Below are 71,643 nucleotides of genomic sequence, written 5' to 3' on the forward strand. Positions count from 1 at the left end.
CAAAATCCAAAACTAATATTTAGCAAACCAAATCCAACAGAATATTAAAAGGACATGTCATAATCAGGTTATATTCACTCCAGCAATGCATTTTAATACTAGAAAACCCATAGGCTGAAGTAAATGAAATTAGGTTTGGTCAAAAATAAATGAAAGAAAAAAATACTATCATCTCAATAGAGGTAGAAAAAGCATTTGGTAAAATTTAGTAGGAGAAGAAATAAGAGATTAAAAGCATAAGGTTTGGAACGGAAGAAATGAAGCATAATTATTTGCCAATAATATGATCTTCTACTTAGAATACTGAGAAAAATCAATTGAAAAATTAACAGAAATTACAGGAGAGGTTTACAAGGTGACTTATACGATCAATACATGAAAGCCAATCACATTTCTATATACCAGTAATAAGCAGAAAATTTAATAATAAAAACTATATACCACACCAAAAAATTATAAGATATCTAGTGAAAATCTATAAAAGTTTTTGAAAACCTATATGGGGATACTTATAAAACTTTAAAAAATAAGTTTAAAAAACGAATAAATAATAGCCCATGTTTACAGATAAGAAAACTTTTTTTTTTAAGATTTTGTTTATTTATTCATGAGAGACACAGACAGAGAGAGGCAGAAACACAGGCAGAGGGAGAAACAGGCTCCATGCAGGGAGCCCGACATGGGACTCGATCCCGGGTCTCCAGGATCACGCCCTGGACTGAAGGCAGGCGCTAAACCTCTGAGCCACCCAGGGATCCCCCCAATTTCCTTCTACCCAGAAGCAAAGACCAGAAGAAAAAAACCAATGAGTGTCCAGAGGGGCATGCTGAGGAAAAGAAGAGCTCCCCGAGGGCTGGGCTCCTGGAATCTCTGTCACATGCCCAGGAGACGGGAACAAATGGGTGTCGGAACCGGGCTGAGGCTTGCAGCTGAGGAAGGAGAGCACAAAAAAAGAAAACCACACACACAAAAAACACACACACACACAAACACACACACACACACACACACACAAAATAAAAAATGAAAAATAAAAATAAAAAAAAGGAAGGAGAGCACAGAACCCCCCAGGAAGCCTGGGGCCCCAGGCGAGCTTCCAGACCCCTCCACCCCCGAACCGCCCCTCTGGAGCTGCAGTAGCCACACGGGCAGCTCCACTGCATGGTCTCCAACAGCTTCTGCAGCCTGGTCGGCGTCCTTCAGCTGGCAGTGCTTCAGGTACAGGTGCTGCGGTGTCCCCGAGACCTCCTCCAGCAGAGTCTCCAAGGGCCCAGGGACCATGTACGACAGGTTGTCACCACTCAGATCCAGCTTCTTCAGGGAGGCGGTGTGAAAAGTTCTGAGACAAGTAGGTGATGCCCACGTACAGGAGCGGATCTCCAGGGAGTGCAGTGGCTCCTGCAGGTGACTGAGGAGAAAGGGTGCGGCTCTGTCAGGGGAGGGCCGGGCCGGCAAACACCTGCCTGTCCCTGTCGGGGCCAGTCCTGCGGCAAGCACCTCACCTGGGCTGCCATTTACCAATAGATTTAGGAGTATGTCCTTTGGTGTACCAAGGATTGGCCCAGTCTCAACAGACCTACCTCCTAGGTTCTCTTCCAACACCCCCGACACAGTTTCTCTGGTGAAATGGAGACCACATTAGTACCTGGTAGGACTGCAGACAGGAGCTGTTTGGAAAGAGATTATATGACCATAAAGAATCCATAGCATAAACTTGTTTTTTATACAGGTTTGGGTTTGGGGGAGCTTAGCTTGGCTGGGGTGTGCAGAAGGCCTCCACCCAGAAATTTCTGGGAGGCAGCACAGAGCAGATGTTTCCCTCCCATAATCATCCTGGGAGCCGTGCACACTCCTCTCCAGGGCAGCACAAATACCAGGACTGATCTGTGTTGTCTCTAGTTCTTTCCTCAGGGCCCAGCACAATGCCAGGCACTCAGCAGAGCCCAAAAGTATTGTTGAGGAAATCGCTGCATGCATCTTTCCCCATTAAATTTCTCTTCCTAAGGAGATCCCAGCCACTGGCTACAGGGGAAGCCCAAGTTCCCAGACTGCCTGCGATGCCATGAGCAAGTAAGGAGAGCCACCACTTCCTGTCTTACCCTCTGCCCTGACTTGACTTGAGGGGGCATCCTGGGTACTTTTTAGAGGACCCTGCCCACCCCTTCACCTGAGCACTTGATGCAGGTTGCCTGACAGGTAGGAGTAAGAGTAGAGCTTCTGAAGGTGACCCAGCTTGCTGAGCTATGACAGGAAGTACCTGGAGGGCTGCTCAGGCTCAGAGGAGAAGGCCCAGTGGTAGCAGGCCAGCTTGAGGCCTTGCTGGTTGCAGATCCTGCCCAGCTGGGTGGCAAACAGGCTCTGCTCAGACAGTGCCCAGAACCAGTCAAACACCTCCAGCTCCTGAATGAAATCTAGGTTCAGGATTTTCAGGATCCCTATAAGGCTATTAAAAGGCATTTCTTTAATATGCAACTTTCTACTGCAGAGAGGCAGGGACCCACAGCTCCCTTCCACTTTATTCAGGAGGCCAGAGAGGAATGTATCTAACTTGAGGGGCCTTCATAGGAAAAGATCCATGTGTAATTCCACTAGTTCTTGCAGACTCTGCTGGCTTGGGCTTGGCCCTGGCCGGGGGCATCACTGTGAATGGTAACCAAAAAGGGAACCTGGCCAGGGCCTCAGAGGCGCCTTTACCTTGGACCTGTTCGGAGTCCAAGGTCAAATCCAGCACCCTCAGTTCTGACCTCCTGTGGAGATGAGAGCGGTGTGAGGAGATGCTGACATCTGGGGAGCCCATCAGGGCCCAGGGTAAGCAGAGCAGCAGCAGCAGCAGCAGCAGCAGCAGCAGCCCTGGGCCACTGTGGAGTCTAAGTCCCCAGTCTCAGCATCAGCCCTTCCTAGGTGCCCCCCTAGTCCTCTCCTCTCTAATGGGTTTTTCCCTTCCTACTTTCCAGTCCCTATTCCTCACACAACCTCTACCACAATCCCTAGAAGGTAAAAAGCACACCCCTTAATGCTCTTCAGCTACACCATCAACCACTTCACGCAGAGATCCTCACTCACAGCCCTAGCAGATTCCAGTACTCCCTCCCTTCCTTCCCAGCTCTACCTCCAACTCAGAGCTCTTTCAGCACCCATACTTCAGTCCAGCAACCCCCTTACCTGGGACAAGTCCTCTGGGCAGGGCAGGCAAGCGCAGCTTGCAGGCTGTCTTGGTTGGGCCACTGTACAATCAGGGAGCCCAGGTGGAGAAAGGGGAAGGACCAGACCTGCACCAGTGCCTTCAGAGCCGCCACCTTTTGGCAAAAGCAGCCATGAGCAGTGGTGGGAAGTACTTGACTGTGAACTCTTCCAAGGCAGGTATGGGTGAAGCCTCATTGCTCAGGAGGCTGTGGGCTGCAAGTTCCAGGATCTTGGGTGGTGCAGGATTGCTCATCTCCATGGACCTGGTGAAGAGTCAGGAGACTTGTTGCCTCAGCATCCCCCCAAGTCAGCACGGAGGCTCCAAGTCCTTCATGTCCATCGCAGGACAGATGTTAGCCAAGGAACTGGAGGCCTCGCTCCACCCTCCATTCATGACTCCACATCCAGAGTTTGGGTCTTGCAAACCTGACTCTGTGACTGTCTCCCCCAACCCCCCACCCCAGGCACTGGTGGCACAGGGCCCAGAACTATCTCAGGGCCTTTACATTTACTCTTCTCTCTGCCTGGAAGATTTCTCCTAGAAATCCACTTGGCTGGCTCCCTCACTTTATTCTCTTTCAGTCTCTGCTTATATTTCCCCTTGTTTGAGAAGTCTTCCCTGAACACTGAACACTCACATAGGATAACACTCCCGTCCCTTAATGATGACTCTATCCTACTCTGCTTCATAGCTCTTGTACTACCACTTCTACCCTACCACCCACTCGTTCAAACACACACACACACACACACACACACACACACACACACGTATCATTGCTTGTTGTCTATCTCTGTTAAACTGTAAGCTCCATGAAATAAAAGAGGTGTCTGCTCTTATCATTGCTGTAGTCTGAGGGACCAACATATAATAGGCAACTGAGGCATATTTTAAGTGCATTACAAGAGCAAGTCTGCACATTGTAAGCTCACCACAATCCCACTGATTGAGCTTAGGGTGACGGAGGATGGAGGTTTTCTTTCTTTCTTTATTTATTTATTTATTTTTTATTGGTGTTCAATTTACTAACATACAGAATAACCCCCAGTGCCCGTCACCCATTCACTCCCACCCCCCGCCCACCTCCCCTTCCAACACCCCTAGTTCGTTTCCCAGAGTTAGCAGTCTTTACGTTCTGTCTCCCTATCTGATATTTCCCACACATTTCTTCCCCCTTCCCTTATATTCCTTTTCACTATTATTTATATTCCCCAAATGAATGAGAACATATAATGTTTGTCCTTCTCCGACTGGCTTACTTCACTCAGCATAATACCCTCCAGTTCCATCCACGTTGAAGCAAATGGTGGGTATTTGTCATTTCTAATAGCTGAGTAATATTCCATTGTATACATAAACCACATCTTCTTTATCCATTCATCTTTCGTTGGACACCGAGGCTCCTTCCACAGTTTGGCTATCGTGGCCATTGCTGCTATAAACATCGGGGTGCAGGTGTCCCGGCGTTTCACTGCATCTGTATCTTTGGGGTAAATCCCCAGCAGTGCAATTGCTGGGTCGTAGGGCAGGTCTATTTTTAGCTCTTTGAGGAACCTCCACACAGTTTTCCAGAGTGGCTGCACCAGTTCACATTCCCACCAACAGTGTATGAGGGTTCCCTTTTCTCCACATCCTCTCCAACATTTGTTGTTTCCTGCCTTGTTAATTTTCCCCATTCTCACTGGTGTGAGGTGGTATCTCATTGTGGTTTTGATTTGTATTTCCCTGATGGCAAGTGATGCAGAGCATTTTCTCATGTGCATGTTGGCCATGTCTATGTCTTCCTCTGTGAGATTTCTGTTCATGTCTTTTGCCCATTTCATGATTGGATTGTTTGTTTCTTTGGTGTTGAGTTTAATAAGTTCTTTATAGATCTTGGAAACTAGCCCTTTATCTGATATGTCATTTGCAAATATCTTCTCCCATTCTGTAGGTTGTCTTTGAGTTTTGTTGACTGTATCCTTTGCTGTGCAAAAGCTTCTGATCTTGATGAAGTCCCAATAGTTCATTTTTGCTTTTGTTTCTTTTGCCTTCGTGGATGTATCTTGCAAGAAGTTACTATGGCCGAGTTCAAAAAGGGTGTTGCCTGTGTTCTTCTCTAGGATTTTGATGGAATCATGTCTCACATTTAGATCTCTCATCCATTTTGAGTTTATCTTTGTGTATGGTGAAAGAGAGTGGTCTAGTTTCATTCTTCTGCATGTGGATGTCCAATTTTCCCAGCACCATTTATTGAAGAGACTGTCTTTCTTCCAGTGGATAGTCTTTCCTCCTTTATCGAATATTAGTTGCCCATAAAGTTCAGGGTCCACTTCTGGATTCTCTATTCTGTTCCACTGATCTATGTGTCTGTTTTTGTGCCAGTACCACACTGTCTTGATGACCACAGCTTTGTAGTACAACCTGAAATCTGGCATTGTGATGCCCCCAGATATGGTTTTCTTTTTTAAAATTCCCCTGGCTATTCGGGGTCTTTTCTGATTCCACACAAATCTTAAAATAATTTGTTCTAACTCTCTGAAGAAAGTCCATGGTATTTTGATAGGGATTGCATTAAACGTGTATATTGCCCTGGGTAACATTGACATTTTCACAATATTAATTCTGCCAATCCATGAGCATGGAATATTTTTCCATCTCTTTGTGTCTTCCTCAATTTCTTTCAGAAGTGTTCTATAGTTTTGAGGGTATAGATCCTTTACATCTTTGGTTAGGTTTATTCCTAGGTATCTTATGCTTTTGGGTGCAATTGTAAATGGGATTGACTCCTTAATTTCTCTTTCTTCAGTCTCATTGTTAGTGTCTAGAAATACCACTGATTTCTGGGCATTGATTGTGTATCCTGCCACGCTACCGAATTGCTGTATGAGTTCTAGCAATCTTGGGGTGGAGACTTTTGGGTTTTCTATGTAGAGTATCATGTCATCGGCGAAGAGGGAGAGTTTGACTTCTTCTTTGCCAATTTGAATGCCTTTAATGTCTTTTTGTTGTCTGATTGCTGAGGCTAGGACTTCCAGTACTATGTTGAACAGCAGTGGTGAGAGTGGACATCCCTGTCTTGTTCCTGATCTTAGGGGAAAGGCTCCCAGTGTTTCCCCATTGAGAATGATATTTGCGGTGGGCTTTTCATAGATGGCTTTTAAGATGTCGAGGAATGTTCCCTCTATCCCTACACTCTGAAGAGTTTTGATCAGGAATGGATGCTGTATTTTGTCAAATGCTTTCTCTGCATCCAATGAGAGGATCATATGGTTCTTGGTTTTTCTCTTGCTGATATGATGAATCACATTGATTGTTTTACGGGTGTTGAACCAGCCTTGTGTCCCAGGGATAAATCCTACTTGGTCATGGTGAATAATTTTTTTAATGTACTGTTGGATCCTATTGGCCAGTATCTTGTTGAGAATTTTTGCATCCATGTTCATCAGGGATATTGGTCTGTAATTCTCCTTTTTGGTGGGGTCTTTGTCTGGTTTTGGAATTAAGGTGATGCTGGCTTCATAGAACGAATTTGGAAGTACTCCATCTCTTTCTATCTTTCCAAACAGCTTTAGGAGAATAGGTATGGTTTCTTCTTTAAACGTTTGATAAAATTCCCCTGGGAAGCCATCTGGCCCTGGACTCTTGTGTCTTGGGAGGTTTTTGATGACTGCTTCAATTTCCTCCCTGGTTATTGGCCTGTTCAGGTTTTCTATTTCTTCCTGTTCCAGTTTTGGTAGTTTGTGGCTTTCCAGGAATGCGTCCATTTCTTCTAGATTGCCTAATTTATTGGCGTATAGCTGTTCATAATATGTTTTTAAAATCGTTTGTATTTCCTTGGTGTTGGTAGCGATCTCTCCTTTCTCATTCATGATTTTATTAATTTGAGTCTTCTCTCTCTTCTTTTTAATAAGGCTGGCTAATGGTTTATCTATCTTATTAATTCTTTCAAAGAACCAACTCCTGGTTTTGTTGATCTGTTCCACAGTTCTTCTGGTCTCGATTTCGTTGAGTTCTGCTCGAATCTTTATTAACTCCCTTCTTCTCTTGGGTGTAGGATCTATTTGCTGTTTTTCTCTAGCTCCTTTATGTGTAAGGTTAGCTTTTGTATTTGAGTTCTTTCCAGTTTTTGAATGGATGCTTGTATTGCGATGTATTTCCCCCTTAGGACTGCTTTTGCTGCATCCCAAAGATTTTGAACGGTTGTATCTTCATTCTCATTAGTTTCCATGAATCTTTTTAATTCTTCCTTAATTTCCTGGTTGACCCTTTTATCTTTTAGCAGGATGGTCCTTAACCGGAGGTTTTCTTTCTTCACTCATGAAGCATCAGGTTAATTTCAGGTCACTTATATTCTTTCCACGGCCTAAACCCTCCTTTCTTCCTAGGCTTCCTAGGCTTTCTTCCTACACTTCCTAGGGAAGTGTAGCCCCATCCCATTACCCTCCAAGGCCACCCAGGCTACAGAGCAGATCTTTGTGCTGTGACAGGATTTTCTAGACCTGTGCTGTCTGATGTGAAAGCCATGAGACACATGTGACAACAGACCACTTGAAATGTGGCTCATGGGACTAACTCAATTTTTAGTTTTATTTAATTTCAATTAATTTCAATTAATAGCTACATGTAGCTACATGCTACATTTTTGGACAGTACAAAACTAGAATCTATAGAAGTCAGAGACAGGAAACATTCATTCGTAATCTCACCAAGCTATGAAATCCACTCCTATGATGCTATTATGGCGTTGGCAAGAAAACTGAGAAATATAATATGTCCCTTTTTAAGGAACAGTGAATATTGGCAATTATTGGCCAATCTCACTTTTTTATAAAGATATTTATTTATTCATTCATTCATTCATTCATTCATTCATTCATGAGAGACAGAGAGACAGAGAGAGAGAGAGAGAGGCGCAGAAGTAGGCTCCATGCCAGGAGCCCGATACGGGACTCAATCCCAGGACTCCAGGATCACGCCCTGGGCCAAAGGCAGTTGCCAAACCGCTGAGCCACCCAGGGATCCCCTCACTTTTGAAGCTGGATGTAAAAGTCCTAAACAATGAAACACTGACAAATCGTTCTCTTAAAAAGATGATCATGTATGATTGATATCAGGAATGCAAGAAGGGTTAATGTCATTAATTATTTAACTGTGTCAATGGCGACAGGAAAATCAAGTAAGGGATAGGAAGAAAATTCCTGAACCTGATATTTAGTAGTGGTGTTCTATATACACTGCCTTTAAAGTCAAATAAGAGCCACCATTCACATCCTGCACACCTGATGCACCCTGCACGTCCAATTCAGGGAGTGTCACTGATCCAGGGCCCACCCTGTTGCCCACAAGAATCCCTGGCAGCCTGGAGCAAGGGCCACACCTCACATGTGTTGCTCTGCACCAAGGACTGCGTGCAACAGACTAGCTCCTGGGAGACACTTTGGTTTGAGGACTTGCCAAGGACTTTGCTGAACCTGCTTGAGAGTGCCTGGTGGATCTGGCACACTTCCACCTCACCTTGCCTCCCTAATTGCCTCATCGCCTATGTCCATCTGTAGCTCTCCAAGCCTTCCTTGGCTCCTTCCTCATTTTCCTTCATAGACAACTCCCCTAGTAAAATCCTTGCACATTTTCCTATCTTAGCATCTGGTTCCTGTGGGGCCTGGACTAACTCAGATGTCATATCGCCGCTTCTATTCAACACTGTACTGGACATCCTGTCACACTTTTACAAGGAAAAAGGTTGTATGAGAACAGGAAAAGAAGAAACAAAAGTGCTAATAAATGTAGATCATATGACTCTTTACACAGGAAATCCAAGACAATCCTAGACAAACCTACAGAATAATAGAGTTCAGCCAGGTTGTGTCACATAAGATTGACATATAGACATCAGTGGTGCTAGTATGTATCAGTAACAACCATTTGAAAAATGTAATCGTCATGATTATAAGGTCCCAATCACAAGTGTACTAGATGGTCCTTAATAAAAGCAACAACAACAACAACAACAACAACAACAACAAAATAAATAAATAAATAAAAGCAACAAATGTTTCTCAAGATGTCTTTAAAAGATTTCAAAGTTTTGGACCAGAGTATACATAACGTGACAATCACTTAAATTGACTTTTAACTTTCTTATAAGTTTTAGATAATAACAACCATAACACACAGATTGTTAAGACAGCAAAAGGACACTGCTGGGGGGCTGCATGGTGGTGCAGTCAGTTGAGCGTCCAACTCTTGGTTTCTCCCAGGGGTTGTGGGATTGAGCCCTGCAGAGGGCTCCAGGCTCTGCGCTCTGCATATAGTTTGCTTGAGACCCTCTTTCCCTCTTCTTCTGCCCCTCCCCACCACCCTCTTGGGCTCTCATAAATAAATAAATAAATAAATAAATAAATAAATAAATAAATAAATAAATAAAGTAATTAAAAAAGTACACTGTTGGGAGAAATAAAATTTTTTTTTGGGGGGGAAGAAATAATTAAATAAAATCTCCTGTCAGGGGATTCCTGGGTGGCTCAGCGGTTTAGCACCTGCCTTTGGCCCAGGGCGGGATCCTGGAGTCCCGGGATCGAGTCCCACGTCAGGCTCCCAGCATGGAGCCTGCTTCTCCCTCCTCCTGTGTCTCTGCCTCTCTCTCTCTCTCTGTCTATCATAAATAAATAACTCTTTAAAAAAAAATCTCCTGTCAACCCAGTACAACCCCTTCACAAAATGTAGACAAGAATGAAAGTTTTGTTATTAAGCATTAAACCAGACCATGATGCATATCACAGGCATTCAGCTAAAGAAATTGGAATGATAAAGAAATCTCACCCTTTTAGATAGCTAGGCAGAAACAATCCATTACATACATACAACTGTCTTAGTCCAAAGGAAAAATTAAAACTTGGAGCCAAGTGCTTGGACAAAACTTCCACAGAGTTAGGGAGACAGAACCCCACACTCCTCTGTGTTCACCTTTCACAGAGGTGGCTCCAGAAAGACACACCTAGAATGCAAAACTGGCAAAAGGCTTGTTCAGCTTTTTAAAAGATTACATATGTGTGAAAAGAACAAAGAAGATTAGGATCACAAATTTTCAAAAGGAAATGCTGGAAAGAAAAGCAGGGGAAGAAAGTGTTCTTTCCCTTTTGGCACGAGGGACACATCAAAGTTCTTGAGACTAAAGCAAAGTTATTTGTTTTGTATATTTTGTAATTGGAGTTCAATTTGCCAACATATAGTATAACATCCAGTGCTCATCCCGTCAAGCGCCCCCCTCTGTGCCCATCACCCAGTCCCCCCGTCCCCCCACCCCTTCCACTACCCCTTGTTTGTTTCCCAGAGTTAGGTGTCTCTCATGTGCTGTCACCCTCTATGATATTTCCCACTCATTTTCTCTCCTTTCCCCTATAATCCCTTTCACTATTTTTTATATTTCCTGAATGAATGAAACCATATAACGTTTGTCCTTCTCCAAATGACTTACTTCACTCAGTGTAATACCCTCCAGTTCTATTCATGTTGAAGCAAATGGTGAGTATTCATTGTTTCTAATGGCTGAGTAATATTCCATTGTATACATAGACCACGTCTTCTTTATCCATTCGTCTGTCGATGGACACCGAGGCTCCTGCCACAGTTTGGCTATTGTGGACATTGCTGTAAAGTAAAGTTTTTAGTTAGAGGCAAATTCATAGTCAGATTCTTCAATTACTAAAGAACACCGAACATATAAACTGTACAATTCATTTAATAAGAATAAAATCAACCACAAAGGCAGCAGAAGAAAGGGCATAATTACGAGCACTTGAAGATAAAATAATTAGCAGAAAAACAGCATTAGGAGAAAAATAGGCAGACTGTAAAGAAGAGAAAAAGAACTAATCAGAATTAGAAATGGCAAAGTGACTATACCTATGGACACGGATCATATCATGAGAACCAAGAGAAACAAAGACAGAACGAGCAGCACTATCAGTATTTTGTTGATGTTTGAATTAGGACAAGCATACACACTATCAACATTGGGAAAGCTGTGGCCAATGCAATATGACATGTAATGCTGGTGCTTTCAATAGCAATTAAAAGAAAAAGAGATAGAAAAAAACCCATGTATTTCAGTGGAAAACTATGCATCCTTTATAATGTATACCCTTTTAGATTATCAGATTCTAGATTATCAGCTCAGATTCCTGTTCATTATCTTTGTGCGATTTTGTAACTCCTTGTATGTTGTAGGTAACTGATAGATATATAATTCTATCTAGCCTGGTAGTGACTTTCCGCTAATTTCCACCTGTGGAAAAGCAGTTTTATCTTTATTCATAATTCATCTCACCATCCCTTTATGTCATATAACTGCACTGTTTGGATTCTTCTTTTGAATTGGCTAGAACATCTGCCTCACATATTCACTTTATAACTCTATATGAGAGTCATGATTCTACCTTTTTTACCAATAGAAAGCTAAAAGAAAAAAATTTTTTAAAGGCTAATATAATAAGAATATTTTTATTGATGTGACTGGATGGGAATGTTGAGTATATCCAGCAAGAACTGAATAGTAAATGTACAATGGCAAAGTAACTTAGACACATGAAAGAAACCACACCCTAACCAGGCTATCACTAGGGATGACATTAATAATAAATATGTGAAATAAAATTAAGAATAGCAAATTATTGATGTAATGGAATAAAATTAACAAAACTAAAGACTTGTCAATGGGCAGAAAGCAAATATTGAAAAGATATAAATTCTTAACTTATTGTTATAATCAGAATATTTTTGGTAATCTGTCTAAATAATTATAACTTTAATCTAGAAGAAACAACAAAACAAGAGAATGCTAAAAGATACTAACTTTACCAGATATTTGCATAAAGTAATATTGACCCAAGAACAAAAACCAACTGATGAACATAAATAAAGGAAGCTCTCCCAAGAGCTCACTGTATTATTGAAGGATCTAGTCTTCAGGGGATCCCTGCATGGCTCAGGGGTTTGGCGCCTACCTTCAGCCCAGGGCGCCATCCTGGAGTCCCAGGATCGGGTCCCGCATCGGGCTCCCTGCATAGAGCATGCTTCTCCCTCTGCCTGTGTCTCTGCCTCTCTCTCTATCATGAATAAATAAATAAAATCTTAAAAAAAAGAAGGATCTAGTCTTCAGTATCCAGATTGTTGACTACAGATAGCTAAGACAAAAAGACGAGCTTCTTTGGAGAAGATTCCAGTGAAAGGTGGCTCAGCAAAGTGAGGGAAACTGCCTGTCACAGTTAAGGTTTAGGCAGCAGGAGAATCTGGCAGCTAACTCTTCGTCCTCCAACCTCCACTCTCAGAGCTTTCCCACAAATCCAGCAGCAACAAACCCTCCACAATGCTTCCCTGTCTCAGGGGCACCTGGGTGGCTCAGGGGTTGAGCGCCTGCCTTGGGCCCAGGGCATGATCCCGGATTCCCCGGATCGAGTCCCACGTCGGGCTCCCTGCATGGAGCCTGCTTCTCCCTCTGCCTGTGTCTCTGCCTCTCTCTCTCCCCCCCCCACCCCGTCTCTCTCATGAATAAATAAAATCTTTAAAATAAAATGCTCCTCTCTTCACAAACATCGGATAGCTTTGAGAGAGATGAATTTGTAAGATGCGGGCAGCCCCGGTGGCGCAGCGGTTTGGCGCCGCCTGCAGCCTGGGGTGTGATCCTGGAAGCCCGGGATCGAGTCCCGCGTCGGGCACCCTGCATGGAGCCTGCTTCTCCCTCTCCCTCTGCCTGTGTCTCTGCCTCTCTCTCTGTGTCTATGAATAAATAAATAAAATCTTTAAAAAAAAAAAAAGAATTTGTAAGATGCATCACATAGGAAAGAAAAAAATCCACTACCAATAAAACACCCAGTGAGGGTAAGGCCCATACTGATTACTGAGATGCCAATCCCTGATGTATCCATGATGCACAATGAATAGGACTTTTTGGTAGGTGGACGTATAGCGTGAAAAAATAATTTTCTAGAGGGACACCTGGGTGGCTCAGCCGTTGAGTGCCTGCCTTCGGCCCAGGGCGTGATCCTGGAATCCTTGGTTCGAGTCCCACATTGGGCTCCCGGCATGGAGCCTGCTTCTCCCTCTCCCTCTGCCTGTGTCTCTGCCTCTCTCTCTGTGTGTCTCTCATGAATAAATAAATAAAGTCTTTAAAAAATAATAAATAAAGTATGTTAATTTCATTCATAAAAAAGTCTTTAAACACAGGCTAAACAACATTGGTTGGGGCTTAAGAATGCATTTATTTCAGGAATAGTTTCTGCTTGGGCATAACTGATAACATTCAAAAGGCAGAAAGTGATTTTTCCGTACAAATTATTATAACTCTAAAGTACCAAAGGGCATTCTGGAGATACTAAGACATTTGGGGATAAAAAACATATGTAGTTTCCATAGCTTGGCTTTATTCCTGAAAGACTCCCTCATCCTTTTGACAACAGAAATATCCCCCGCTCGCTAAGGCCAGTTGTATATCAAATACTCCCATATACAAAGACTGGCCCCATCCCCATCCACCAATTTTCCAGTGATAAGAGAAGCTACAGGAGACAGCAGGAAGCAGACCAATAGGGAGATCTCTCAGGAACTCCAATTTGCTTCGCTGGAATTTTCTTAACCGTCCAAATACGTCTTTTGCCAAAGAGCCATAGTTGTCAATAGCAGTCAGGGAATAAATGACGCCAGGGGCAACACAGTTGCTCCTTACTCCGTTCTGGCCTATTCTACAGCCAAGGATTTGGTGAGATTGTAAACACCTGCTCTGGCAGCTGCACTATACACAAGTCCTGGAAATCCATTTTAAACAAGGATAATATTATTCAGAATGGATCCTCCATGCTCTTTCATCCAGGAGTTGTAAACTGCTCTCCACATGTAGAAGGTGCTCATCAATTTGGTTTCGATCACAGCATGCCATCCCTTTGCACTGATGTGTTTTGCAGGAGACCTGAACTGACCTCCTCCATTGTTTACAAAAAATTGATCTTACCATAAATATCTAAGGTGGATTTGACCAAATTGTTCACCGCCTTTTCTTTGCAGATGTTGCATTTTATGGGAGTGACCTGAGCCTGGTGGGCTCAGTTCATCTGCAGTAGATTTTAGTCAATCAAAGTTACGTGACGCAATGACCACATTACACCCCAGCTGCAAGATCTTGGTCATGATGGCCTTTCTGATACCTGTGTCCCCTCTGGTGATGATGGCCAGTTGGTCTTGCAGCAAGCCAGCAACCAGCCAGCTCTTGCCCTTGTCCCAAGTGCCCATCTCCACCAAGCATCTGAGTCTTAGGAGTGCTAAAGTCACTTACATGGTAAAAAATAATAATAATAATAATAATATTTTTTACTTTATTTATTCTTGAGAGACACATACACAGAGAGGCAGAGACATAGGCAGAGGGAGAAGCAGGCTTCCTGTAAGGAACCCAATGTGGGACTCCATCTCTGACCCCGGGATCATGCCGTGACCCGAAGGCAGAAGACACTCCACTCCTGAGCCATCCGGGTGTCCCTACAGGAAAATTTTTATGTTTAAAAAAAAATCAATAGCCTGTCTAAATTATCTCATTTTATTAAAAATAGATTATCATTTTAAATACTGATATTCCGTCAGAAGTCTCTTATTGACAGTTATTTTGAATTTCAAACTATAAATAACCCAGAAATAGATTTTGTTAAATGCCTTTATCCAAATTTCAGGTTATTGAGTATATGCTTCCTTTACATCTTTTTCTCCTTTATGGAGATGATCATGTGGGATCTCTTCCTCTCTTTTGTGTCAATATGGTGAGGTTTGGTTTTGTCTTTTTTAAAGACTTTATTTATTCATGTCAGAGAGAGAGAGAGAGAGAGAGAGAGAGAGAGAGAGAGAGAGTGACAGGCGGAGGGAGAAGCAGGCTCCATGCAGGGAGCCCGATACGGGTTCGATCCTGGGTCTCCAGGATCAAGCCCTGGGCCGAAGGCAGGCGCTAAACTGCTGAGCCACCCAGAGATCCCCAATATGGTGGGTTTTATTAAAAGATTTCCTCATATTGGACTATCCTTGCATTTCTAGTATTTCTCACTTAGTCACATGCTATTATGACTATCAATGCCATTGCACCAGTATTTATCAATGAGATTCGTCTGTAATTTTCTTTTAGAGACCGTTTTGTGAATTTGTGTTTGGGATTTTTTTTTTTAGTGAAATAGCTCTGTCAATTTTGATCTGTGTTGGACTTTGACTTGAATCTAGTGTGGTCTGGGGTGAATGAGCTGGCTGAATGACAGACCCTATCCTGTGATAGGTGGAAAGAGGATACTTCCGTGAAAAACTATGCATTGCTCATATCTTACTTGTTCAGTCTAGTCTTCACTATTTCCTAGTCTTTCATGGTTTTTAAGCTACTTCAGAAGACAAGTGATAGCAATGCAAAATAATTCTTGTCTCTGGACATGTACATTCTGTCCTATTCAATTGACTTCTCCTCACTAGCCGGTTAAATAAATCTTTAACACTTGTTCGTTTTTGTATCTGCATGAGTCATGATTTTATCATTTTTAAATAATCTATTTTTATTGTAAAAATATATTTATATTATGTATATTTATGTAAAATATACATAAAATTGCCATCTTAACCATTTTTTAAAATATGCGGGTCAGTGGCATTAAGCACATTATTGTGCACCCATCACCACCATCCATCCCCAGAACTCTTTCATCCTACTAAATTGAAATTGTACCCAGTAAATAATAACCCTCCATTCCTCTATCACCTAAGCTCCTGGGAAACCACCCTTCAACTTTCTGTCTTTATAAATTGGACCGCTCTACGTATCTTTGTAAGTGTGCTAGGAGGAAACACTTCCTACCAATTCAGATGCAGTGATCTAGAGACTATTAATTAACTGGCAGATTTGGGATCCCTGGGTGGCGCAGCGGTTTGGCGCCTGCCTTTGGCCCAGGGCGCGATCCTGGAGACCCGGGATCGAATCCCACGTCAGGCTCCCGGTGCATGGAGCCTGCTTCTCCCTCTGCCTGTGTCTCTGCCTCTCTCTCTCTCACTGTGTGCCTATCATAAATAAATAAAAAAATTAAAAAAAAATTAACTGACAGATTTACAGGAGAAAAGACAAGATTAATTTACACACTCACGCAGGAGCATTCAGATGAAGAGGCTCCCTAAAGAGCTGGAGATAGACGTTTATATACCAACTGAACAGGGGAAAGCGATGGAAAGCAAAGAAAGAGCTTCTCTGGAAAAGACTAAGGAGCTTTTAGGAAAACAAATGGAAAGTATGATATTGTCATGTTTGCCACTTCTCAGATGCAAGTGGTCCAGGCTGAGAGTGAAACTACCCCAAAGAGGGATTTATGGCAGCTTCTCTCTCAGAAGGATAAGCCTTTAGTCAGATACATGAGACCCAGAAAGGCTTCTGCATTTGCTGTGTCATAAATGACTTCAGTTTAAAATAACCTTGCTCCAACTCAAGGGGTATAAGTGGATCCATACAAGTGGAATCATACAGTATTTGTCCTTCAGTGACTAGCTTATTTCATTTAGCATAATGTCCCCAAGGTTCATCCATGCTTACAATGTGTTAGGAATTACCTTCCTTTTAAAGACTGAAATAAAATTCTGCTGTACTTACATATTACATCGTGTTTATCCGTTCATCCATTGATGGACACTTGAGTTCCTTCCGCCTCTTAACTATTGTGAATAAATGTGCTTATGAATACAGCTGTACAAATTCTTCAAGACCCTCCTTTCAATTCTTTGGGGTATATACCCAGAAGTAAAATTGCTGGATATATATTTTTTAAGATCTTATTTATTTATTCATGAGAGAGACACACACAGAGAGAGAGAGAGAGAAAGAGAGAGAGGCAGAGACACAGGCAGAGGGAGAAGCAGGCTCCATGCACCGGGAGCCCGATGTGGGATTCGATCCCGGGTCTCCAGGATCGCGCCCTGGGCCAAAGGCAGGCGCCAAACCGCTGTGCCACCCATGGATCCCCCAAAAGGTTTTAATATTTAATTGTAAAGGTGGGCAATAAATCTAAATTGTGGTATCATTATGATTTTTTCTTTTTTAAAGAGTTTACTTATTTCTTTTAGAGAGAGAGAACACAAGTTGAGGGAGAGGGACAAGCAGTCTCTGCACTGAATGTGGAGCCTGATGTGGGATTTGACCTCATGACCCTGAGATCATGCTCTGAGTCAAAATCAAGAGTTGGATGCTCAACCGAGACACCCAGGTGCTCCTCATTGTGATTCTTAAAACGAGAGATACACAGTGACTTATTTTTCATGGCAAATATTTTTAGATCCATAAAGCTTTATGGTAATTATCCATGTGTTATTTGTTTTGGTCATGCTGTCAAATTTGTAATAAAGCTTCTTAACCCAAAGGAAAAATAAAGTTATGTGTAGCAAAAAAATTTTTTCTCTCTGTAGTGTGTTTGAATCTATTAAGATATATATGCTCCAGGGGCATCTGGGAAGCTGTCAATTAAAATGTTTGCCTTTGGCTCAGGTCATTATGCCAGGGTCCTGGGATCAAGTCCCATGTTGGGCCTGCCTGCTGCTCCCCCTACTATTCTTTCTCTGATTGATAGATAAATAGATAGATAAATAAATAATCTTTTTAAAACAGATATATATGCTCCAAACAAACCTTAAAGAAAAAACAGCAAAATGTTATTGTTTTCACTCTTCACACACTGCTATAAACATTCTCATTAGCTCACACAGTCCTTCCAGCTGGCTTACGTATACTTACTTCCCTTCGGCTTCAGGGATTGGGGGAATGGCTGGAAGTGCACACGAGGCTCTTTTTGTGATAAATTGTAAGCAGGCATACATTCAGCCAGAAGCCTTCCAGATTGGTCATATAAAAACATGGAGAGCAACAAGAAAATGGAACTGAATGACTACCAAATTTCTACTCAGTACAGAACATTTTAGACTTACAACAGTAACTCTAAAAGCTCCCATTAAGCACGTTCAATATTAGTTTATAACCATTATCTCATTTAATCTTCACACACATACAATTTATGTGGTATATAGCATCTTAATTCCCATTTCAGAGCTGAGGAATGCTCTGCTTGAGGTCATGCAGCTAGTAATTGGAGCTAGGGGTTCTTAACATTGCATACTCTTTTCACCCTGGGGATGCTACTGAACTCAAAGGGCAGTTCTGAGGATTAGATGTGCTGAGGCACATTGTTTCCTTAGCCTCCTGCCTGCCATGGAGTAAGTAGTCATTATATGATCGCCATTAGTATTGAATCATTACTATTTAATATTAAATTATATTAATACAAATAAAACAATTAAGTTATTAATTGTGCATATCTGGGTCCTATGTATAGGTTTTCCAACCGTTTTATTCAATTCCTGTACTTCAAGATCATATAGCACACAAGTGAGAATATCTCCAACTTTGTGATTATAAATTAATAAAGGGTTAAGACTAGGAATACAGAAGTACTCACAGTTCAAATTTTAACTCACCATTTGTGAAATTGTGGGTCAGGATGATGTTGTAATAGGTAATAGGGCCATCCTAGTTGCTGGACAATGTTCTGGTCAGGAGTCCATCGGCAGCACTTTGGGATGGGTACTCCATTCTGGAGTCTGACTTTCAACACTTGCAGTCCAGAAATTCAACTTAGTCAGTCTATGGAAAATTACTGAGGCTCTTGGAAATTATTAAAATGAACCAAACTAACCAAATAAGTAATCTTTAAATCATATTATCAATTGTGTATCTATAATTAGAGACATACCTCTCCTAGAAGGGGCTATTCTATCCCCTTATTGTCCTAGCAATGAGAACAAATTCTTGCTCACAGGTGGTCCATTGGAAATCACTTCCCTAACCAGAGTTAGGGAATCTCCCTAACCAGAGTTCTTCCTCCCCAAATCTCTCCCCTATTATGTGTTTTGTTTTCTGGTAGCAGTTATCACTACCTAAAATTATCTTACTTCCTCCTAGATTGTCTGCCTTCCTCCATTAGAATGGCAGGTTCTCTGATGTTTGTTCACTGCCATATCCCTAACTTCTAGAACAGAGCTTGACACATAGCAGGAACTCAATATATGCTTGAATGAATTAATGTCATCTGGAGGTTGTAAACCCAAGTTAGATGCAAGTCAACTTAAGCTTCTTTCCCTCAACAGGAAATAGTTGCCCTGTCACTGAACTGAGTTTAGGGACAGTCCTCAGAGATGGGTCGGCCCCCTCGGACTCAGACCCCAGAGCAGGTGGAACCTGGCCCAGCCCAGTGATCTGTGTGTCTGCTCTCTCAGCTGCCCTCCAAAGCCCTGGGATCGACTTGCCACACTCACTTGCACCCTGAGCCACAGCTTCTGGTATAAGCAGAAACCACGGAGCCTCCCAGTTTCTCTTATTCCTTTCCTCAGGTTCAAGGACCCCTAAGGCTCTGGGTCCCTAGTTGGTGTTCTGGACCTAAAGATATGGGCATCTGCTTATATCTAACTCTAACCTGTTGTGGCCCAATGATCTCCTCCCTGCAACAAAGAAGGACTGAGATATGTAGATTGAGAACTGTGATCCTTCTTGGTTGTTAAAATAACTTACAAGTTATTATGGTACTAATTTTGGGGAACAGCAATGGATACTGAGTTTGTGCTTAATGCTCATCGACTGTTCCCCTCCCATATTCCCATTAAATATGTTTGAGAACTCAAAAGGCTAACTCCCAAGACCACCCTGAAATAGAGTCCTCCAGTCTTTTTTCTTTTTTTTTTTTAAGATCTTATTTATTTGAGAGGGAGAGTATCTGCACACAGGAGTGGGGGGTAGAGGAGACGGGAGGGAGAGGGAGAAGCAGGCTCCCCGCCTGAGAGGCTGCAGCGCCTGGCATTCCAGTAGTGCTTTGTGTGGACTCAGGGGACCATTCCCCCGGTGACTTTGAAGGGAAGCCTTCTGAGAAGCTTGGGACCAGAAGAGTTCAGGTGCAAGAGGAATAGGGATGGTGTGGACCTCGAAGACCCTGATCCCATCATAGAATGTTGTGGTGTCCTGGGGGTCTCATGCAGGACTGGGGTGCCAAAGTAGCAGACACTCTGTTCAGCTTTGTCGGGGCACGATGGCACTGTGTATCCAGGCTCCAGCTGTTATCTTTTCTTTTTTTTTTTTTCCAGCTGTTTTCTGAGAGCCACTTGTTATTGTCTTCTCCTCATAAAAGTGAGGGGAACTGATTCTTCAAGTTGGTTTTATAAGATCACTTGAACTACTTCTCAAATGACTGAATTCACAAGCCAGGTCACAGACTATCCTAGTTCAGGTAACAATGACCTGCAATGCACACGTAAACCTCTTATCCACCAAGTCCACTGCGTACTCCTAGCCACAGACTCTTTTACTCTGGACATCACCCTGATCCTGGGTGGCTAAATACATGTCCATCGTTTTCACCGGATTGTCCCGTCTTTTCATGGTTCTACTTCTGGTTTCTTCTGCATCCTGTTCTGTGCAGTTCCCTGCTGCTCTGGATCTATGCAGTCCCTTTAGGGGAATGTGCTGACCTCAAGATGCTCCTGGCACGAAGGTGGTAAGTGACAGCATCCAAAACCTGGTTCAAAGTTCATGCTATTCCATGATGTCACAGGAGCTGAGGCCTGTCTACACAGTGGCTTACTTCACAACTCCCATAAATAGCCTATATTCCATAAAACGTAGGAGTTGGTCACTATCAGGAGATTGGAATGAAACTTAAAATAACTCCACCAATCCAAATAGGAGGGGTCTGCCCTCAGTTTGTTTTGATCTTTTTTAAAAAAATCTTTATTTTATTTTTTATTTTTTTGAGAGAGACAGCATGACCAGAGGGTGAAGGGCAGAGGGAGAGGGAGAGGCAGAGAATCCCAAGCAGGCACCACACCCAGCTCGGTGCCTAACTAACATAAGATCTGATCTCACGACCCTGAGGTCATGACCTGAGCCAAAATCAAGAGGAGGGCACTTAACTGACTGAGCCACCCAGGTGTCCCTCAGTTTCTTTTTCTATTAACCCTTTAAGATAGAGATCTTATGTATAAGTGAGCAGTAGGTAGAAGAATTGGTGGCACCAACAAAGACCAACAGGACTCACAGCAGGGTTGTCTGTCTTCAGTGGTGCTGGGAGCAGGTCTCTGCGGACTTAACACTCCCTGCATATCACGGGGAGATGGCCACCTATCGCTCAGGTCCTTAAAAATGTTTGTTAAATTCGTTTAGGCAGGGGTAGAAGTACTTTCTAGAAACTGAATTTAATAGCACCTGTCAGGGAGAAGAAAAGCCTATTGTTCAGATCGAAAAGGCTCACAGAGTCAGAAAGTCTGAGGAACTCAACAAAATAGCCTCTGATGTGCGGCACCATGGGGGGAAGGGTTCCAAGGTCCTGGGGGAGACAGGAGAACCGGAAGTCAGCATCTCTGTTGCCTGAGACCTCAGCCAGCTCACTCCTCCTGCCCCTTCTCCATCCTGGGCAAGTGGCGCCTCTAACAGTGAACCCAGGAAAGGAAAAGACAGCAGGAAAGGGAAAACAGGAATAGAAAAATGGAAGGAACAAACAGAATAAAAATAGTAAGATGAGAAGAATGTGGTTTTTTTCCTCGGATACCAAATATGTGTTGTTTTCCACACCAACCAATTCTGACACTAACTGGGTATCTAAAAATTCAATTTAATGACACCGCCTAGCTGGAGTTACCATCACATTCCACACAGGTTAAATGGCTCAGTCCCACAAGACTATGTGCACTTCAGATGCCAGATAGGAATGGGGGGGGGTGCTCAGGCTACCTGTGCTTCTGCCAACTGCAAATGTAGGGGCTCCCCTGACCCCTCAAGTATGATTACGACTCACCTTAGTAATGCACTTTACTTACAATGACTGGTTATAAAGGATCTACCTCAGACACAGCCAAAGGGAAGTGATGCATAGGACACTGTAGAGGGTGGGTGCCACAGAACTTCCAGGGCTCCTCCAGGGTGCCACCCTACCAACACATCCATGTGCCCACCAACCAGAAACTCTCTAGAACTTGTTTTGAGGGGTTTTATGGAGGTTTCATTACACAGGCATGATTGGCTGAATCAGTGGCCATGGTGATTGAGCTCAATCTCTGATGCCTCTCCCCTCCTAGAAGGTTAGGGATGAGGCTGAAAAATTTAACCCTCTCATCACCAAACCTTCACACAGGCAAAAATCTACATATACATTTGGATTTCCCAAAATGTAACTACTAATAACCTAATAGTCGATTAACACACATTTGGTATGTTACAAGTATTATATACTGTATTGTTAAAATAGAGCTAGAGAAAATAAAATCATTAAGAAAAATCACATTTATACTATTGTACTGTATCTGTCCAAAAAGAGAAAATCCACCCTTGCGTTAAGTGGACCTTTGCAGTTCAAACATGTTGTTCAAGAGCCCTGCTGTGGGGCACAGCTACAGCAGTGCTTAGAAAGAAATTAAGAGATAAGTGCTTAGGTAATAAATATACCATAGACAAAATGACCTTACTGGATGTGAACTCCATTCTGTGGGAGATTGACTAGCCTTCTCTTGAGGAATAGACACCCACCTATGAGCCTGGCTACTGGGTTCCTGAACTTTTCCCATAACTACCCAGAAGAGTTGCAGTAGGAATGACTGGACAGAGACAGAAACTGAAAGCTATGACTTTATGTGGCCAGAAACCCAACATAATCTTTGTACAAAGAGAAAAGAGAAGAAAAAATGGCATTGGCAGAAAAAGCAGGATTGTAGCACAGGATGGTCTTGATCCATTGACCATTGGGTTAGGGGTCCAGCACCCTTCTGTTACCTTTTCCTCTGTTGTAACAAAGATCCCTATTGTCGGGGCTATAGGGAAAAAACACTTATGGCATGCCTGTAGCACAGTGAAGGGGTTGATTCAAACTAATTGGAAGCCCAGGGTCCTTAAGCACTATAAAGCCATCATACCATGAGGGAGGCTCCTAACCCTGAGGGTGCTAACTGGAAAATTTTTGGAGAAAGAAATTTATACAGATGAGAAGAAATGTAGGAGAATCACTGAAGTGTATACTGAGTGTCTAGAGGAAGGAAGAAACCTGACAGTGAGGAACTGAAGCAAAGCTAAAATAAGGATCCACCACTTGATCCAATTGGAAATTCAAAATCTACTAAAAATTTCATATGATAACTGTGGACCCAAGGAATTTAACAAAAATCCCCTACCCCTGGACAAGCAGAGCAGGGCTAACTCCATTTTGTGCTACATCCGCCATCTCATGTATGACCCCCACAAGACCTACTTATTGCACTCCCCCCACCCTAGTAAAGCCACTGAGCACACCCTTACTGGAAACGGGCTCATATAGGAATGCGGAACCCCTAAACCGCAAAGAATGTAAACCCCGCCTTTTGCTTGCCAATCCCGCGCGCCAATTCTGACCAGAGTGATAGGCTAGTTCAAATGGTCACTGTAGGGTAAACTGTAATTCAATTGGCCACCTGCGTGTGGACCGACATGACTGTGCAAGTCTGTGTGTGTTACAATCCCATTGGCCACTGGCCCCTATAAAACTGCTACGCCTCTTACCCTCGGGGTACAAGTCCCTGCTCCACTGTGTCGGGTATACTTGGCCCAAGCTCTAGTTTGCAAATAAACCCTCATGCGCTTGCATCAGTGTTGGCTTCTAGGTGGTTTCTCGGATACGCCATCTTGGGCACAATAACAAAAAGACACACATTGGCTTTGTGCCGCTATTAACACAGATTCTTTTTTTTTTTTTTTTGATTCTTTAATATTTGCCTTAAATGTGTCAGTTGGTAAAGCTTCACAGCCTTAATCCTGAGGCTCAAGTTATAGTTGTATCTGGAGACCCCAAAAATTTAACCAAGGTACTCATTATAACCCTTTAGTAGAGTTACTGAATATGAAGTGGAGGACAAATAGGTAAGTTTTACCTTAATCATCCAAACTATTACTGTCCTGCGTAAATCTTCACAGTCATAGCACCCATTGCCTCAAAATATCCCACATTGGGTGAGAAAGCTCTGCCCAAGTGAGTAATAAATTAAAATTAAGACTTTGGGGGCAGCCCGGTGGCTCAGTGGTTTTGCACCGCATTGGACCCAGGGCATGATCCTGGAGACCTGGGATGGAGTCACACATCGGGCTCCCTGCACGGAGCCTGCTTCTCCCTCTGCCTGTGTCTCTACTGCTCTCTCTCTGTCTCTCTCTCTCTGTGTCTGTCATGAAAAAATAAATTTTAAAAATCTTAAAAAAAAAATAAAAGACTTTGGTAATTACAGGGGCACCTGGTTGGCTCACTTGGTAGAGCATGTATGTGACTCTTGATCTCAAGGTCGTGAGTTCGGGCCTGATGCTGGGCATGGAGCTTACCTTAAAAATAATAATAATAAAAAAAGACTTTGGTAGTAACAAATTGGCTTGACAAAAGTGAATCCCCATGGATGCCCCTCATCTATTAAAACAGTTAATATAGCCCAGTGCAAAATAAAAATTAAAAATAAAATAGGACTTCCTTCGGGCACCTGGGTGGCTCAGTCAGTTCAGGGTCCGACTGTTATCTCAGCTCAGGTTTTGGTCTCAGGGTTCTGGGTCCAAGGCTGGTATTACGCCTTCCTTCAATGATTGAAACTTTGGGAAAACCTAATGATTGAAGAAGTGATTATCCCTACTACTGCTCCGTTTAAAAACTTAAATTTGCCTATTAAACTTTGCCTGTTAATAAACTTGGAAAGAAGGCAGGCACCTCATGGTGGACTACTGCAACCTTAATTCTGAGGTCCCATTCCCTAAGGCTCCATTACCAAACATTATTGAAATTTCCAAGTCCATCCCATCAGTAACAAAGAAATATTCTGAGATTACAGATTTGGCTAATAAATTCTGTTCGTTGTCTATTTCAATGCCTCTCAGCCATAGTTTGTCTTCACCTCCCAAGGGATACAATACACCTTTACCCATGGGGGTACCTCATGGGTACCTCAACAGCTTTGGGATCCATCACATACAATCTTTGAGGGCAAGCCCTTAACTGGACCCAACTTTCTTGACACGCACAGGTATGACATTATATTGATGACATACCTCCTCCAAAGAGAGTCTTCTGACACACTCGTTATGAAGATATGAATCCCAGAGCTCACAAAAGGAGGATGGGTCCTCAATGTTCCATACACAATGCAAGTCCCACCACATCATTTTCAGTTAAAGTACCTGAAAATTATTTGGTAAACCGTCCCTGACACTGTCAAGAAACAGTTGTTAACCTTCTCAGCACAGAAGTCGAAAATCTTTTTGTCTTTTTGGGTTCTCAAAGGCAACATATTCCCTATTTACTAATTTTACTCAATTTGATTGATGCTGTTATTTGCAAATTGACCTCCATGGAATTGATGTAGGAACGAATTAGTGGCAGATGGGGGCCTAAGCAGGGAAAGATCAAGGAAAGGCCCCAGAGTCAGGCTCCTACCCATCCCAAGAAAACAGACATAAGACAGCAAAAACAGAAGAAATAAACGTGGCTCCCTAACTCCAAAATGCTAGGGACTATCCCCCCTTGCATGGCTACTAAGTAATCACAGAAACTCACCAGACTAAAAAGAAATAGGTCATTAAGATGTTTTCAATACAGTCCCTGCTCAAACCAAGACAGCACAAGAATCGCAAGCTCATGGGCTACCTGACCAGGCTCACAGATATCCCAGATGTAGAGAAATATTATGGAGGAGGGATCAACCAGAGACAAAGGAACACCTTGCTCATGATATTTATAAGAACATCTTGTTATTACGATAGTTACAAATCCACCACTTTTGTTCTAAATATCCATCCAGATACTGACAAGAAATTTACCAAGTTCCCTGAGCAGTTTCCTATAAAAGACCATAAAAAGCCCTCAGTGGCACCCCTGTCAGGGGGGCCGTCTCAATTCTGAGAACTTTCTCTGCATGTCTGCTTAAAAAACTTCTATCACTTTGCTCACTCTGTGTCGTCTGTTCTAGATTCATTCCTTGACTCCTTGAGACAAGAACCAAGCTCTCCTGTATCATTTTGGTGCCCAAACCGGGGGCCACTCCCCTTAAAGGGTGAGTAAATGTGGATTCTATCCTTTCTTTCCTGGGTGACATCTCTCCCTTCGGTAACCGCTTCTTGTAACAAAAAGCAAAACCAGGTACTTGTCAGCCAGTTAAAGGCAGATAGCGAGGCTGCTGGTCTTAAAGACTCACGTTGACAGGCTTCTGGAGAAAGGTTTGCTCAATCCCCCTTCCCTAAAGGAAGGGAATGTTGGCCTAAGCCTAACCAGCTCCACTTTCTGTTTTCTGGCTTTCTGCATTGGCTTTTCCCCCCGCCTGAGGGCCTTCGCTTATTGTGGGGTCATGCTTGCAAACGGGGCCCCAGGTACTGGAACAGAGAGAAGCAAGGGTGAGGCAGGAAACTTAACTGCAACTGATCATTGTGGAGTCCGAGAAAATTAAGGCCATTCACCTCAAGTTCAGCATTAGCACAAATACAGCCATCTCAGGCCCTGTGAAGAAGAGCTGAACTTTACCTTCCTTCAGTTAAGCCCCATATTAGAATGAGAACAAAGCTCAGAACGCCCTTGGCAGGAAGTCCCATATCAGAAAGACTACAGAGCTCAGAGAATCCCTTATCAGATCTTAAGAAACTCCCCCACCCTTTCCCCTCATATTGGAATGGGAAAAAAACATTCCTCCACCCCTTCTGAAAATTCCCTAGACCAGCCCATGAAAAACCCAGCTGTAACCCACTTCAGGGTCCAAGCTCCTGCTCTGTTGTGTGGAGTATACTTGGACCCACGCTCGAACTTGTAAATAAACCCTTGTGTACTTGCATCGGTGTTGGCTCCTTGGTGGTTTCTCGGATTCGCAATCTTGGGCACAACAATCATGATCGGCCTGACTCATCAGGCACCATGGGGCAAGGGATGCAAGTGAATTTATGTGACCAAAGGATGAGGTCTCCTGTAGGAGAGCCCAGGAACATAAGGTCATTTATAGGATTCCATGTTCATTGATTGGAAGAATTAATATTGTGAAAATGTCAATGATACCCAGGGGCAATTGGCACATTTAATGAAATCCCTATCAAAATACCATGGACTTTCTTCAGAGAGTTGGCAAAAATCATCTTGACATTTGTGTGGAATCAGAAAAGACCCCAAATAGCCTGGGGAATATTGAAAAAGAAAACCAGAGCTGGGGGCATCACAATGCCAGATTGCAGGTTGTACTACCAAGCTGTGATCATCAAGACTGGGTGGTACTGGCACAAAAACAGACACATAGATCAATGGAACAGAATAGAGAATCCAGAAATTGTCCCTCAACTCTAGGGTCAACTAATAGTCAACAAAGCAGGAAAGACAATCCACTGGAAAAAGGACAGTCTATTCAACCCAATGGTGCTGGGAAAATTGGACAGCCACGTGCAGAAGAATGAAACTAGACCATTCTCTTACACCACACACAAAGATGAACTCAAAATGGATGAAAGATCTAAATGTGAGACAAGATTCTATCAAAATCCTAGAGGAGAACACAGGCAACACAACACCTCTTTTGAACTTGGCCATGGCAACTTCTTGTAAGATACATCTATGAAGGCAAGGGAAACAAAAGGCAAAATGAACTATTGGGACTTCATCAAGATAAAAACCTTCTGCACAGCAAAAGAAACAACAGAACTAAAAGACAACCCGCGGAGTGGGAGAAGATATTTGCAAATGACGTATCAGATAAAGGGCTAGTATCCAAAATCTATAAAGAGCTTCTTAAACTCAACACCAAGGAAAAAAACAATCCAATCATGAAATAGGCAAAAGACATGAACAGAAATCTAACAGAAGACGACACAGGCATGGCTAACAAGCACGAGAGAAAATGCTCTGCATCACTGGCCATCAGGGAAATACAAATCAAAACCACAATGAAAAACAAAACAAAACAAAACAAAACCCCAATGAGGGCAGCCCCAGTGCCTCAGCGGTTTAGCGCCACTTTCTGCCCAGGGTGTGATCCTGGAGACCCGGATGGAGTCCCATGTCTGGTTCTGGCATAGAGCCTGCTTCTCCCTCTGCCTGTGTCTCTGCCTCTCTCTCTCTGTCTGTCATGAATAAATGAATAAACTCTTAAAACACACACACACACACACACACACACACACACACACACACACACACAATGAAATACCACCTCACACCAGTGAGAATGATGACAATTAACAGGACAGGAAACAACAAATGTGGGAGAGGACGTGGAGAAAGTGGGACCCTCTTGCCCTGTTGGTGGGAATGTGAACTGGTACAGCCACTCCGGAAAACTGTGTGGAGGTTCCTCAAAGAGTTAAAAATAGACCTGCCCTACGACCCAGCAATTGCAGTGCTGGGGATTTACCCCAATGATACAGAGGCAGGGAAACGGCGGGATACCTGCACCTGGGTGTCCACCGAAAGATGGATGGATAAAGATGTGGTCTATACATACAATGCAATATTACTCAGCCATTAGAAACAACGAATACCCACCCTTCACTTTGATGTGGATAGAACTGGAGGGTATTAATTATGCTAAGTGAAGTCCATCTGAGAAAGACAATCATCATATGGTCTCATTCGTTTGGGGACTATAAAAATAGTGAAAGGCATTATAGGGGGAAGGAAGAGAAAACGAGTGGGAAATATCAGGGAAGGTGACAACACATGAGAAACTCTTAACTCTGGGAAATGAACAAGGGGTAGTGGAAGGGGAGGTGGGTGGGGGAACAGGGTGACTGGGTGATGAGCGCCGAGGGGGGCACTTGCTAGGAGGAGCACTGGGTGTTATGCTACATGCTGGCATATCAAACTACAATAAAAAAATATACAAAAAAACCCCCCAAAATAGGATTCCTTGCTAGCCTAAGGTTCATCTGGAGAGTGCACATAAGGACTGGCAATCCAGCACTCTGAACCTGCCTTTGCTTACCTCTGGTGGCCTTGGGGTCCCCAAGACAGGTTAAAGGATGGAGACCTGTGCAGCCCCGGGGACTCCGCCGTTTAGCCCCGCCTTCAGCCCAGGCCTGATCCAGGAGACCTGGGATTGAGTCCCAGGTCGGGCTCTCTGTAAAGAGCCTGCTTCTCCCTCTGCCTGTGTCTCTGCCGCTTTCTCTCTCTCTGTATGTGTGTCTTATGAATAAATAAATAAAGTCTTTAAAAAAAAACAAAAACAAAGGAGACTGGCCCTGGGGGTGACACCCTGGGAAGCCTCATCCAAAAGCAGCACAGGCCTCCCGCTGAGAGACCATAGGTGTTCCACTTACTTCCTCAGCCTTCTAAAAGGAATATCACCGTTTAAATTATTAAGCTTCAGGGATCCCTGGGTGGTGCAGCGGTTTAGCACCTGCCTTTGGCCCAGAGCGCGATCCTGGAGACCCGGGATCGAATCCCACGCCGGGCTCCCGGTGCATGGAGCCTGCTTCTCCCTCTGCCTATGTCTCTGCCTCTCTCTCTCTCTCTGACTATCATAAATAAATAAAAATAAAAAAAATTATTAAGCTTCGCTAAGCTCTGGATTAGGACTCGGTTTTTCACAAGATCCAGAGGAAGCGGGATCATTTAGGTGGCAGACGGGTGAGAGTGGCTACTCCCGCTGGCCTCACCCCTCCTTATCCCAAGATGTCAGGCCACTCTATCAACTTGGATAGGCAGCAAAGGGGCACCTTGGTTTAGGTGAGAACTGACTTGTAGGGATGCCATCAGTGGTCACCTCTCTAGAACAGGTACAGGGCAGGAGATTCCTACGAGAATTTCGAGGTGGGAACCAATCAGCCTTTGCAGAGATGCTTGTGCACTGCATTCTGAAAAGTTGGGGAAATTGACCCACTGACACTGAAAAGGAAGTGTATGATGTTTTTCTGTTCCCAGGCTTGGCTTCAGGATCATCTGGAGGATGGAGAGACCTGGTCCCCCCTGAGGGAAGTATTGAAACAAAGCTATCTTGCAATTAGATTCATACTGTAAAAGGGGAGTTAAATGGTCCAAAGTCCCTCCTGTGCCTTACAAGAGCAGGCCGACTTCTGTAAATCTTGCAAAGAAAACACCTCCCTAGCCAAAGCAAAAGATCACAAGGGGCAAATGCTGATAACCTGCCCCCTGAGGCTCCCTCCCATCAAGAGGTACCTGTCAAACCTTCCTGCCGGCCTTACCCAGGCTTGCCTCAAGCTGAGAAACCTCCCAATGAGAGGAAGGTGCACTAGCTATACCCATGAACTGACACGCGTAGTAGAATTGGCCCAAGTAAGGTACACGTGCCATTCTCTCTCCAAGACTTTATAAACAGATCAAGAGTGACTTGGGCAAATTTGTAGATAATCCTGACCACTATACTGAAGTCTGTCAAAATACAAGCCAAATGCTTGAATTTGATTGCAGAGATATAATGCTGAATCCTTTTTTTTTCTTAAGATTTTTAAATTTTTTTGTTTATGAGAGACACACACACACACACACACACACACACACACACACAGAGGGGGAGACCTAGGCAGAGGGAGAAGCAGGCTCCATTCAGGAAGCTGGATTCGGGACTCTATTCTGGAACCCTGGGATCACACCCTGAGCCAAAGGCAGACAGATGCTCAACAGCTTAGCCACTCAGGCATCTGGGCCTTTTACAAACTTAAACAAGCTTCATTAAAAGCTCCAGCTCTAATTTCCTGTAGGAAAAGAGTTTAACTTGTATGTTACAGAAAGAAAGGGAATAACATTTGGAGTTGTGACCCAGACGAGGGGATCAACTCAGCAACCGACAGGATACCTAAGCAAAGAATCAGACATGGTGCCAAAAGGAGGGCCGGCTTGTTTACGGGTGGCAGCACCATTGAGCTTCTAATACCTGGAGCTACTAAGATAACCTTGGGGGCAGAAAGAACTGGTTACCCCCCTCCTAATGTAACAAGACTATGGGAATCAAAAGGAGGCTTCTGGCTGATAGTCGCCTCTTGAAATATCAAGCCTTACTCCTAGAGAAACCCCATATTTGCATTACAACTTGTACATCTTAAAATCCTGCAACTTTCTTGCCAGAGGAGGCTGCTAAACTGGAACACGACTGTGAACAAATGATAATGCAAGATGATGCTGCCAGGCAGGATCTGCAGGAGACTCCACTAGACAATCCTGAGTGGAATCTGTATACTGATGGCAGATGCTTTGTAGAGCAGGGAATAAGTGAGGCCGGATGGGCTATAGTTAGACCCTCTCAAGTACTGAAAGCAAGCCTCTTTCTGTGGAGGCCGAGAGAGAGAAGATCTCTGGCTACCATCTTAAACCCCTAGAGCAGCCCATAAAAACCCAGCTGTAACCCACCTCAGGGTCCAAACCCCTGCTCTGTCGTGTCGGGTATATACTTGGACCCAAGCTCGAGATTGTAAATAAATCCTCATGTGTTTGCATCGCTGTCGGCTCCTTGGTGGTTTTTCAGATATGCAATCTTGGGCACAACATTTGGGGGCTCGTCCGGGATCCAAGAGACCCCTAGGACCCCATCTGGAGGGTGCCAGGCATGGAGAGTATACTCAACTTTTTCCACCTTTTGCGCGCATATTTCCCGAGAGCTCTAAACTGTATTTTTACCTGTAGGAATTCCAATCTGTATTAGGTCGACACTGGCTTAGGCGGTTGTGCTGGCAGACCGTCGACCAAGGGTCTTGGGAGACATCCCTTACGCCTGCCGACTTCCGTCCTCCCGGCAAGCCTACAAATCTGGCCAAGGTGTATGATGTAAGTAAGACAAGGTAAGGATGAGAGTCCAGCAGCCTTCTTAGAAAGGATCATAGAGGCTTTTAGGCAGTACACCCCTATGAACCCAGGAGCCCCAGAAACGAAGGCCGCAATGATCATGGCCTTTGTTAACCGGGCCGCTCCGGACATTAAAAAGAAATTGCAAAGAGTAGAGAGACCGGGGGAGAAGAGCTTGCAGGACTTAGTAATAGTAGCAGAAAAAGTCTATAATAATAAAGTCTGGAAGAGCATCAAACTTAGTGACCGGCAGACCCGAAACCTAGCCAAGATCCTCCTGGCCACAACCATGGACGACCCACGGGAAAGTCGGAGATACCTCAAGAAACTGGCTTCAGGGACAGGTAAGGACGATGGCCCTGGTTCCCATCCGGAGTGCCCTAAACTGAACAAAAGCCAATGTGCTTATTACAAGGAGGAGGGCCACTGGGTGAAAGACTGCCCTAACAAAAGACCCAAGGCCCCTACCAAAAACTTGGAGATAGAGGACATGGACGACTAGAGGAGTCGGGGTTCGGCGCCCCTCCCTGAGCCCAGGGTAGCTCTCAGAGTGGAGGGGCAACCCGCTGAATTTCTAGTGGACACTGGGGCACGACATTCGGTTTTATTACAACCCCAAGGTAAATTGGCTAGCAAAACTTCATGGGTGCAAGGGGCCACGGGCACCAAACAGTACTCATGGACTACCCGGACAAATGTGGATCTAGGCATGGGCCGGGTGTCCTACTCCTTCATGGTCATCCCTGAGTGTCCCTACCCATCGTGAGGTTGGGACTTGCTCACCAAGATGGGGGCACAAATTTGCTTCCACCCCGAAGGGGCAAAAATCCTAAACAAGGAGGGGCACCCGATTCAGGTGCTTGTCCTGAGTTTAGAAGACGAATATCGTCTTCACCAAATGCCCTCGGCCCCAGTGACTGACATTGACCATTGGATGCAGGAATTTCTCCAAGCATGGGCAGAAATTGGGGGAACTGGGCTTGCCTGGCACCGACTGGCCATTTACATAGAACTAAAGCCAGGGGCAGATCTGTCAGGGTCCGCCAATACCCCATGCCTCCCATAGCCCATACGGGAACCACACCCCACATATGGTAACCAATGGACTTGGGCATATTGAGACCTTGCCAGTCGGCATGGAACACTCACTCTCTTCTGCCGGTGCGGAAACCGCACTCTAATGATTACAGGCCAGTCCAGGACTTAAGGGAAGTCAGCTGGCGAGTGGAGGATATGCACCCTACGGTCCCAAACCCATACACCTTCCTCTCCACCCTGCCTCCACACAAACTTTGCTTTACTGTATTAGATGTAAAAGACGCCTTTTTCAGCCTGCCTTTAGCAACCAAGAGCCAAGACCTTTTCGCCTTTGAATGGACAGACCCCGAGAAAGGCATCAATGGCCAGCTCACCTGGACTCGACTGCCACAAGGATTCAAAAATTCACTGACCATCTTCGATGAGGCCTTACACGAAGACTTGGGTGAGTTCCAGTCCGAGCACCCTCATTCGACCTTATTGCAATATGTACATGATACCCTGTTGGCAGCGGAAGACCAGGACACATGCCTGCGAGGCACCAGGGACTTGCTCCAGACAATAGCGGCTCTAGGATAACCGGCCTCAGCTCAAAAACCCCAGATCTGAAGAGCAGAGGTGAGCAACCTAGGGTACACATTAGAGGATGGACAAAGATGGTTGACAGACGCACGGAAGGAAACTGTCCTAAGGATCCCACAGCCACAAACCGTATGCCAGGTACATGAATTCTTGGGATCAGCAGGGTTCTGTCGATTATCCATTCCGGGTTTTGCCAAGATGGCTAGACCCTCCTCTATGAGGCCACCAGGAACCAGCAGAATTTTGAATGCATAGAGGCCATGAACAAAGCCTTTAATGATCTTAAACAGGCCTTGCTGTCTGCCCCAGCTCTTGGGTTGCCCGACCTAACCAAGCCCTTCTACCTGTATGTGGACGAGAAAGACGGGGTGGCAAAAGGGGTCCTCGTCCAGTACCTAGGTCCCTGGAAGAGACCGATAGCCTATCTCTCGAAAAAGTTGGCCATGGTAGCCACTAGATGGCCCCCATGCTTAAAAATTATTGCCGGTGGCCACTATGGTCAAGGACGCAGACAAACCGGCCATGAGGCAAGAACTGCATGTTACCACCCCACATGCTATTGAAGGGGTACTTAAACAGCCCCCAGACTTCTAGATCAGCAATGCCCATCTGACCCATTATCAGAGCCTACTGCTAAACCCCACCAGAATTTGATTTAAGGCACCAACAACCCTGAATCCGGCAAAGCTACTCCCTAACCCAGACTGGGACCCCCCCTCTACATGTGTCAAGAAATTGTGGCACAGGTGCATGGAATCAGAGCTGATCTCCAGGACCAGCCACTGCCTAATGTGAACACCACCTGGTACACGGACGGCAGCAGTTTTGTCCTAGAAGGAATCAGATTCGCGGGGGCAGCCGTAACCATGGAAACGGAGAGCATCTGGGCAGCACCATTGGCAGCCGGAATATCGGCTCAATGGGCAGAAGTGATCGCACTGGCCGAGGCGCTAACCGTGGAGAAAGGTAAACGAATAAACATTTATACTGACAGCAGGTATGCCTTTGCCACCGCGATATCCACGGAGCCCTTCACAGGGAGAGAGGGCTTCTGACAGCAGAGGGAAAAACTATTAAACATAAAACAGGGATCCCTGGGTGCTCAGCGGTTTAGCGCCTGCCTTTGGCCCAGGGCACGATACTGGAGTCCTGGATCGAGTCCCACGTTGGGCTCCCCGCATGGAGCCTGCTTCTCCCTCCTGCTGTGTCTCTGCATCTCTCTCTCTCTATGTGTCTATCACGAATAAATAAATAAATAAATCTTTAAAAAAATAAAAATAAAACAGAAATCCTTGAACTCCTAAGGGCCCCCTGGCTGCCCAAGGACCTAGCTATCACTCATTGTCCGGAACGCCACAGAGCAGTACTACCAGTAGCCAGGGGAAGCCGAATAGCCGACTCCAAAGCTAAGGACGTGGCCCTTATGATGACCCAGGTTTTAACAACCACACTACCTGATGCGGGGGCTGCAACCCTGCCTGATACTCCCAACTATACTGACACTGACTTGCACTGGATCAAACGCTTGCCTACGACCCAATGCTTGCGTGGCTGGTGGAGGGCCGCAGACTCCAGCCTCATCCAGCCAGAGGAACTAGGACGGCGAGGCCTATCCAAAATGCATCGGAGTACTCATATGGGAACAAAGAAAATGGAAGACCTCAAACGGCACGAAAAGATCACTATTAAAGGCTCTAGAGCAAAGATCAAGCAGATATTGGCGAGCTGCCACGCATACCAGTTAATGCCACTGCCCGTGGATCTCACCCAGGTACCCGACTCTGAGGGGACCGCCCAGGAGCCTACTGGGAAGTGGACTTCACTGACAAAAAACCTGGAAAATACGGGGACAAGTATTTACTAGTGTTTGTGGATACTTTTTCAGGGCAGACAGAGGCATTTCCCAACAAACATGAAACAGCACAGACCTTGACCAAGAAACTGCTAAAGACATCTTACCGAGGTATGGTTTTCCTGTTAGAATTGGATCAGACAATGGCCCAGGATTCATCTCTAAGGTAACACAGGGAGTGGCACAAATACTTGGGGCAGATTGGAAATTACATTGTGCATATAGGCCCCAAAGCTCAGGACAGGTAGAGAGGAGGAACAGAACATTCAAGGAGACCTTAACTAAATTAGCTCTGGAGACTGGCGGGAACTGGGTGACTCTCCTCCCCTTTGCCCTATATAGGGTGAGGAACTCCCCATATAAGGGGGGACGGACTCCCTACGAGATCATGTTCGGTCTTCCTCCACCTGTTATCCCCAATTTAAAACCTGAGGTGCTTGCTGAATTGGATGATCACCCACTTCTTTTCACTCTCCAAATGTTACAATGAACCCATGAGCAGGTGTGGCCTAAGCTGAGGGCCCTCTAGGAGACTGGGCCACCCCCGGACCCCCATCAATATCAGCCAGGTGATTGGGTGTACGTGTGGAGATACCAACACCAGACACTTCAACCTCCCTGGAAGGGAAGGGACCCTTACATCGTGATCGTGACCACTTCCACCACTCTCAAGGTTGACAGGATTACGCCCTGGTTCCACTACACCCACGACCAGCCAGCTGACCCACACGCCTTTCTCAAGGACTTTGTTCCAGAATGGAAAAGCCAACCAGAAAAGGTCAATCCCCGAAAGCTAAGACTGAGCTAATCTCACTTATTTCCCACCTCCAAGACTCCCTAGTCTTAGGTTGTCCTTCAAAATAGAAGGCGATTATACTTAGTCTTCTTACAACAAAGGGTGGGGGGTTATGTGCTGCCACAAACGAAGGCTGTTGCTTCTATGCTGAAATGTAAATCGGGGCGAGAACAGGAACAAGGTTGGATCGAACCCTGGTTTAATCATTCCCCCTGGCTGACTACCATGTTATCCTCCCGCCATCCCACTCATCATCAGCCTCCTCCTTCTAACCTTCAGACCCTGCATAATTAATCGATGAGTAGCTTCTTGTGAAAGATCGGAGTCAATACAGTCCAACTCATGGTACTCAGGCAACAATGACAACCACTGCATCTTTAGACAGAAACCCAGAACCGGAAATTGGGTCCTGCTTAGGATCCTAGGAAAAGAGGAGAATGTGGCACCCAGGGAATTTAACAAAAATCCCCTACCCCTGTTTTAGTATACGTGCTGCCGAAGCGAGCACAAAAATCCCCTACCCCTGGACAAGCGGAGCAGGACTAACTCCATTTTCTGCTGCACCCGCCACCTCCTGCTATGACCCCCACAGGACCTGCTTATTAAAAGGCGCTGCACCACCCTAGTCAAGCCACTGAGCACACCCTTACCCGAAATCAGATCATAAAAATGTAACCCCCGCTTGTGCCCCCCAACACTGCGCGCCAATTCTGACCAGAGTGATAGGCCAGTTCAAACGGTCACCATAGGTAGGGTAAACTGGGAGTCAACTGGCCCCCAGTTGCGGGCGGACTCACATGACTGTGCAACCTTCTGTGTGTGTTACAATCCCGTGGGCCACTGGCCCCCGGAAAGCTGCTACGCCTCTGAGCCCCGGGGTCCAAGTCCCTGCTCCGCCGTGTCGGGTATACTTGGACCCAAGCTCGAGCTTGTAAAGAAACCCTCGTGTGTTTGCATCGGTGTCGGCTCCTGGGGGCTTTCTCGGATTTGCTACCTGGGGCACAACGTGGGGTCCTGCTCCCGGGAGCGGGGAAGTCCGTCTCTTTCCTGCTGGACACGGGGCGACTGGCTCCATTCTGCCTTCCACTCGGGTGCCGGGTTCCCCTCTCCAGTGGTGGTGGTGGTGGGAACTGATGGCACCTCCATCTACTCCACGGACGGGCTCCCCTCTCACACTCCTTCCTTAGAACTCCTTCCTGCCCGGCTCCTCTCCTCGGCCGGGAGATCCTACACAAACTCAAGGCCACCGTTCGTCTTTCTCCCTCACCCACTGCCTCTGCTCACCTCGTCTTACCCTTCATTTCTCCTGATCCCTCCACTCCACGCCCCCCGTCTCCCTCTACCCCTTAACCCCCAAGTCTGGGACACCTCTAAACCAATGGTGGCCACTCACCACCCCCCAGTCAAAACCCACTTAAAAGATCAAACCCCCCCGCCTCCTCTCCTTCTCAGCCCCAATTCTCCATTTCGGAAACTCACCGACGGGGACTTAAACCTAGTACAGACCGACTTGGCCAGCACGGCCTCCTTATCCCCAACAGCTCCCCGAGCATCACCCCCATTCTCCCTGCCAGGAAACCTTCTGGAGCCTATCGCCTACTACAAGGTTGAAGACTCATCAACGAGGCTGCTAGCCCTCTCCACCCGCTGGTGCCCAACCCATACGCCCCACTTTCTACTGTTCCCTCCACCGCTACTCACTTCTCACGCTTAGGCCTCAAAGATGCCTTCTTGATTCACTGCTCCTCCACACCCACATTCATACGTTCTCTTGGCCTTCCCATGGGAAGACCCCGACACACATACCTCAGGACAACTGGCCTGGACGGTCCTGCCTCAGGGACTCACGGATAGTCCCCATCTCTTTGGCCAGGCCCTTTCTAGACATCTCCAACAAGGCTCTTTCACACAGAGCACACTCCTCCAAGAAGTCGATGACCTTCCCCTTTGTAGGCCCTCCCGACCTTCCTCACAGGAAGACACTGCTCTCCTCCTCAGCTTCCTTGGTTCTAAAGGGTACCCGGTCACTCCCTCCAAAGCGCAACTTTGCACCCCCACGGTTACCTAGCTGGGTATATCCTTAACCCCTACACCTCGAAAACACTCACTGGAGACCGCCTCCGCCTACCACAACACCAGCATCTCCGGCCTCCCCTCTCCCCGCCAGAACGCCGACAACCTTCTCTCTTTCTTGGCTCTCGTGGGTTTCCTCTGGTACTGGATTACTGACTCCGCTCTCCTGGCACGACCCCTCCACAGGGCAGCCAAACCAACCCCACGGGGGCCAGGGACAGACCCCTCCCCTGTCAAACACCTTCTCTCCAAACGGGAAGACTGCCTTACTTTGGGACCCGTTTCAGCTCTTCCAGATCCCCCAAAACCTCCCTACTTATTGACTGATGAACGTTCCCGCTCGGCCCCTCGCCTCCTGGTACAGCCAACAGGACCAACGGAGCGGACACGGGCGTACCTCTCACAACAGCTAGATGTCGCCGCTCAGGGCTGGCAACCATGTCTCAGAGCCCTGGCTGGGGCCGCCTCCCTGACAAAGGAGGCCCTTACACTCACTCTACAAGGCCCCTCACCGTTTTCTCCTCTCACCGCCTGGGACACAGATCTACTGAGCCAGAAATCTGTTTCTCATCTGGACCCCGCTAGACTCCAACTTGATCTTCTCCTCTTCATCGAAAACCCGGACATCTACCACCCACCAACCTCTCGTCTAAATCCTGCTCCCCTCCTGCGGGTGGGTACTCCCCCCGCGACTCACTCAGAACCCTCCCATTCCTGCCCTCAACTCCTGCACGAGCTGACTCCTCCACGTCGGGACTTTCCTATCAAGCCCTCCCGAAGCCTGACCGAATGAATCCTCTTTGTGGATGGTAGTTCTCTCATCGCCCCGGACGGCCAGAGAGAGACACGCGGCCTACGCCGTACTTGCTTACCCTCGATGCCGTCCTGGAGGCGGCTGCCCTCCCCCTCGGGACACCACATACACTGCCTCCAAATACGCCTCCCTCATCACACACACACATTCTGTCCTCTGGCAAGAGCGAGGGTGTCTTACCACCAAGGGTACCACCCATAATCAATGGGCACCTCATTTCACAACTACTGGAGACCCTCAGCCCAGACCCTCAGACCCCCCAACCTCACTCAAGTAGCCCTGTCCACTGTCGTGGACCGACCCTCCGAGGACCTGGTGTCCCGAGGCAACAACAAAGCCGACTCTCCACTGCCCGACCCACTGCCTTAGACCCCCACCAGCTCCCCTCCTCTTCCTCCACACACCACAGTCCCCCTCTTACACACACCAGGAAACTCAGACAGACACCCAAAAGGATGGGAGGAATCGCCAGGGACACAGGCCGCATCTTCATTCCAAAGAAACTCGCTCTTCCAGACCCTTCAGCCCCCATGATCGTTTCAGACATACGGCAGGCCCTACACGTCGGGCCCAAGGCCTTACACCAGTTCCTACAACCCCTTTTCCACCCTCCACATGTGCCACAGGTTACCGGAGAGGCGCCGAAGTCTTGCAAACCCTGCTCCACGGTCAACGCTCGAGGGGGAATTCGCAGGCCCGGCGGGGCCCAATCCCCAGCTCTGCGCACACCAACCTGGCGAGGACTGGCAGCCTGACTTTTCCCACGTGCCACGCCATAAATCCTTTCCCTACCTGTTAGCCTCAGTGGACACCTTTACACGGTGGATAGGGGCTTTCTCCATACCTCGGGACACTGCGGAGGCGGCGGCCACCATAGCCCTCCAACACGTCATTCCGAGGTTCGGCCTCCCGCGGACCCTACCATCTGACAACGGCCCGGCCTCATCTCCAGCATCACCCAGCAAGTCTCCGAGAGCCTAAATATTACCTGGAAACCCCATATCCCATACCAACCCCAGTCTTCGGGTAAGGGAGAGCGGGCCGACGGCCTTCTCGAGGGACGTCTCACCAAACTGCCCTTGAAGCCCGCCCGTCCTGGCCACCCTCCTCCCGCTGGCTTTAACAAGGCTCAGAGCTTCCCCTAGAGGGCCGTGGGCTCTAAGTCCCTTTCAGCTTCTCGTGGGCGGCCCTTCCTGCTCACTCAAAATCTTCCCGTCACCGCCTCCTCTGCTCCTATCTTGCCTACCTTACCTAACTCTTCTAAGAGCCCTCCTGCGGGCCCATGCGACTCAGTCAGCCCGACTCCAGGGGAACCCACAGCAGATACTCCCCAAGCCCTGGCCCCAGGGGATTGCGTCCTGCTACAAGAACTATACCCAAAAACCTTACAGCCTAAGTGCACCGGTCCCGATACGGTGGCCCTTACGACCCCCACGGCCGCCAAACTCCTAGCACACCACCCGCGGGGTACACAGCTCTAAGTGAAAGCGAGGCCCCTCACGACACGGATGCGCAGGACCACCTTTGGGACCTACTCCAATACTGCTTTCAAAGCTCCATCCTCCTCCTCCTGGTCCTACCTCCTAGTTACTCCACCACTGACCCTGGTTTAGGTGGACGTTTACATGACAGAAACCTGGCACCGGGGAATGTCCACCACTGATTGTCAACCACTGGGTTGCCAGGCCCTCATCAATTTCTCCATCCCCAATTGCCAGTCAATTCCTGTATCCACATCTGATCCTAGAATCTCTTCCACCTATGATCAAGACCCATCCTACCTGCCAAAACTACCCGGTTGAAATCCACGGATGCTGCCCTTATCGCGACTGGAATATTCATCGCCTTGGCCACTTGTGCCGGGACCCTTTCGCCGGCACCTTTGCAACCAGTGACCCATGAGGCCGCTTCTACAGAACACACAGTAACTATAGCCTAACTATTCTGGACCCTTGGGATTCCCACTGGGCGACGGGGGTAACCGCAAAATTGTACCGCTGCCCCTTTTCCTCCTACCCTACCGTCTTCTCTCCCCGCATCTACACGACATACACACGTGCGGCTCTCACTTCCACCAATCCAACCCGACCGAAGGAACCAGACTCCCACCATACACGTGCACAGGAGCAACTTCTCCAAACCCACCTACAGGCTACCCCAGCTCAGGCCCGGGGCGGGGCCCCTTCTGCTAGATGAAACTTAGCCAACAAGGCACTTACTTCCCTCTCCAGCCTTTCAGGCATGGGCAATCTGTCCCACTGTTTTATCTGTGCCGCCTGGGGCAAAGCCCCCCTCTTCCCTGGTGGCCGTTCCCCTCCCTAACGCATTGAACTGCGCCAACCTCACACCCGCACCTCCAGGGCATTGCATTCTCCCTCTCTCCTGGACAATGCCTTATTCACGGACCCTCTCAACCACCACTTCCCTTTGTGTTACTCCACCCTTAGGTCTTCCCTGCGTGTAGTCACCCTGTCAAATGTTACCTCTCATCACGCCCCGATCCGTGGTCTCTCTTGGCGCAACGGGCAGCCTTTCTGAATCTCTAGGTACCTCTGCCTCTCTCCTCTGTCTGCCTGTCTCCCTGGTTCCGCGACGAACTCTCTCTAGTCGGGCAGAAGTAGCCCTCCTGGCCAGCCTCCCGGAGAAGCACAAACGAGTGATCTTTCTCCCACTACTTATCGGGGTCTCCCCGGCTTCAACCCTGGTGGCCGCCCAAGGACACGTCACTGGCGAGACAGGACCCAGGTAGGAAACCTGAACCATACCTTACTTACCCAGACCCCATAGAAAGGCAGAAGCGCTTATCGCCCCGTACCGCTTCCTCCAGTCACATGCCCCAATGCCTATCAGCCCGTACAGACACGAGCCCTTAGCACTCCCCCTTCAAAAGCCGCCTTCCCCGGCTCTGCTCCCTCTCGGGGCCTGGGAACCTCGCCCCAGATGCGCCCACTGAAAGCCTCTTTTGACCCACCTTTGCCTGGCCTCTCTAGTTCATTTGCCTACCAGTCGCATGAAACCTGAGATTTGGTGCCGAAACCCGGGAGGAGTTCGAGGCCCCGCTCTGGAGGGAGCCCCTCTCCTCTCACCACCAGGACCTGAACTGAACCCCACGCCTCGAGACGCCGGGTAGGCGCCCCCTGATTCCGTGCCCCTGTCCCGCTGGTCCTGCCGGAAGCCGCGGCCGCGCCAGGGCAACTCCACAGAGCCAGCGGGTGGCTCTCCGGTGCTCCCTGGGGATCAGGAGACGTCCTCATCCTTAGGGCCACCTCTGTTTCTCTGGTGACCCTGGGCTGCAAACGGGGACGCCTGTCTTCAGTCTCCGGGTTACCCGGTGCGAATCATGGAACTGCCCAATCCCAATGTGACCCCGAAACTCCGACGGGTTGTCTACTGTCCAATTTCAAAACCCGGGGCCGGGATCCCTGGGTGGCGCAGCGGTCTGGCGCCTGCCTTTGACCCAGGGTCCGATCCCGGAGACCCGGCACCGAATCCCACGTCAGGCTCCCGGTGCATGGAGCCTGCTTCTCCCTCTGCTTGTGTCTCTGCCCCCCACCCCCTCTCTCTCTCTCTGTGTGACTATCATAAATAAATAAAAACTTAAAAAAAAAGAAAAGAAAGAAAACCCGGGGCCTTTCCCAGGACCTGAAAAGGCGCCGCCTCAGCCTCATTCATTTCTCTACGGTGGCCCGGCCCCAATATTACCTGGACAATCAGTCTCCACGGCCCCTGAGGGTACTTCTGACTACCAAATTCTCACGGCCCAGGACAATCTCTAGACCTCAGGGCAAGCGGACCAAGGTCCCAGACATGCAGGCTTTCTGGGACCTCCGCTCTCGCCCCTCTCTCTGCTCCCAATGTTCCACCACCCAGGTCCTTTCGGCGCGGGAGCCGCTCCCTCCGCCCCCTCCACCCATTCCCTCAGCTCCAAGAGCCCCCGAATCCTTTCCCCCTTCCCCTGTCTCAGGGTCCCCTGACACCCTGGCCCGAACACCTACTAGGGGAACGCCAGCCCTGCCCCCTGCCCCCTTCTCCTCCTCCTGCCTCCCAACCACACACCTCCTTACCCGTTTCTGACCCCCAACCTTCACCCCCCTACCTCCCCTCCGATCCAGGTGCACAAGATCCCACAAGGTCTCGCCTCCCCTGACCTGGCCGGCCCCCTGCGACAGGTGGTGGGAGCTGAAGGGATTGTTCGGGTCCACGCTTTCTCCCTTCAGGACCTTTCCCACATGGAAAAGGGGGCTGGGCTCTTACTCTGCTAACCCGGGACTGCAGCCAAGAATTCAGTATTTGGCCCAGGCAGAGGGCTTGCTTGACTTGGCAGGATTTGCATGTGCTGCAGACCACCCCCCTTCCACCAGAGGACAGGGAGCGAATGCAGGCTGCCGCCCGACAACACGCCGGCCGGGTCCGTTTCACCGACGGGGCTGTGCCAATCGGTGCTCGGGCGGTTCCCGCCGAGGATCCCGCACGCCCTTAGCAGACGGGACGGGAGGCGGGGGGGCCGCCGCCGCCGCCGCCGCCGCCGCCCCACGTCCACTGTCTCCACGCTGGCACGCGGGCGGTCTCTAACAGGGCTGTCTGTCAACTACGCTAGGGTCCGGCAAGTCGCTCAGAACCCAGATGAGAAGCCTGCTCTTTGCCTTCAGAGGCTCGCTGAGGCTGTAACCCAGTACCCTCGCCTGGACCCTGCCTCCCCGGCCCCGTCCAGGGCTACTGTGGTGGCGACGCATTTTCTCTCTCAGTCCTCCCCGATACCCGGAAAAAAAAATTCAAGAAGGCCGAAGAGGGTCCCCAAACTCCCATTCCCGACCTGCCGACCATGGCATTGAACGTCTTGAACACCCGAGACGAAGAGCGGCTGAACCGCAGGGGCAGGCCAGACTGCAGCTGCAGGTGCAGGTGCAACTCCACACCCCAGCCTCGCTGGCAGCCCTGCGGCCGGCGGGCTCCGGGAGGCACACAGAGGGGCACCCCACCGCATCCCGCCTGGGGCTTGCGTCAGACGCGGCACCGAGGGACACCGGGCCCGTCAATGTCCCAGGATCACGGAGCCGACGCGGCCAGGCCCGCGATGTCGAGTGACGGGCCACTGGAAATCCGCCTGCCCTGGTCTCGGGGCATCCTCGGCGCCTCCACACGGAGGCAACCCTGAGCCGCAAAGTCCAACCTTCCGACTACTCGGACTGGACCACGACTCGCGGGGCCAAGACTCGGACACCCCCTAACCCAGGCCGAGCCTGGGGTGTGGGACCCAGGGCATTTAACAAAAATCCCCTGCCCCTGGACAAGCGGAGCAGGACTAACTCCATTTTCTGCTGCACCCGCCACCTCCTGCTATGACCCCCACAGGACCTGCTTATTGCTTAAGGCGCTGCCCCACCCTAGTCAAGCCACTGAGCACACCCTTACCCGCAATCAGATCATAAAAATGTAACCCCCGCTTGTGCCCCCCAACACTGCGCGCCAATTCTGACCAGAGTGATAGGCCAGTTCAAACGGTCACCATAGGTAGGGTAAACTGGGAGTCAACTGGCCCCCAGTTGCGGGCGGACTCACATGACTGTGCAACCTTCTGTGTGTGTTACAATCCCGTGGGCCACTGGCCCCCGGAAAGCTGCTACGCCTCTGAGCCCCGGGGTCCAAGTCCCTGCTCCGCCGTGTCGGGTATACTTGGACCCAAGCTCGAGCTTGTAAAGAAACCCTCGTGTGTTTGCATCGGTGTCGGCTCCTGGGGGCTTTCTCGGATTTGCTACCTGGGGCACAACGTGGGGTCCTGCTCCCGGGAGCGGGGAAGTCCATCTCTTTCCTGCTGGACACGGGGCGACTGGCTCCATTCTGCCTTCCACTCGGGTGCCGGGTTCCCCTCTCCAGTGGTGGTGGTGGTGGGAACTGATGGCACCTCCATCTACTCCACGGACGGGCTCCCCTCTCACACTCCTTCCTTAGAACTCCTTCCTGCCCGGCTCCTCTCCTCGGCCGGGAGATCCTACACAAACTCAAGGCCACCGTTCGTCTTTCTCCCTCACCCACTGCCTCTGCTCACCTCGTCTTACCCTTCATTTCTCCTGATCCCTCCACTCCACGCCCCCCGTCTCCCTCTACCCCTTAACCCCCAAGTCTGGGACACCTCTAAACCAATGGTGGCCACTCACCACCCCCCAGTCAAAACCCACTTAAAAGATCAAACCCCCCCGCCTCCTCTCCTTCTCAGCCCCAATTCTCCATTTCGGAAACTCACCGACGGGGACTTAAACCTAGTACAGACCGACTTGGCCAGCACGGCCTCCTTATCCCCAACAGCTCCCCGAGCATCACTCCCATTCTCCCTGCCAGGAAACCTTCTGGAGCCTATCGCCTAGTACAAGGTTGAAGACTCATCAACGAGGCTGCTAGCCCTCTCCACCCGCTGGTGCCCAACCCATACGCCCCACTTTCTACTGTTCCCTCCACCGCTACTCACTTCTCACGCTTAGGCCTCAAAGATGCCTTCTTGATTCACTGCCCCTCCACACCCACATTCATACGTTCTCTTGGCCTTCCCATGGGAAGACCCCGACACACATACCTCAGGACAACTGGCCTGGACGGTCCTGCCTCAGGGACTCCAAGGATAGTCCCCATCTCTTTGGCCAGGCCCTTTCTAGACATCTCCAACAAGGCTCTTTCACACAGAGCACACTCCTCCAAGAAGTCGATGACCTTCCCCTTTGTAGGCCCTCCCGACCTTCCTCACAGGAAGACACTGCTCTCCTCCTCAGCTTCCTTGGTTCTAAAGGGTACCCGGTCACTCCCTCCAAAGCGCAACTTTGCACCCCCACGGTTACCTAGCTGGGTATATCCTTAACCCCTACACCTCGAAAACACTCACTGGAGACCGCCTCCGCCTACCACAACACCAGCATCTCCGGCCTCCCCTCTCCCCGCCAGAACGCCGACAACCTTCTCTCTTTCTTGGCTCTCGTGGGTTTCCTCTGGTACTGGATTCCTGACTCCGCTCTCCTGGCACGACCCCTCCACAGGGCAGCCAAACCAACCCCACGGGGGCCACGGACAGACCCCTCCCCTGTCAAACACCTTCTCTCCAAACGGGAAGACTGCCTTACTTTGGGACCCGTTTCAGCTCTTCCAGATCCCCCAAAACCTCCCTACTTATTGACTGATGAACGTTCCCGCTCGGCCCCTCGCCTCCTGGTACAGCCAACAGGACCAACGGAGCGGACACGGGCGTACCTCTCACAACAGCTAGATGTCGCCGCTCAGGGCTGGCAACCATGTCTCAGAGCCCTGGCTGGGGCCGCCTCCCTGACAAAGGAGGCCCTTACACTCACTCTACAAGGCCCCTCGCCGTTTTCTCCTCTCACCGCCTGGGACACAGATCTACTGAGCCAGAAATCTGTTTCTCATCTGGACCCCGCTAGACTCCAACTTGATCTTCTCCTCTTCATCGAAAACCCGGACATCTACCACCCACCAACCTCTCGTCTAAATCCTGCTCCCCTCCTGCGGGTGGGTACTCCCCCCGCGACTCACTCAGAACCCTCCCATTCCTGCCCTCAACTCCTGCACGAGCTGACTCCTCCACGTCGGGACTTTCCTATCAAGCCCTCCCGAAGCCTGACCGAATGAATCCTCTTTGTGGATGGTAGTTCTCTCATCGCCCCGGACGGCCAGAGAGAGACACGCGGCCTACGCCGTACTTGCTTACCCTCGATGCCGTCCTGGAGGCGGCTGCCCTCCCCCTCGGGACACCACATACACTGCCTCCAAATACGCCTCCCTCATCACACACACACATTCTGTCCTCTGGCAAGAGCGAGGGTGTCTTACCACCAAGGGTACCACCCATAATCAATGGGCACCTCATTTCACAACTACTGGAGACCCTCAGCCCAGACCCTCAGACCCCCCAACCTCACTCAAGTAGCCACTGTCCACTGTCGTGGACCGACCCTCCGAGGACCTGGTGTCCCGAGGCAACAACAAAGCCGACTCTCCACTGCCCGACCCACTGCCTTAGACCCCCACCAGCTCCCCTCCTCTTCCTCCACACACCACAGTCCCCCTCTTACACACACCAGGAAACTCAGACAGACACCCAAAAGGATGGGAGGAATCGCCAGGGACACAGGCCGCATCTTCATTCCAAAGAAACTCGCTCTTCCAGACCCTTCAGCCCCCATGATCGTTTCAGACATACGGCAGGCCCTACACGTCGGGCCCAAGGCCTTACACCAGTTCCTACAACCCCTTTTCCACCCTCCACATGTGCCACAGGTTACCGGAGAGGCGCCGAAGTCTTGCAAACCCTGCTCCACGGTCAACGCTCGAGGGGGAATTCGCAGGCCCGGCGGGGCCCAATCCCCAGCTCTGCGCACACCAACCTGGCGAGGACTGGCAGCCTGACTTTTCCCACGTGCCACGCCATAAATCCTTTCCCTACCTGTTAGCCTCAGTGGACACCTTTACACGGTGGATAGGGGCTTTCTCCATACCTCGGGACACTGCGGAGGCGGCGGCCACCATAGCCCTCCAACACGTCATTCCGAGGTTCGGCCTCCCGCGGACCCTACCATCTGACAACGGCCCGGCCTCATCTCCAGCATCACCCAGCAAGTCTCCGAGAGCCTAAATATTACCTGGAAACCCCATATCCCATACCAACCCCAGTCTTCGGGTAAGGGAGAGCGGGCCGACGGCCTTCTCGAGGGACGTCTCACCAAACTGCCCTTGAAGCCCGCCCGTCCTGGCCACCCTCCTCCCGCTGGCTTTAACAAGGCTCAGAGCTTCCCCTAGAGGGCCGTGGGCTCTAAGTCCCTTTCAGCTTCTCGTGGGCGGCCCTTCCTGCTCACTCAAAATCTTCCCGTCACCGCCTCCTCTGCTCCTATCTTGCCTACCTTACCTAACTCTTCTAAGAGCCCTCCTGCGGGCCCATGCGACTCAGTCAGCCCGACTCCAGGGGAACCCACAGCAGATACTCCCCAAGCCCTGGCCCCAGGGGATTGCGTCCTGCTACAAGAACTATACCCAAAAACCTTACAGCCTAAGTGCACCGGTCCCGATACGGTGGCCCTTACGACCCCCACGGCCGCCAAACTCCTAGCACACCACCCGCGGGGTACACAGCTCTAAGTGAAAGCGAGGCCCCTCACGACACGGATGCGCAGGACCACCTTTGGGACCTACTCCAATACTGCTTTCAAAGCTCCATCCTCCTCCTCCTGGTCCTACCTCCTAGTTACTCCACCACTGACCCTGGTTTAGGTGGACGTTTACATGACAGAAACCTGGCACCGGGGAATGTCCACCACTGATTGTCAACCACTGGGTTGCCAGGCCCTCATCAATTTCTCCATCCCCAATTGCCAGTCAATTCCTGTATCCACATCTGATCCTAGAATCTCTTCCACCTATGATCAAGACCCATCCTACCTGCCAAAACTACCCGGTTGAAATCCACGGATGCTGCCCTTATCGCGACTGGAATATTCATCGCCTTGGCCACTTGTGCCGGGACCCTTTCGCCGGCACCTTTGCAACCAGTGACCCATGAGGCCGCTTCTACAGAACACACAGTAACTATAGCCTAACTATTCTGGACCCTTGGGATTCCCACTGGGCGACGGGGGTAACCGCAAAATTGTACCGCTGCCCCTTTTCCTCCTACCCTACCGTCTTCTCTCCCCGCATCTACACGACATACACACGTGCGGCTCTCACTTCCACCAATCCAACCCGACCGAAGGAACCAGACTCCCACCATACACGTGCACAGGAGCAACTTCTCCAAACCCACCTACAGGCTACCCCAGCTCAGGCCCGGGGCGGGGCCCCTTCTGCTAGATGAAACTTAGCCAACAAGGCACTTACTTCCCTCTCCAGCCTTTCAGGCATGGGCAATCTGTCCCACTGTTTTATCTGTGCCGCCTGGGGCAAAGCCCCCCTCTTCCCTGGTGGCCGTTCCCCTCCCTAACGCATTGAACTGCGCCAACCTCACACCCGCACCTCCAGGGCATTGCATTCTCCCTCTCTCCTGGACAATGCCTTATTCACGGACCCTCTCAACCACCACTTCCCTTTGTGTTACTCCACCCTTAGGTCTTCCCTGCGTGTAGTCACCCTGTCAAATGTTACCTCTCATCACGCCCCGATCCGTGGTCTCTCTTGGCGCAACGGGCAGCCTTTCTGAATCTCTAGGTACCTCTGCCTCTCTCCTCTGTCTGCCTGTCTCCCTGGTTCCGCGACGAACTCTCTCTAGTCGGGCAGAAGTAGCCCTCCTGGCCAGCCTCCCGGAGAAGCACAAACGAGTGATCTTTCTCCCACTACTTATCGGGGTCTCCCCGGCTTCAACCCTGGTGGCCGCCCAAGGACACGTCACTGGCGAGACAGGACCCAGGTAGGAAACCTGAACCATACCTTACTTACCCAGACCCCATAGAAAGGCAGAAGCGCTTATCGCCCCGTACCGCTTCCTCCAGTCACATGCCCCAATGCCTATCAGCCCGTACAGACACGAGCCCTTAGCACTCCCCCTTCAAAAGCCGCCTTCCCCGGCTCTGCTCCCTCTCGGGGCCTGGGAACCTCGCCCCAGATGCGCCCACTGAAAGCCTCTTTTGACCCACCTTTGCCTGGCCTCTCTAGTTCATTTGCCTACCAGTCGCATGAAACCTGAGATTTGGTGCCGAAACCCGGGAGGAGTTCGAGGCCCCGCTCTGGAGGGAGCCCCTCTCCTCTCACCACCAGGACCTGAACTGAACCCCACGCCTCGAGACGCCGGGTAGGCGCCCCCTGATTCCGTGCCCCTGTCCCGCTGGTCCTGCCGGAAGCCGCGGCCGCGCCAGGGCAACTCCACAGAGCCAGCGGGTGGCTCTCCGGTGCTCCCTGGGGATCAGGAGACGTCCTCATCCTTAGGGCCACCTCTGTTTCTCTGGTGACCCTGGGCTGCAAACGGGGACGCCTGTCTTCAGTCTCCGGGTTACCCGGTGCGAATCATGGAACTGCCCAATCCCAATGTGACCCCGAAACTCCGACGGGTTGTCTACTGTCCAATTTCAAAACCCGGGGCCGGGATCCCTGGGTGGCGCAGCGGTCTGGCGCCTGCCTTTGACCCAGGGTCCGATCCCGGAGACCCGGCACCGAATCCCACGTCAGGCTCCCGGTGCATGGAGCCTGCTTCTCCCTCTGCTTGTGTCTCTGCCCCCCACCCCCCCTCTCTCTCTCTGGGTGACTATCATAAATAAATAAAAACTTAAAAAAAAAAAGAAAAGAAAGAAAACCCGGGGCCTTTCCCAGGACCTGAAAAGGCGCCGCCTCAGCCTCATTCATTTCTCTACGGTGGCCCGGCCCCAATATTACCTGGACAATCAGTCTCCACGGCCCCTGAGGGTACTTCTGACTACCAAATTCTCACGGCCCAGGACAATCTCTAGACCTCAGGGCAAGCGGACCAAGGTCCCAGACATGCAGGCTTTCTGGGACCTCCGCTCTCGCCCCTCTCTCTGCTCCCAATGTTCCACCACCCAGGTCCTTTCGGCGCGGGAGCCGCTCCCTCCGCCCCCTCCACCCATTCCCTCAGCTCCAAGAGCCCCCGAATCCTTTCCCCCTTCCCCTGTCTCAGGGTCCCCTGACACCCTGGCCCGAACACCTACTAGGGGAACGCCAGCCCTGCCCCCTGCCCCCTTCTCCTCCTCCTGCCTCCCAACCACACACCTCCTTACCCGTTTCTGACCCCCAACCTTCACCCCCCTACCTCCCCTCCGATCCAGGTTCACAAGATCCCACAAGGTCTCGCCTCCCCTGACCTGGCCGGCCCCCTGCGACAGGTGGTGGGAGCTGAAGGGATTGTTCGGGTCCACGCTTTCTCCCTTCAGGACCTTTCCCACATGGAAAAGTGGGCTGGGCTCTTACTCTGCTAACCCGGGACTGCAGCCAAGAATTCAGTATTTGGCCCAGGCAGAGGGCTTGCTTGACTTGGCAGGATTTGCATGTGCTGCAGACCACCCCCCTTCCACCAGAGGACAGGGAGCGAATGCAGGCTGCCGCCCGACAACACGCCGGCCGGGTCCGTTTCACCGACGGGGCTGTGCCAATCGGTGCTCGGGCGGTTCCCGCCGAGGATCCCGCACGCCCTTAGCAGACGGGACGGGAGGCGGGGGGGCCGCCGCCGCCGCCGCCGCCGCCGCCCCACGTCCACTGTCTCCACGCTGGCACGCGGGCGGTCTCTAACAGGGCTGTCTGTCAACTACGCTAGGGTCCGGCAAGTCGCTCAGAACCCAGATGAGAAGCCTGCTCTTTGCCTTCAGAGGCTCGCTGAGGCTGTAACCCAGTACCCTCGCCTGGACCCTGCCTCCCCGGCCCCGTCCAGGGCTACTGTGGTGGCGACGCATTTTCTCTCTCAGTCCTCCCCGATACCCGGAAAAAAAAATTCAAGAAGGCCGAAGAGGGTCCCCAAACTCCCATTCCCGACCTGCCGACCATGGCATTGAACGTCTTGAACACCCGAGACGAAGAGCGGCTGAACCGCAGGGGCAGGCCAGACTGCAGCTGCAGGTGCAGGTGCAACTCCACACCCCAGCCTCGCTGGCAGCCCTGCGGCCGGCGGGCTCCGGGAGGCACACAGAGGGGCACCCCACCGCATCCCGCCTGGGGCTTGCGTCAGACGCGGCACCGAGGGACACCGGGCCCGTCAATGTCCCAGGATCACGGAGCCGACGCGGCCAGGCCCGCGATGTCGAGTGACGGGCCACTGGAAATCCGCCTGCCCTGGTCTCGGGGCATCCTCGGCGCCTCCACACGGAGGCAACCCTGAGCCGCAAAGTCCAACCTTCCGACTACTCGGACTGGACCACGACTCGCGGGGCCCAGACTCGGACACCCCCTAACCCAGGCCGAGCCTGGGGTGTGGGACCCAGGGCATTTAACAAAAATCCCCTGCCCCTGGACAAGCGGAGCAGGACTAACTCCATTTTCTGCTGCACCCGCCACCTCCTGCTATGACCCCCACAGGACCTGCTTATTGCTTAAGGCGCTGCCCCACCCTAGTCAAGCCACTGAGCACACCCTTACCCGAAATCAGATCATAAAAATGTAACCCCCGCTTGTGCCCCCCAACACTGCGCGCCAATTCTGACCAGAGTGATAGGCCAGTTCAAACGGTCACCATAGGTAGGGTAAACTGGGAGTCAACTGGCCCCCAGTTGCGGGCGGACTCACATGACTGTGCAACCTTCTGTGTGTGTTACAATCCCGTGGGCCACTGGCCCCCGGAAAGCTGCTACGCCTCTGAGCCCCGGGGTCCAAGTCCCTGCTCCGCCGTGTCGGGTATACTTGGACCCAAGCTCGAGCTTGTAAAGAAACCCTCGTGTGTTTGCATCGGTGTCGGCTCCTGGGGGCTTTCTCGGATTTGCTACCTGGGGCACAACGTGGGGTCCTGCTCCCGGGAGCGGGGAAGTCCGTCTCTTTCCTGCTGGACACGGGGCGACTGGCTCCATTCTGCCTTCCACTCGGGTGCCGGGTTCCCCTCTCCAGTGGTGGTGGTGGTGGGAACTGATGGCACCTCCATCTACTCCACGGACGGGCTCCCCTCTCACCCTCCTTCCTTAGAACTCCTTCCTGCCCGGCTCCTCTCCTCGGCCGGGAGATCCTACACAAACTCAAGGCCACCGTTCGTCTTTCTCCCTCACCCACTGCCTCTGCTCACCTCGTCTTACCCTTCATTTCTCCTGATCCCTCCACTCCACGCCCCCCGTCTCCCTCTACCCCTTAACCCCCAAGTCTGGGACACCTCTAAACCAATGGTGGCCACTCACCACCCCCCAGTCAAAACCCACTTAAAAGATCAAACCCCCCCGCCTCCTCTCCTTCTCAGCCCCAATTCTCCATTTCGGAAACTCACCGACGGGGACTTAAACCTAGTACAGACCGACTTGGCCAGCACGGCCTCCTTATCCCCAACAGCTCCCCGAGCATCACCCCCATTCTCCCTGCCAGGAAACCTTCTGGAGCCTATCGCCTACTACAAGGTTGAAGACTCATCAACGAGGCTGCTAGCCCTCTCCACCCGCTGGTGCCCAACCCATACGCCCCACTTTCTACTGTTCCCTCCACCGCTACTCACTTCTCACGCTTAGGCCTCAAAGATGCCTTCTTGATTCACTGCTCCTCCACACCCACATTCATACGTTCTCTTGGCCTTCCCATGGGAAGACCCCGACACACATACCTCAGGACAACTGGCCTGGACGGTCCTGCCTCAGGGACTCACGGATAGTCCCCATCTCTTTGGCCAGGCCCTTTCTAGACATCTCCAACAAGGCTCTTTCACACAGAGCACACTCCTCCAAGAAGTCGATGACCTTCCCCTTTGTAGGCCCTCCCGACCTTCCTCACAGGAAGACACTGCTCTCCTCCTCAGCTTCCTTGGTTCTAAAGGGTACCCGGTCACTCCCTCCAAAGCGCAACTTTGCACCCCCACGGTTACCTAGCTGGGTATATCCTTAACCCCTACACCTCGAAAACACTCACTGGGGACCGCCTCCGCCTACCACAACACCAGCATCTCCGGCCTCCCCTCTCCCCGCCAGAACGCCGACAACCTTCTCTCTTTCTTGGCTCTCGTGGGTTTCCTCTGGTACTGGATTCCTGACTCCGCTCTCCTGGCACGACCCCTCCACAGGGCAGCCAAACCAACCCCACGGGGGCCACGGACAGACCCCTCCCCTGTCAAACACCTTCTCTCCAAACGGGAAGACTGCCTTACTTTGGGACCCGTTTCAGCTCTTCCAGATCCCCCAAAACCTCCCTACTTATTGACTGATGAACGTTCCCGCTCGGCCCCTCGCCTCCTGGTACAGCCAACAGGACCAACGGAGCGGACACGGGCGTACCTCTCACAACAGCTAGATGTCGCCGCTCAGGGCTGGCAACCATGTCTCAGAGCCCTGGCTGGGGCCGCCTCCCTGACAAAGGAGGCCCTTACACTCACTCTACAAGGCCCCTCGCCGTTTTCTCCTCTCACCGCCTGGGACACAGATCTACTGAGCCCGAAATCTGTTTCTCATCTGGACCCCTCTAGACTCCAACTTGACTTCTCCTCTTCATCGAAAACCCGGACATCTACCACCCACCAACCTCTCGTCTAAATCCTGCTCCCCTCCTGCGGGTGGGTACTCCCCCCGCGACTCACTCAGAACCCTCCCATTCCTGCCCTCAACTCCTGCACGAGCTGACTCCTCCACGTCGGGACTTTCCTATCAAGCCCTCCCGAAGCCTGACCGAATGAATCCTCTTTGTGGATGGTAGTTCTCTCATCGCCCCGGACGGCCAGAGAGAGACACGCGGCCTACGCCGTACTTGCTTACCCTCGATGCCGTCCTGGAGGCGGCTGCCCTCCCCCTCGGGACACCACATACACTGCCTCCAAATACGCCTCCCTCATCACACACACACATTCTGTCCTCTGGCAAGAGCGAGGGTGTCTTACCACCAAGGGTACCACCCATAATCAATGGGCACCTCATTTCACAACTACTGGAGACCCTCAGCCCAGACCCTCAGACCCCCCAACCTCACTCAAGTAGCCCTGTCCACTGTCGTGGACCGACCCTCCGAGGACCTGGTGTCCCGAGGCAACAACAAAGCCGACTCTCCACTGCCCGACCCACTGCCTTAGACCCCCACAAGCTCCCCTCCTCTTCCTCCACACACCACAGTCCCCCTCTTACACACACCAGGAAACTCAGACAGACACCCAAAAGGATGGGAGGAATCGCCAGGGACACAGGCCGCATCTTCATTCCAAAGAAACTCGCTCTTCCAGACCCTTCAGCCCCCATGATCGTTTCAGACATACGGCAGGCCCTACACGTCGGGCCCAAGGCCTTACACCAGTTCCTACAACCCCTTTTCCACCCTCCACATGTGCCACAGGTTACCGGAGAGGCGCCGAAGTCTTGCAAACCCTGCTCCACGGTCAACGCTCGAGGGGGAATTCGCAGGCCCGGCGGGGCCCAATCCCCAGCTCTGCGCACACCAACCTGGCGAGGACTGGCAGCCTGACTTTTCCCACGTGCCACGCCATAAATCCTTTCCCTACCTGTTAGCCTCAGTGGACACCTTTACACGGTGGATAGGGGCTTTCTCCATACCTCGGGACACTGCGGAGGCGGCGGCCACCATAGCCCTCCAACACGTCATTCCGAGGTTCGGCCTCCCGCGGACCCTACCATCTGACAACGGCCCGGCCTCATCTCCAGCATCACCCAGCAAGTCTCCGAGAGCCTAAATATTACCTGGAAACCCCATATCCCATACCAACCCCAGTCTTCGGGTAAGGGAGAGCGGGCCGACGGCCTTCTCGAGGGACGTCTCACCAAACTGCCCTTGAAGCCCGCCCGTCCTGGCCACCCTCCTCCCGCTGGCTTTAACAAGGCTCAGAGCTTCCCCTAGAGGGCCGTGGGCTCTAAGTCCCTTTCAGCTTCTCGTGGGCGGCCCTTCCTGCTCACTCAAAATCTTCCCGTCACCGCCTCCTCTGCTCCTATCTTGCCTACCTTACCTAACTCTTCTAAGAGCCCTCCTGCGGGCCCATGCGACTCAGTCAGCCCGACTCCAGGGGAACCCACAGCAGATACTCCCCAAGCCCTGGCCCCAGGGGATTGCGTCCTGCTACAAGAACTATAACCCAAAAACCTTACAGCCTAAGTGCACCGGTCCCGATACGGTGGCCCTTACGACCCCCACGGCCGCCAAACTCCTAGCACACCACCCGCGGGGTACACAGCTCTAAGTGAAAGCGAGGCCCCTCACGACACGGATGCGCAGGACCACCTTTGGGACCTACTCCAATACTGCTATGGCTCCATCCTCCTCCTCCTGGTCCTACCTCCTAGTTACTCCACCACTGACCCTGGTTTAGGTGGACGTTTACATGACAGAAACCTGGCACCGGGGAATGTCCACCACTGATTGTCAACCACTGGGTTGCCAGGCCCTCATCAATTTCTCCATCCCCAATTGCCAGTCAATTCCTGTATCCACATCTGATCCTAGAATCTCTTCCACCTATGATCAAGACCCATCCTACCTGCCAAAACTACCCGGTTGAAATCCACGGATGCTGCCCTTATCGCGACTGGAATATTCATCGCCTTGGCCACTTGTGCCGGGACCCTTTCGCCGGCACCTTTGCAACCAGTGACCCATGAGGCCGCTTCTACAGAACACACAGTAACTATAGCCTAACTATTCTGGACCCTTGGGATTCCCACTGGGCGACGGGGGTAACCGCAAAATTGTACCGCTGCCCCTTTTCCTCCTACCCTACCGTCTTCTCTCCCCGCATCTACACGACATACACACGTGCGGCTCTCACTTCCACCAATCCAACCCGACCGAAGGAACCAGACTCCCACCATACGTGCACAGGAGCAACTTCTCCAAACCCACCTACAGGCTTCCCCAGCTCAGGCCCGGGGCGGGGCCCCTTCTGCTAGATGAAACTTAGCCAACAAGGCACTTACTTCCCTCTCCAGCCTTTCAGGCATGGGCAATCTGTCCCACTGTTTTATCTGTGCCGCCTGGGGCAAAGCCCCCCTCTTCCCTGGTGGCCGTTCCCCTCCCTAACGCATTGAACTGCGCCAACCTCACACCCGCACCTCCAGGGCATTGCATTCTCCCTCTCTCCTGGACAATGCCTTATTCACGGACCCTCTCAACCACCACTTCCCTTTGTGTTACTCCACCCTTAGGTCTTCCCTGCGTGTAGTCACCCTGTCAAATGTTACCTCTCATCACGCCCCGATCCGTGGTCTCTCTTGGCGCAACGGGCAGCCTTTCTGAATCTCTAGGTACCTCTGCCTCTCTCCTCTGTCTGCCTGTCTCCCTGGTTCCGCGACGAACTCTCTCTAGTCGGGCAGAAGTAGCCCTCCTGGCCAGCCTCCCGGAGAAGCACAAACGAGTGATCTTTCTCCCACTACTTATCGGGGTCTCCCCGGCTTCAACCCTGGTGGCCGCCCAAGGACACGTCACTGGCGAGACAGGACCCAGGTAGGAAACCTGAACCATACCTTACTTACCCAGACCCCATAGAAAGGCAGAAGCGCTTATCGCCCCGTACCGCTTCCTCCAGTCACATGCCCCAATGCCTATCAGCCCGTACAGACACGAGCCCTTAGCACTCCCCCTTCAAAAGCCGCCTTCCCCGGCTCTGCTCCCTCTCGGGGCCTGGAAACCTCGCCCCAGATGCGCCCACTGAAAGCCTCTTTTGACCCACCTTTGCCTGGCCTCTCTAGTTCATTTGCCTACCAGTCGCATGAAACCTGAGATTTGGTGCCGAAACCCGGGAGGAGTTCGAGGCCCCGCTCTGGAGGGAGCCCCTCTCCTCTCACCACCAGGACCTGAACTGAACCCCACGCCTCGAGACGCCGGGTAGGCGCCCCCTGATTCCGTGCCCCTGTCCCGCTGGTCCTGCCGGAAGCCGCGGCCGCGCCAGGGCAACTCCACAGAGCCAGCGGGTGGCTCTCCGGTGCTCCCTGGGGATCAGGAGACGTCCTCATCCTTAGGGCCACCTCTGTTTCTCTGGTGACCCTGGGCTGCAAACGGGGACGCCTGTCTTCAGTCTCCGGGTTACCCGGTGCGAATCATGGAACTGCCCAATCCCAATGTGACCCCGAAACTCCGACGGGTTGTCTACTGTCCAATTTCAAAACCCGGGGCCGGGATCCCTGGGTGGCGCAGCGGTCTGGCGCCTGCCTTTGACCCAGGGTCCGATCCTGGAGACCCGGCACCGAATCCCACGTCAGGCTCCCGGTGCATGGAGCCTGCTTCTCCCTCTGCTTGTGTCTCTGCCCCCCACCCCCTCTCTCTCTCTCTGGGTGACTATCATAAATAAATAAAAACTTAAAAAAAAAGAAAAGAAAGAAAACCCGGGGCCTTTCCCAGGACCTGAAAAGGCGCCGCCTCAGCCTCATTCATTTCTCTACGGTGGCCCGGCCCCAATATTACCTGGACAATCAGTCTCCACGGCCCCTGAGGGTACTTCTGACTACCAAATTCTCACGGCCCAGGACAATCTCTAGACCTCAGGGCAAGCGGACCAAGGTCCCAGACATGCAGGCTTTCTGGGACCTCTGCTCTCGCCCCTCTCTCTGCTCCCAATGTTCCACCACCCAGGTCCTTTCGGCGCGGGAGCCGCTCCCTCCGCCCCCTCCACCCATTCCCTCAGCTCCAAGAGCCCCCGAATCCTTTCCCCCTTCCCCTGTCTCAGGGTCCCCTGACACCCTGGCCCGAACACCTACTAGGGGAACGCCAGCCCTGCCCCCTGCCCCCTTCTCCTCCTCCTGCCTCCCAACCACACACCTCCTTACCCGTTTCTGACCCCCAACCTTCACCCCCCTACCTCCCCTCTGATCCAGGTGCACAAGATCCCACAAGGTCTCGCCTCCCCTGACCTGGCCGGCCCCCTGCGACAGGTGGTGGGAGCTGAAGGGATTGTTCGGGTCCACGCTTTCTCCCTTCAGGACCTTTCCCACATGGAAAAGGGGGCTGGGCTCTTACTCTGCTAACCCGGGACTGCAGCCAAGAATTCAGTATTTGGCCCAGGCAGAGGGCTTGCTTGACTTGGCAGGATTTGCATGTGCTGCAGACCACCCCCCTTCCACCAGAGGACAGGGAGCGAATGCAGGCTGCCGCCCGACAACACGCCGGCCGGGTCCGTTTCACCGACGGGGCTGTGCCAATCGGTGCTCGGGCGGTTCCCGCCGAGGATCCCGCACGCCCTTAGCAGACGGGACGGGAGGCGGGGGGGCCGCCGCCGCCGCCGCCGCCGCCGCCCCACGTCCACTGTCTCCACGCTGGCACGCGGGCGGTCTCTAACAGGGCTGTCTGTCAACTACGCTAGGGTCCGGCAAGTCGCTCAGAACCCAGATGAGAAGCCTGCTCTTTGCCTTCAGAGGCTCGCTGAGGCTGTAACCCAGTACCCTCGCCTGGACCCTGCCTCCCCGGCCCCGTCCAGGGCTACTGTGGTGGCGACGCATTTTCTCTCTCAGTCCTCCCCGATACCCGGAAAAAAAAATTCAAGAAGGCCGAAGAGGGTCCCCAAACTCCCATTCCCGACCTGCCGACCATGGCATTGAACGTCTTGAACACCCGAGACGAAGAGCGGCTGAACCGCAGGGGCAGGCCAGACTGCAGCTGCAGGTGCAGGTGCAACTCCACACCCCAGCCTCGCTGGCAGCCCTGCGGCCGGCGGGCTCCGGGAGGCACACAGAGGGGCACCCCACCGCATCCCGCCTGGGGCTTGCGTCAGACGCGGCACCGAGGGACACCGGGCCCGTCAATGTCCCAGGATCACGGAGCCGACGCGGCCAGGCCCGCGATGTCGAGTGACGGGCCACTGGAAATCCGCCTGCCCTGGTCTCGGGGCATCCTCGGCGCCTCCACACGGAGGCAACCCTGAGCCGCAAAGTCCAACCTTCCGACTACTCGGACTGGACCACGACTCGCGGGGCCCAGACTCGGACACCCCCTAACCCAGGCCGAGCCTGGGGTGTGGGACCCAGGGCATTTAACAAAAATCCCCTGCCCCTGGACAAGCGGAGCAGGACTAACTCCATTTTCTGCTGCACCCGCCACCTCCTGCTATGACCCCCACAGGACCTGCTTATTGCTTAAGGCGCTGCCCCACCCTAGTCAAGCCACTGAGCACACCCTTACCCGAAATCAGATCATAAAAATGTAACCCCCGCTTGTGCCCCCCAACACTGCGCGCCAATTCTGACCAGAGTGATAGGCCAGTTCAAACGGTCACCATAGGTAGGGTAAACTGGCAGTCAACTGGCCCCCAGTTGCGGGCGGACTCACATGACTGTGCAACCTTCTGTGTGTGTTACAATCCCGTGGGCCACTGGCCCCCGGAAAGCTGCTACGCCTCTGAGCCCCGGGGTCCAAGTCCCTGCTCCGCCGTGTCGGGTATACTTGGACCCAAGCTCGAGCTTGTAAAGAAACCCTCGTGTGTTTGCATCGGTGTCGGCTCCTGGGGGCTTTCTCGGATTTACTACCTGGGGCACAACGTGGGGTCCTGCTCCCGGGAGCGGGGAAGTCCGTCTCTTTCCTGCTGGACACGGGGCGACTGGCTCCATTCTGCCTTCCACTCGGGTGCCGGGTTCCCCTCTCCAGTGGTGGTGGTGGTGGGAACTGATGGCACCTCCATCTACTCCACGGACGGGCTCCCCTCTCACCCTCCTTCCTTAGAACTCCTTCCTGCCCGGCTCCTCTCCTCGGCCGGGAGATCCTACACAAACTCAAGGCCACCGTTCGTCTTTCTCCCTCACCCACTGCCTCTGCTCACCTCGTCTTACCCTTCATTTCTCCTGATCCCTCCACTCCACGCCCCCCGTCTCCCTCTACCCCTTAACCCCCAAGTCTGGGACACCTCTAAACCAATGGTGGCCACTCACCACCCCCCAGTCAAAACCCACTTAAAAGATCAAACCCCCCCGCCTCCTCTCCTTCTCAGCCCCAATTCTCCATTTCGGAAACTCACCGACGGGGACTTAAACCTAGTACAGACCGACTTGGCCAGCACGGCCTCCTTATCCCCAACAGCTCCCCGAGCATCACCCCCATTCTCCCTGCCAGGAAACCTTCTGGAGCCTATCGCCTACTACAAGGTTGAAGACTCATCAACGAGGCTGCTAGCCCTCTCCACCCGCTGGTGCCCAACCCATACGCCCCACTTTCTACTGTTCCCTCCACCGCTACTCACTTCTCACGCTTAGGCCTCAAAGATGCCTTCTTGATTCACTGCTCCTCCACACCCACATTCATACGTTCTCTTGGCCTTCCCATGGGAAGACCCCGACACACATACCTCAGGACAACTGGCCTGGACGGTCCTGCCTCAGGGACTCACGGATAGTCCCCATCTCTTTGGCCAGGCCCTTTCTAGACATCTCCAACAAGGCTCTTTCACACAGAGCACACTCCTCCAAGAAGTCGATGACCTTCCCCTTTGTAGGCCCTCCCGACCTTCCTCACAGGAAGACACTGCTCTCCTCCTCAGCTTCCTTGGTTCTAAAGGGTACCCGGTCACTCCCTCCAAAGCGCAACTTTGCACCCCCACGGTTACCTAGCTGGGTATATCCTTAACCCCTACACCTCGAAAACACTCACTGGGGACCGCCTCCGCCTACCACAACACCAGCATCTCCGGCCTCCCCTCTCCCCGCCAGAACGCCGACAACCTTCTCTCTTTCTTGGCTCTCGTGGGTTTCCTCTGGTACTGGATTCCTGACTCCGCTCTCCTGGCACGACCCCTCCACAGGGCAGCCAAACCAACCCCACGGGGGCCACGGACAGACCCCTCCCCTGTCAAACACCTTCTCTCCAAACGGGAAGACTGCCTTACTTTGGGACCCGTTTCAGCTCTTCCAGATCCCCCAAAACCTCCCTACTTATTGACTGATGAACGTTCCCGCTCGGCCCCTCGCCTCCTGGTACAGCCAACAGGACCAACGGAGCGGACACGGGCGTACCTCTCACAACAGCTAGATGTCGCCGCTCAGGGCTGGCAACCATGTCTCAGAGCCCTGGCTGGGGCCGCCTCCCTGACAAAGGAGGCGCTTACACTCACTCTACAAGGCCCCTCGCCGTTTTCTCCTCTCACCGCCTGGGACACAGATCTACTGAGCCAGAAATCTGTTTCTCATCTGGACCCCGCTAGACTCCAACTTGATCTTCTCCTCTTCATCGAAAACCCGGACATCTACCACCCACCAACCTCTCGTCTAAATCCTGCTCCCCTCCTGCGGGTGGGTACTCCCCCCGCGACTCACTCAGAACCCTCCCATTCCTGCCCTCAACTCCTGCACGAGCTGACTCCTCCACGTCGGGACTTTCCTATCAAGCCCTCCCGAAGCCTGACCGAATGAATCCTCTTTGTGGATGGTAGTTCTCTCATCGCCCCGGACGGCCAGAGAGAGACACGCGGCCTACGCCGTACTTGCTTACCCTCGATGCCGTCCTGGAGGCGGCTGCCCTCCCCCTCGGGACACCACATACACTGCCTCCAAATACGCCTCCCTCATCACACACACACATTCTGTCCTCTGGCAAGAGCGAGGGTGTCTTACCACCAAGGGTACCACCCATAATCAATGGGCACCTCATTTCACAACTACTGGAGACCCTCAGCCCAGACCCTCAGACCCCCCAACCTCACTCAAGTAGCCACTGTCCACTGTCGTGGACCGACCCTCCGAGGACCTGGTGTCCCGAGGCAACAACAAAGCCGACTCTCCACTGCCCGACCCACTGCCTTAGACCCCCACCAGCTCCCCTCCTCTTCCTCCACACACCACAGTCCCCCTCTTACACACACCAGGAAACTCAGACAGACACCCAAAAGGATGGGAGGAATCGCCAGGGACACAGGCCGCATCTTCATTCCAAAGAAACTCGCTCTTCCAGACCCTTCAGCCCCCATGATCGTTTCAGACATACGGCAGGCCCTACACGTCGGGCCCAAGGCCTTACACCAGTTCCTACAACCCCTTTTCCACCCTCCACATGTGCCACAGGTTACCGGAGAGGCGCCGAAGTCTTGCAAACCCTGCTCCACGGTCAACGCTCGAGGGGGAATTCGCAGGCCCGGCGGGGCCCAATCCCCAGCTCTGCGCACACCAACCTGGCGAGGACTGGCAGCCTGACTTTTCCCACGTGCCACGCCATAAATCCTTTCCCTACCTGTTAGCCTCAGTGGACACCTTTACACGGTGGATAGGGGCTTTCTCCATACCTCGGGACACTGCGGAGGCGGCGGCCACCATAGCCCTCCAACACGTCATTCCGAGGTTCGGCCTCCCGCGGACCCTACCATCTGACAACGGCCCGGCCTCATCTCCAGCATCACCCAGCAAGTCTCCGAGAGCCTAAATATTACCTGGAAACCCCATATCCCATACCAACCCCAGTCTTCGGGTAAGGGAGAGCGGGCCGACGGCCTTCTCGAGGGACGTCTCACCAAACTGCCCTTGAAGCCCGCCCGTCCTGGCCACCCTCCTCCCGCTGGCTTTAACAAGGCTCAGAGCTTCCCCTAGAGGGCCGTGGGCTCTAAGTCCCTTTCAGCTTCTCGTGGGCGGCCCTTCCTGCTCACTCAAAATCTTCCCGTCACCGCCTCCTCTGCTCCTATCTTGCCTACCTTACCTAACTCTTCTAAGAGCCCTCCTGCGGGCCCATGCGACTCAGTCAGCCCGACTCCAGGGGAACCCACAGCAGATACTCCCCAAGCCCTGGCCCCAGGGGATTGCGTCCTGCTACAAGAACTATACCCAAAAACCTTACAGCCTAAGTGCACCGGTCCCGATACGGTGGCCCTTACGACCCCCACGGCCGCCAAACTCCTAGCACACCACCCGCGGGGTACACAGCTCTAAGTGAAAGCGAGGCCCCTCACGACACGGATGCGCAGGACCACCTTTGGGACCTACTCCAATACTGCTTTCAAAGCTCCATCCTCCTCCTCCTGGTCCTACCTCCTAGTTACTCCACCACTGACCCTGGTTTAGGTGGACGTTTACATGACAGAAACCTGGCACCGGGGAATGTCCACCACTGATTGTCAACCACTGGGTTGCCAGGCCCTCATCAATTTCTCCATCCCCAATTGCCAGTCAATTCCTGTATCCACATCTGATCCTAGAATCTCTTCCACCTATGATCAAGACCCATCCTACCTGCCAAAACTACCCGGTTGAAATCCACGGATGCTGCCCTTATCGCGACTGGAATATTCATCGCCTTGGCCACTTGTGCCGGGACCCTTTCGCCGGCACCTTTGCAACCAGTGACCCATGAGGCCGCTTCTACAGAACACACAGTAACTATAGCCTAACTATTCTGGACCCTTGGGATTCCCACTGGGCGACGGGGGTAACCGCAAAATTGTACCGCTGCCCCTTTTCCTCCTACCCTACCGTCTTCTCTCCCCGCATCTACACGACATACACACGTGCGGCTCTCACTTCCACCAATCCAACCCGACCGAAGGAACCAGACTCCCACCATACACGTGCACAGGAGCAACTTCTCCAAACCCACCTACAGGCTTCCCCAGCTCAGGCCCGGGGCGGGGCCCCTTCTGCTAGATGAAACTTAGCCAACAAGGCACTTACTTCCCTCTCCAGCCTTTCAGGCATGGGCAATCTGTCCCACTGTTTTATCTGTGCCGCCTGGGGCAAAGCCCCCCTCTTCCCTGGTGGCCGTTCCCCTCCCTAACGCATTGAACTGCGCCAACCTCACACCCGCACCTCCAGGGCATTGCATTCTCCCTCTCTCCTGGACAATGCCTTATTCACGGACCCTCTCAACCACCACTTCCCTTTGTGTTACTCCACCCTTAGGTCTTCCCTGCGTGTAGTCACCCTGTCAAATGTTACCTCTCATCACGCCCCGATCCGTGGTCTCTCTTGGCGCAACGGGCAGCCTTTCTGAATCTCTAGGTACCTCTGCCTCTCTCCTCTGTCTGCCTGTCTCCCTGGTTCCGCGACGAACTCTCTCTAGTCGGGCAGAAGTAGCCCTCCTGGCCAGCCTCCCGGAGAAGCACAAACGAGTGATCTTTCTCCCACTACTTATCGGGGTCTCCCCGGCTTCAACCCTGGTGGCCGCCCAAGGACACGTCACTGGCGAGACAGGACCCAGGTAGGAAACCTGAACCATACCTTACTTACCCAGACCCCATAGAAAGGCAGAAGCGCTTATCGCCCCGTACCGCTTCCTCCAGTCACATGCCCCAATGCCTATCAGCCCGTACAGACACGAGCCCTTAGCACTCCCCCTTCAAAAGCCGCCTTCCCCGGCTCTGCTCCCTCTCGGGGCCTGGGAACCTCGCCCCAGATGCGCCCACTGAAAGCCTCTTTTGACCCACCTTTGCCTGGCCTCTCTAGTTCATTTGCCTACCAGTCGCATGAAACCTGAGATTTGGTGCCGAAACCCGGGAGGAGTTCGAGGCCCCGCTCTGGAGGGAGCCCCTCTCCTCTCACCACCAGGACCTGAACTGAACCCCACGCCTCGAGACGCCGGGTAGGCGCCCCCTGATTCCGTGCCCCTGTCCCGCTGGTCCTGCCGGAAGCCGCGGCCGCGCCAGGGCAACTCCACAGAGCCAGCGGGTGGCTCTCCGGTGCTCCCTGGGGATCAGGAGACGTCCTCATCCTTAGGGCCACCTCTGTTTCTCTGGTGACCCTGGGCTGCAAACGGGGACGCCTGTCTTCAGTCTCCGGGTTACCCGGTGCGAATCATGGAACTGCCCAATCCCAATGTGACCCCGAAACTCCGACGGGTTGTCTACTGTCCAATTTCAAAACCCGGGGCCGGGATCCCTGGGTGGCGCAGCGGTCTGGCGCCTGCCTTTGACCCAGGGTCCGATCCCGGAGACCCGGCACCGAATCCCACGTCAGGCTCCCGGTGCATGGAGCCTGCTTCTCCCTCTGCTTGTGTCTCTGCCCCCCACCCCCCCTCTCTCTCTCTGTGTGACTATCATAAATAAATAAAAACTTAAAAAAAAAAAGAAAAGAAAGAAAACCCGGGGCCTTTCCCAGGACCTGAAAAGGCGCCGCCTCAGCCTCATTCATTTCTCTACGGTGGCCCGGCCCCAATATTACCTGGACAATCAGTCTCCACGGCCCCTGAGGGTACTTCTGACTACCAAATTCTCACGGCCCAGGACAATCTCTAGACCTCAGGGCAAGCGGACCAAGGTCCCAGACATGCAGGCTTTCTGGGACCTCCGCTCTCGCCCCTCTCTCTGCTCCCAATGTTCCACCACCCAGGTCCTTTCGGCGCGGGAGCCGCTCCCTCCGCCCCCTCCACCCATTCCCTCAGCTCCAAGAGCCCCCGAATCCTTTCCCCCTTCCCCTGTCTCAGGGTCCCCTGACACCCTGGCCCGAACACCTACTAGGGGAACGCCAGCCCTGCCCCCTGCCCCCTTCTCCTCCTCCTGCCTCCCAACCACACACCTCCTTACCCGTTTCTGACCCCCAACCTTCACCCCCCTACCTCCCCTCTGATCCAGGTGCACAAGATCCCACAAGGTCTCGCCTCCCCTGACCTGGCCGGCCCCCTGCGACAGGTGGTGGGAGCTGAAGGGATTGTTCGGGTCCACGCTTTCTCCCTTCAGGACCTTTCCCACATGGAAAAGGGGGCTGGGCTCTTACTCTGCTAACCCGGGACTGCAGCCAAGAATTCAGTATTTGGCCCAGGCAGAGGGCTTGCTTGACTTGGCAGGATTTGCATGTGCTGCAGACCACCCCCCTTCCACCAGAGGACAGGGAGCGAATGCAGGCTGCCGCCCGACAACACGCCGGCCGGGTCCGTTTCACCGACGGGGCTGTGCCAATCGGTGCTCGGGCGGTTCCCGCCGAGGATCCCGCACGCCCTTAGCAGACGGGACGGGAGGCGGGGGGGCCGCCGCCGCCGCCGCCGCCGCCGCCCCACGTCCACTGTCTCCACGCTGGCACGCGGGCGGTCTCTAACAGGGCTGTCTGTCAACTACGCTAGGGTCCGGCAAGTCGCTCAGAACCCAGATGAGAAGCCTGCTCTTTGCCTTCAGAGGCTCGCTGAGGCTGTAACCCAGTACCCTCGCCTGGACCCTGCCTCCCCGGCCCCGTCCAGGGCTACTGTGGTGGCGACGCATTTTCTCTCTCAGTCCTCCCCGATACCCGGAAAAAAAAATTCAAGAAGGCCGAAGAGGGTCCCCAAACTCCCATTCCCGACCTGCCGACCATGGCATTGAACGTCTTGAACACCCGAGACGAAGAGCGGCTGAACCGCAGGGGCAGGCCAGACTGCAGCTGCAGGTGCAGGTGCAACTCCACACCCCAGCCTCGCTGGCAGCCCTGCGGCCGGCGGGCTCCGGGAGGCACACAGAGGGGCACCCCACCGCATCCCGCCTGGGGCTTGCGTCAGACGCGGCACCGAGGGACACCGGGCCCGTCAATGTCCCAGGATCACGGAGCCGACGCGGCCAGGCCCGCGATGTCGAGTGACGGGCCACTGGAAATCCGCCTGCCCTGGTCTCGGGGCATCCTCGGCGCCTCCACACGGAGGCAACCCTGAGCCGCAAAGTCCAACCTTCCGACTACTCGGACTGGACCACGACTCGCGGGGCCCAGACTCGGACACCCCCTAACCCAGGCCGAGCCTGGGGTGTGGGACCCAGGGCATTTAACAAAAATCCCCTGCCCCTGGACAAGCGGAGCAGGACTAACTCCATTTTCTGCTGCACCCGCCACCTCCTGCTATGACCCCCACAGGACCTGCTTATTGCTTAAGGCGCTGCCCCACCCTAGTCAAGCCACTGAGCACACCCTTACCCGAAATCAGATCATAAAAATGTAACCCCCGCTTGTGCCCCCCAACACTGCGCGCCAATTCTGACCAGAGTGATAGGCCAGTTCAAACGGTCACCATAGGTAGGGTAAACTGGGAGTCAACTGGCCCCCAGTTGCGGGCGGACTCACATGACTGTGCAACCTTCTGTGTGTGTTACAATCCCGTGGGCCACTGGCCCCCGGAAAGCTGCTACGCCTCTGAGCCCCGGGGTCCAAGTCCCTGCTCCGCCGTGTCGGGTATACTTGGACCCAAGCTCGAGCTTGTAAAGAAACCCTCGTGTGTTTGCATCGGTGTCGGCTCCTGGGGGCTTTCTCGGATTTGCTACCTGGGGCACAACGTGGGGTCCTGCTCCCGGGAGCGGGGAAGTCCGTCTCTTTCCTGCTGGACACGGGGCGACTGGCTCCATTCTGCCTTCCACTCGGGTGCCGGGTTCCCCTCTCCAGTGGTGGTGGTGGTGGGAACTGATGGCACCTCCATCTACTCCACGGACGGGCTCCCCTCTCACCCTCCTTCCTTAGAACTCCTTCCTGCCCGGCTCCTCTCCTCGGCCGGGAGATCCTACACAAACTCAAGGCCACCGTTCGTCTTTCTCCCTCACCCACTGCCTCTGCTCACCTCGTCTTACCCTTCATTTCTCCTGATCCCTCCACTCCACGCCCCCCGTCTCCCTCTACCCCTTAACCCCCAAGTCTGGGACACCTCTAAACCAATGGTGGCCACTCACCACCCCCCAGTCAAAACCCACTTAAAAGATCAAACCCCCCCGCCTCCTCTCCTTCTCAGCCCCAATTCTCCATTTCGGAAACTCACCGACGGGGACTTAAACCTAGTACAGACCGACTTGGCCAGCACGGCCTCCTTATCCCCAACAGCTCCCCGAGCATCACCCCCATTCTCCCTGCCAGGAAACCTTCTGGAGCCTATCGCCTACTACAAGGTTGAAGACTCATCAACGAGGCTGCTAGCCCTCTCCACCCGCTGGTGCCCAACCCATACGCCCCACTTTCTACTGTTCCCTCCACCGCTACTCACTTCTCACGCTTAGGCCTCAAAGATGCCTTCTTGATTCACTGCTCCTCCACACCCACATTCATACGTTCTCTTGGCCTTCCCATGGGAAGACCCCGACACACATACCTCAGGACAACTGGCCTGGACGGTCCTGCCTCAGGGACTCACGGATAGTCCCCATCTCTTTGGCCAGGCCCTTTCTAGACATCTCCAACAAGGCTCTTTCACACAGAGCACACTCCTCCAAGAAGTCGATGACCTTCCCCTTTGTAGGCCCTCCCGACCTTCCTCACAGGAAGACACTGCTCTCCTCCTCAGCTTCCTTGGTTCTAAAGGGTACCCGGTCACTCCCTCCAAAGCGCAACTTTGCACCCCCACGGTTACCTAGCTGGGTATATCCTTAACCCCTACACCTCGAAAACACTCACTGGGGACCGCCTCCGCCTACCACAACACCAGCATCTCCGGCCTCCCCTCTCCCCGCCAGAACGCCGACAACCTTCTCTCTTTCTTGGCTCTCGTGGGTTTCCTCTGGTACTGGATTCCTGACTCCGCTCTCCTGGCACGACCCCTCCACAGGGCAGCCAAACCAACCCCACGGGGGCCACGGACAGACCCCTCCCCTGTCAAACACCTTCTCTCCAAACGGGAAGACTGCCTTACTTTGGGACCCGTTTCAGCTCTTCCAGATCCCCCAAAACCTCCCTACTTATTGACTGATGAACGTTCCCGCTCGGCCCCTCGCCTCCTGGTACAGCCAACAGGACCAACGGAGCGGACACGGGCGTACCTCTCACAACAGCTAGATGTCGCCGCTCAGGGCTGGCAACCATGTCTCAGAGCCCTGGCTGGGGCCGCCTCCCTGACAAAGGAGGCCCTTACACTCACTCTACAAGGCCCCTCGCCGTTTTCTCCTCTCACCGCCTGGGACACAGATCTACTGAGCCAGAAATCTGTTTCTCATCTGGACCCCTCTAGACTCCAACTTGATCTTCTCCTCTTCATCGAAAACCCGGACATCTACCACCCACCAACCTCTCGTCTAAATCCTGCTCCCCTCCTGCGGGTGGGTACTCCCCCCGCGACTCACTCAGAACCCTCCCATTCCTGCCCTCAACTCCTGCACGAGCTGACTCCTCCACGTCGGGACTTTCCTATCAAGCCCTCCCGAAGCCTGACCGAATCCTCTTTGTGGATGGTAGTTCTCTCATCGCCCCGGACGGCCAGAGAGAGACACGCGGCCTACGCCGTACTTGCTTACCCTCGATGCCGTCCTGGAGGCGGCTGCCCTCCCCCTCGGGACACCACATACACTGCCTCCAAATACGCCTCCCTCATCACACACACACATTCTGTCCTCTGGCAAGAGCGAGGGTGTCTTACCACCAAGGGTACCACCCATAATCAATGGGCACCTCATTTCACAACTACTGGAGACCCTCAGCCCAGACCCTCAGACCCCCCAACCTCACTCAAGTAGCCACTGTCCACTGTCGTGGACCGACCCTCCGAGGACCTGGTGTCCCGAGGCAACAACAAAGCCGACTCTCCACTGCCCGACCCACTGCCTTAGACCCCCACCAGCTCCCCTCCTCTTCCTCCACACACCACAGTCCCCCTCTTACACACACCAGGAAACTCAGACAGACACCCAAAAGGATGGGAGGAATCGCCAGGGACACAGGCCGCATCTTCATTCCAAAGAAACTCGCTCTTCCAGACCCTTCAGCCCCCATGATCGTTTCAGACATACGGCAGGCCCTACACGTCGGGCCCAAGGCCTTACACCAGTTCCTACAACCCCTTTTCCACCCTCCACATGTGCCACAGGTTACCGGAGAGGCGCCGAAGTCTTGCAAACCCTGCTCCACGGTCAACGCTCGAGGGGGAATTCGCAGGCCCGGCGGGGCCCAATCCCCAGCTCTGCGCACACCAACCTGGCGAGGACTGGCAGCCTGACTTTTCCCACGTGCCACGCCATAAATCCTTTCCCTACCTGTTAGCCTCAGTGGACACCTTTACACGGTGGATAGGGGCTTTCTCCATACCTCGGGACACTGCGGAGGCGGCGGCCACCATAGCCCTCCAACACGTCATTCCGAGGTTCGGCCTCCCGCGGGCCCTACCATCTGACAACGGCCCGGCCTCATCTCCAGCATCACCCAGCAAGTCTCCGAGAGCCTAAATATTACCTGGAAACCCCATATCCCATACCAACCCCAGTCTTCGGGTAAGGGAGAGCGGGCCGACGGCCTTCTCGAGGGACGTCTCACCAAACTGCCCTTGAAGCCCGCCCGTCCTGGCCACCCTCCTCCCGCTGGCTTTAACAAGGCTCAGAGCTTCCCCTAGAGGGCCGTGGGCTCTAAGTCCCTTTCAGCTTCTCGTGGGCGGCCCTTCCTGCTCACTCAAAATCTTCCCGTCACCGCCTCCTCTGCTCCTATCTTGCCTACCTTACCTAACTCTTCTAAGAGCCCTCCTGCGGGCCCATGCGACTCAGTCAGCCCGACTCCAGGGGAACCCACAGCAGATACTCCCCAAGCCCTGGCCCCAGGGGATTGCGCCCTGCTACAAGAACTATAACCCAAAAACCTTACAGCCTAAGTGCACCGGTCCCGATACGGTGGCCCTTACGACCCCCACGGCCGCCAAACTCCTAGCACACCACCCGCGGGGTACACAGCTCTAAGTGAAAGCGAGGCCCCTCACGACACGGATGCGCAGGACCACCTTTGGGACCTACTCCAATACTGCTATGGCTCCATCCTCCTCCTCCTGGTCCTGCCTCCTAGTTACTCCACCACTGACCCTGGTTTAGGTGGACGTTTACATGACAGAAACCTGGCACCGGGGAATGTCCACCACTGATTGTCAACCACTGGGTTGCCAGGCCCTCATCAATTTCTCCATCCCCAATTGCCAGTCAATTCCTGTATCCACATCTGATCCTAGAATCTCTTCCACCTATGATCAAGACCCATCCTACCTGCCAAAACTACCCGGTTGAAATCCACGGATGCTGCCCTTATCGCGACTGGAATATTCATCGCCTTGGCCACTTGTGCCGGGACCCTTTCGCCGGCACCTTTGCAA

At 51.9% G+C, this 71,643-nt stretch overlaps 1 protein-coding gene and 2 pseudogenes across 4 annotated transcripts; 1 reads left to right on the forward strand and 2 right to left on the reverse strand.

Moving 5' to 3' along the window:
• Positions 1–549: 549 nt before the first annotated feature.
• Positions 550–27,816, reverse strand: LOC140629622 (uncharacterized). Of its 4 annotated transcripts, XM_072819120.1 has the most exons (7): positions 18,686–27,815; positions 17,949–18,043; positions 10,641–10,813; positions 3,163–3,446; positions 2,258–2,400; positions 1,581–1,667; positions 557–1,408 (listed from the first exon to the last, which is right to left on the reverse strand). In XM_072819120.1, exons 4-7 carry the CDS (start codon positions 3,376–3,378, stop codon positions 874–876), a joined length of 981 nt encoding a protein of 326 aa, XP_072675221.1. In that variant the 5' UTR covers positions 3,379–3,446; positions 10,641–10,813; positions 17,949–18,043; positions 18,686–27,815; the 3' UTR covers positions 557–873. The 4 variants fall into 4 exon arrangements, 2 of the variants coding, with proteins under 2 accessions (XP_072675221.1, XP_072675222.1); XR_012027451.1 differs by having other exon boundaries at positions 550–1,408; positions 2,168–3,446; positions 18,686–27,816; XM_072819121.1 differs by lacking the exons at positions 17,949–18,043; positions 18,686–27,815 and adding an exon at positions 12,169–12,599.
• On the reverse strand, positions 12,617–14,983 carry LOC140629623 (peroxisomal trans-2-enoyl-CoA reductase pseudogene; annotated as a pseudogene).
• Positions 27,817–32,296: 4,480 nt separating the features above from the next.
• LOC140629613 (uncharacterized) lies at positions 32,297–35,003 on the forward strand (annotated as a pseudogene).
• Positions 35,004–71,643: the final 36,640 nt, after the last annotated feature.

This window comes from Canis lupus, assembly GCF_048164855.1.
Source record: "Canis lupus baileyi chromosome 27 unlocalized genomic scaffold, mCanLup2.hap1 SUPER_27_unloc_1, whole genome shotgun sequence".
Taxonomy (NCBI): domain Eukaryota; kingdom Metazoa; phylum Chordata; class Mammalia; order Carnivora; family Canidae; genus Canis; species Canis lupus.

Excerpts from the sequence above, each read along its gene's own strand:
- LOC140629622 (XM_072819120.1), bottom strand. The coding sequence starts at position 3,378 with ATGAGGCTTCACCCATACCTGCCTTGGAAGAGTTCACAGTCAAGTACT. Across the intron at positions 2,401-3,162 it reads GCCCAGAGGACTTGTCCCAG|GAGCTGGAGGTGTTTGACTG; the intron begins GTAAGGGGGTTG and ends GATTTCATTCAG. Across the intron at positions 1,668-2,257 it reads GAGCCTGAGCAGCCCTCCAG|CTCCTGTCTGCAGTCCTACC; the intron begins GTACTTCCTGTC and ends CTTTCCAAACAG.